This window comes from Neopsephotus bourkii, unplaced genomic scaffold (assembly GCF_033783945.1).
Source record: "Neopsephotus bourkii isolate Nb327-2 ecotype Australia unplaced genomic scaffold, CSIRO-AGI_Nbou_v1 NB_860, whole genome shotgun sequence".
Taxonomy (NCBI): domain Eukaryota; kingdom Metazoa; phylum Chordata; class Aves; order Psittaciformes; family Psittacidae; genus Neopsephotus; species Neopsephotus bourkii.
In genome coordinates this window covers 3608796-3680884 of record NW_026901356.1, presented here as the reverse complement: position 1 = coordinate 3680884, position 72089 = coordinate 3608796, and the positions used below count along the sequence as shown (strand labels likewise).

At 39.1% G+C, this 72089-nt stretch overlaps 1 protein-coding gene across 1 annotated transcript; it reads right to left on the bottom strand.

Annotated features, from left to right (window-relative positions):
• Positions 1-19614: 19614 nt before the first annotated feature.
• SYT9 (synaptotagmin 9) lies at positions 19615-57504 on the bottom strand. The gene is made up of 3 exons (XM_061356651.1): positions 57241-57504; positions 23825-24176; positions 19615-20890 (listed from the first exon to the last, which is right to left on the bottom strand). Exons 1-3 carry the CDS (start codon positions 57386-57388, stop codon positions 20263-20265), a joined length of 1128 nt encoding a protein of 375 aa, XP_061212635.1. The 5' UTR covers positions 57389-57504; the 3' UTR covers positions 19615-20262.
• Positions 57505-72089: the final 14585 nt, after the last annotated feature.

Below are 72089 nucleotides of genomic sequence, written 5' to 3'. Positions count from 1 at the left end.
CTGGAACAGGTTGCCCAAGGGTTGGAAGGGACCTCAAAAGATCATCTGGTCCAACCCCCCTGCAAGAGCAGGGTAACCTAGAGTACATCACACAGGAACTTGTCCAGGAGGGCCTTGAATATCTCCAACATAGGAGACTCCACAACGCCCCTGGGCAACCTGTTCCAGTGCTCTGTCACTCTCACAGTAAAGAAGTTTTTCCTGATGTTCACATGGAACCTCCTATGCTCCAGTTTACACCCATTGCCCCTTGTCCTGTCACTGGACATCACTGAAAAAAACCTAGCTCCATCATCCTGACACTCACCCTTTACGTATTTGTAAACATTGATGAGGTCACCCCTCAGTCTCCTCCAAGCTAAAGAGACCCAGCTCCCTCAGCCTCTCCTCATAAGGGAGATGTTCCACTCCCTTAATCATCTTTGTGGCTCTGCGCTGGACTCTTTCAAGCAATTCCCTGTCCTTCTTGAACTGAGGGGCCCAGAACTGGATGCAATATTCCAGATGCGGCCTCACCAAGGCAGAATAGAGGGGGAGGAGAACCTCTCTTGACCTACTAACCACACCCTTTCTAATGCACCCTAGGATGCCATTTGCCTTCTTGGCCACAAGGGCACATTGCTGGCTCATGGTCATCCTCCTATCCACCAGGACCCCCAGGTCCCTTTCCCCTTCACTACTTTCCAGCAGGTCAACCCCCAACCTGTACTGGTACATGGGGTTGTTCTTCCCCAGATGCAAGACTCTACACTTGCCCTTGTTGAATTTCATCAAGTTTCTCCCCGCCCAACTCTCCAGCCTGTCCAGGTCTCGCTGAATGGCAGCACAGACTTCTGGAGTGTCAGCCACTCCTCCCGGTTTAGTGTCATCAGCGAACTTGCTGAGAGTACACTCGGTTCCCTCGTCCAGGTCGTTGATAAAAATATTAAACAGCACTGGTCCCAGCACCGACCCCTGAGGGACTCCACTACTCACAGACCTCCAGCTAGATTCTGCACCATTGACCACAACTCTCTGCCTTCTTCCTTTCAACCAGCTCTTGATCCACCTCACTACCTGATCGTGAAGCCCACACTTCCTTAGCTTATCTATGAGGATGCTGTGGGAGACAGGATCAAATGCCTTACTGAAGCCAAGAAAAACCACATCTACCGCTCTACGATCATCCATCCACCTAGTTACTTCCTCATAGAAGGCTATAAGGTTGGTCAAGCATGACTTCCCCTTGGTAAAACCATGTTGGCTGCTCTTAATGAGCCCCTCATCCTGTAAATAGGATGGCAGTGATTGTCCTCAGTCAATCAAGTCATTTAAGTCTTTACTGATAAATTATTCTCTAATAAGAGCCTCACTTTAAAAAAGCCTCCATTCAGTAAACTGCGTATACATACTTATTTTTAAACCTGTGCTGAAATCCTACAGATTTTACCGGCTTTGAATCCTTCACATACATTTTCAATTCCCAACAACTAAAGTGCTTTGCTGAATCTGGGCCTAAGAGTGAATCTAATGAATTATCTCACAGCTACTGAGATTGAGTTAATGTCTTCATTTGTTCAAACTAAATTGATGAACTAGGAAGACAGTCTGAATTGAGCTAATGAAAAACAGTAGAAACGTGATTGGAAAAGTTGGAGTACTTGTCCTGTTTATGTATGTGTGGCTGTGTCAGAAATGTAGTTAACAGGAAAACCAGAAAAGAGGTATTCTAAAGATAAAACTTCTGTAGTAACTTCAGTTACTGAGAAAAGGAAAGAGCGTGCATAGAGTTGTTTTTGAAGGCTTGTTAGATGGCATCATTAGACGGCAGAAAAAGAAATAAATTAAGGTTTAAGTTTCTCCTTGCAAGTTAAACTGTTCCTCTGAAAACTGTTTTGTTTTGTTGATTTGTTATTGCTTTTTTGCAAGTCTTCTATCACTTGCTGCTTTCTACATAATATGAAGTTCAGTATAGAAGTAATAATACAGAAAAGTCTGCTTTGACTCTACTTTTCCAGGCATTACAGGCTGCCTTTTATCATGTTGATTGTTACCTGGGGACAGGAGGTGCATGAGTGGAAGACAGGGAATGCTTGAGAGCTAGAGAAAATAATTTCATCTTCCTGATCTATTATTTACAAATGAAAATGTAATAACCTATAAGATGTGTGTTTACGAGTGAGGTGCTCTGGGCAGATTTGCTACTCCTTATCTTCTAGTATATCCCATTTCAGTGTATCCTACCTTGTCAGTGTTTACAGGTTGCTACCTTTGGTATTGGGCTTCAAATTTCTTTTGAAAGGGAAGTCTCTTGAGAGTGCGTTTGATTTCAAAATGCTAAAGTTTTAAAGGAGAGTACTTGAGCCCAGAGCTAAGTCAAACCTCCGCAGAGAAGGCAGTGGTATTTCAGAAATGTTGACAAGCTTGGGAGCAGCAATTAAAGAGAAATCAATCTCTATATGAATAGATATCTTGGAGGGCAACAGTTTTCTCGAAAGGAAATGTAAGGGAGGCCTTTGCTGGGAAACATGAGTTTTGATGCTAGGTGAAGATGGTAAAAATGGAAGGACAAGTAGGTCAGGCAGACGGGACACCTCACAGAGGGCAGTTTCACAAGACAATCCAACAGTGCAATCGGGAAAAATAGGCAGTAGTTTCCCAAAATGAGAACCAAACCTTTTAATGAATGTCCATCAGTATCTGACATGTTATAGAATCATAGAATCATAGAATAATTAGGGTTGGAAAGGACCTTAAGATCATCAAGTTCCAACCCCCCTGCCATGGGCACGGACACCTCACACTAAGCTATGTAACCCAAGGCTCTGTCCAACCTGGACTTGAACACTGCCAGGGATGAAGCATTCACAACTTCCTTGGATAACCCATTCCAATGTCTCACTACCCTTACAGTAAAGAACTTCTTCCTTATATCCAATCTAAACTTCCCCTGTTTAAGTTTTAACCCATTACCCCTTTTCCTATCACTGCAGTCCCTAATGAAGAGTCCCTCCCCAGCATCCTTACAGGCCCCCTTCAGATACTGGAAGGCTGCTATGAGGGTCTCCACGCAGCCTTCTCTTCTCCAGGCTGAACAGCCCCAACTTTCTCAGCCCACCTTCATACAGGAGGTGCTCCAGTCCCCTGATCATCCTCATGGCCCTCCTCTGGACTTGTTCCAACAGTTCCATGTCCTTTTTATGTTGAGGACACCAGAACTGCACACAATACTCCAGGTGAGGCCTCACGAGAGCAGAGTAGAGGGGTAAGGATCACCTCCTTCAACCTGCTGGTCACACTCCTTTTGATGCAGCCCAGGATACAGTTGGCTTTCTGGGCTACGAGCACACACTGAAGCCAGCTCATGTTCATTTTCTCATCAACCAACACCCCCAAGTCCTTCTCCGCAGGGCTGCTCTGAATCTCTTCTCTGCCCAACCTGTAGCTATGCCTGGGATTGCTCCGACCCAGGTGTAGGACCTTGCACTTGGCATGGTCAAACTTCATGAGGTTGGCATCAGCCCACCTCACAAGCGTGTCAAGGTCCCTCTGGATGGCATTCCTTCCCTCCAGCATATCAACCGAACCACACAGCTTGGTGTCATCGGCAAACTTGCTGAGGGTGCAGTCAATCCCACTGTCCATGTCAGCGACAAAGGTGTTGAACAAGACTGGTCCCAACACTGATCCCTGAGGGACACCACTCGTTACTGGTCTCCAACCCAGTAATTTATCAGCAGGCTGTAATTGATTTGGATTAGACATCAATTTTTGCTGAAATACTGAGATTGAAAAAAAACAAGGAAAATGGAGGTTAATGGCACTGTAGTGCACAATACCTTACCATACAGGCCAATGTGGGTCGGCCAACCTTGCTCGCTTTATAGGAAACTGTTGATGAGCAAACATCATTCAGATGGAAAGCAATGAGAAAATAAACCCTCATGGTTTCAAGGTTAAATGATAGCTTGATGTAACAAGAAAGGCTGAATTACATGTTAAGTATCCACTACTTCTAGGCAAATGTGAGGTTAAAGAAAATGAAGCAGCAAATCTATTCTAATGCATAAAATTATTTCTACCATGAATTATTTGCCAGTTACCTCTTGCTTCTATTCTGATATAAGTTGAAATTAATGTTCAGTTATCTCAATATCCCCCTAATAATGAAAATCTCAAATAAATTCAAGGAAAATGGCAACGGAGAAAACTGGTTTTAAAAATTAAGTTAATGGATCAAAATATTTTAATCCAAAATATCTTGCCTGTTAGTATTTTCTTCCTAGTGTGTTAAAATTAAATTTCAATTTAAACTAAATCTGTACAGAAATTAGCGGACTGGCCTTTCCATCTACCTGGAGTTATAATGGCTGCACCCGCACTTCCAGCTTCACTGAAATACCAAAAGATAGTCCATCTTCTAACACCACTCAATGATCTGTTCACGTGCCAAACCTGAAAGCAATCAGCATCTCAGGACCCTGAGGGCCTTAACAGGCCTTACTGGCCCTGACCACTCCACAGGACTTTACGCTCACCCTACCAATGGCACCATTTCCCCAAAAGGTCCTCACCTCAACCCTGTCAAGGGCTGTTGGACTTTGCCCCAGTGACACGGTAGGATGCTGGTCTCCAGCTCCCCATACTCTTGCCCTGCCTGGCTGTGGGCCTCACTGAGGCAGGTCCATTCGTGGGCAAACATCTGAGCCTGCCTTGGCCCATCCGCAGGGAGCTGACTGATGCCAAAGGCTGACCCCCAGTTCACATGGCTGGGGCAGGGGGATGGAAGCTGGCTGGCGAGGTCCTGCCCAGCAGCAGCAGTGCCCCCCCGTGCTCCTGGTGCATGGAGGAACCAGCCCTTGTGCCCTGCTGACACAGCCTTCATTACAGATAATGGCTCACAGACTGGCCATTCTATATTAAAAACGCTAATATAGACATGATGCTGAAATGATACTAAATCTTTGCGCCATGTGAACAGTTCCTCACCCTTTCTTAGCACTGAACGTCATTATTGGTGCAGGCGTTTTGTGTTGTGTAAAGCAGCCATCTTTTGTATCATGCATTCTGAGCACATCATTCTGAAAAGGAGAGAAACTAAGCTTCTGAGTAGTGCTGAAAAAAGATGGAGAGAATCACAGTATCAGGGAAAATCAACCAAACATTTTCTTTTCAGTCTGTGTAAGCACCTATAGTGTTTTGTGGAAATATTCACAATACTCACATCAGCTGTTCTATACTGATTTCCTTGCTACTCAGGTTTAGCACAGGTTGTAAGCAAAATGGATAACAAAGAAAGGCCATTTTCATAAATTTGAATCTACTTTTAGCATAAGTAAAAGTTTGCTCTACGATTTTGTTTTTGAAGAAGCTGCTATGAAAAAGAGAACAGTCTAAATAATATAATGTGCTTGAAAACCAGAAAGCTACTGTCAGTCTCTGAGCTGCAGTTCCATGTCTTTCTTGCCCTTCCAGAACTTTTCTTTGAGATATCTTAGTTTTTTCTTTTTTAATTTATTTTAAAACAGACATCTCTTGTTGTATTTTCTCATCTGCTGTGTAATTCCATCTCTGGTCTAATTTCAGTAGAGAAGATACAGTGGTCTGCTATACACATACCTGGGTACATGCCCTGGGAAGGCCAAGAGGGCTTCATTCTACTCAGGGCTACAGTGTAATGAATGCAGAAGCTGGAGAAGCACATGTGCTTTGTTCATTATAAACAGGCAGCAAAAAGGCATTTTGCCCATAGATTTTGATCACTGGAACATAATGGGCTCCTTTCACAGACATTAAAATAACTGTCTGTGAACAGTGTACTGCCATTAATTCAAACTCTGTATAATCCTTTAAAAATTCTTCTGATATCTGGATATCAAATCCAAGTTCAATGAAATCTTTGGTGTGCTCTTCCTCTCTTTATGATCCTTTTTGGCTTCTCATCCCACCAAAAGGCAATAAAAGAATTATTACCTCTGTTAATAAGGTATACCTAAGGCAGACTTTTCAAAAGTAACATTTCCTATGTGCAACTCACTTTAAGTTCAGTGCCCATTTAGCAGGTGGGGAAAGAAGCATAATTTTATGAATCTGTTTCTTCCTTTTTTTTTTTTTTTTCCTACAAGTTACACAGAGATTTTCTTCATCATTATTTAGATTAAAGTTATTTAGATTAAAGATATTCTTTCTTTCAAAAAGGCACCTTTCTTGGGCTTCCTTACGATTTTAAAGCCAAGGATCAAGTATCTTTCTGTTGAAATTTCTCCACGTGTTTTGCTTCTCTGTAGACAATTCTGTCTCATCGTGTCATGCACCCCCTCAGGTCAGAAACCACTGCAAAGATTTCATGGGGTTTTGTTGGTTAAAAGTAGCTTTTTTCTAGCACTCTAGCACTCCCTGATGTTGAAATCCTGTTACCTTTGAAATGGACTTGGTTACTATTTAGTGGTGCAACTAAATACAAAAGGTTGGCTTGTAATGTAACCTGTATAAAAACAGTAACGCTGGTGCCTTATCAGACTCAAATGCATGATTCACAGAAATTACCAATATAAGAAAAATGGTTAAAAGGGATCATTATGGCTCAAAAACATGTCTGAGAGCATTCCATGTAACTTCTGTTAGGCTGAAAGCACAACTAAATTTCACAACATGTATTTTACCAGTAACACTTCTCTATAATATTACTTACTTTTAACAACAGAAAAGCAATTTCCATAGAAGTTTCATTTACTTCTTTTTAATTTATTTAAATGGGTCATATGGAATGAAAATCCCTGCAAATTTCAAAGCAAAGCAGTCAAGGTAAGGAGACTACTTCACTGCTAGCAATATTCTGCTAATAGATTGGGAGAAAAAGTGTGCAGTTGTACTGCTTTGATTGCCCTTGCACAGCAATTCCATTTTAATTGCAAGATAAATGGAAGAATATAATCCTGGATGCTAAAGTTAATCCTATAAAACACATGCCTTAAATGTGCCAAAATAGACAAAACCCCTAAATCTTTAATACTGTCTCATTTTTTTTTTTTTAATTGTCTCATTTTAAGCCTTAGAAACTCTCTGGTTTTCAAATACAAAAGAAATTAAAATAATAGAGGAAGGAAAGAAGAATGAGAATGACAATAGAGTTAATGATAACAAGACAGTGTCAATCCGGAAGTGTGAAAAAGAGAACTGCTTTCATCCTTTATTTCTTAAACCATGCTACGAAGAAAACTTCATACTTGAATCAAGAGAGAAGTTGGTGGTTTGGTGGCTATGTTCTTGGGGTGTGGGATGGGACATGGGCAAGAAGGTAGGCTCCTCTGTTTCCTCCCAGAGATGCTACTGACAATTTCATAACAGACTGTGTAAAATTTGCTGACTGTCAAGCATGCTGACAGTCTGCTGGTATCAAACCCTCTCAGGACAAACCTTCCTGAATCAGTGCTGTGGAATCTGTGGTGATCTAGCAATGAGGGATTACTTTTACTTCTCTTAGTTGATGCCAGGGACATTTCAGTGTTTCTTAGTATCTCAATTGCTGATGCTGCCCAAAAGCTCATGCAAATCCAGCTACTCTCTTTTCTTCACAGACAGTTCTGGACTGTTGCCATTAGGACACTTAGGCTAAGGGAATTTGGTGAAGGAGAATTTATGTTGTTGCTGTGGATTGTTCACCTACCTTGCAAATAATTTTAATCTTGAAGCTGCTAGGCAATTTACCAATACACTACTACATGTACTTAGGAGCTGTATAGAAAAAAGAGCTTTAAAGTGAAACTGAAGACTGTGAGGATGCTGAAGGAAGGGGAAGGAAGAAAATAAATCCATTTTAGAAAATGCAGACTCTGAAATCAAGTGTACCATCCAGGTGCCTACAGCGTGAGCAGGGGAAGATGTGATTGTGCAGAGTGTGATAACAGTTCTTTTTCTGTAATACTTGTTCTCTATTAAATATGCTTGTGCCTCCCTATTATATTTAGACCTGTACTGCAGGCAATTTCAGGACTACTTTGGTGAGCATGTTTTCTCTCTTGAAGAATGCACAGGAGGGAGTGTAAGATGTGAGATAAAGGGAGCACTAAATATAGAAGTGCTTTCGTGCTTTAAGTCCGTAAAAGTGAGTCAACAGCACTTCTTCCTCTTAGAATACTTGCCTTCTAACTTGTTTTACTTTACACATGCTACATGTGAAAGGTAACTAGAGAGGAAAATGATCTTTTTCTGTGGTTGGTTTTATTGCCTTTCCAATGGCATCACATGCATTTGTGTGAGGTATAGTCCAGTGAGCTGCCCAGACTGTAACCTGGTTATGTTTCTGTTCGGGATAACTAGTGTTATTAAGTACATTTTTAAGAAGTCTGTGAGTGATTTAGTAAACAGTACCTTGCAGTCACTTAGATGCCTTCTCCAAATTTTGGTTTAGTTGCTTGTAATTTAAATAATTTGATAGTTGAAATGAAATCAAAGCTGTGAGTTGATTTGTCGTAAGTGGTGAGTTCACTTTAGAACTCTTTGTTACTTTGAGAATGACCAATGATTTTGGGTACTCTTTGACCCTTAAAAGGCCTGACTTCAATTTTTTTGAAGGAAACAAAATTCTGAAATAATTTAGTGCAGTTATCTCTGACCATCCTGACTTCTGGAGCAGGACTGTCTGGAAAAAACTGTGCTGCTTTAGCTCTGGAAGTTTTCCTGACAGAAACTATTTTTGAGATGAACAAGAGAGTGACTGGATGGAGGTGAACATCCAGTGCTATATCTACTGGTGTGCTTTTGAAAATACCCAAATTTTTACAAACAAAGTATTACACTTATAGGTAGGATTAAAAGCTTTTTATACATTGTTTTATAATAAAAGCTTTGCATTGAATTAAGTTTTTCTCATAGCTTTCCCAAGAATGCTGCCACTCTATATATTATATTAAGCAAAGGATTTGGGAAAGGAGGTGGCAAATGAGAAACACTGCTGAGCTACTGAGAGAAATGGGTTAGGGGGACTCAAGCAGAAGCCTTGAGGGAAAATAACCTGTTCTGGTTTCTTTCTATTATGACTGCTGCCCAAGTCAAAAGCTGAAGATGTGGATGTACAACTCAGGCAATTTCTGAGAGATTTTTATCTGCTTTCTCCAGGACCAAATTTGGTAACTCACTCATATTTTAGCCATCAAAGTTTCGGTGAGGAGAAGATTAAAATCTTTGTTGAGAGGGTCTTTGCCATATATTTATTTTGCAGACAGGAATAAAAGGATGGTCATTTGCTTGTTCTGTTGTCGTAGTGAATTTTTGGTTGTATATCTCAAGTTACTTGTACTGTTTACAAGAGTATTTTCAAACTATAGCAAGAGGATATGCATAAAGTCTGAGCTTCGGTGGGAATTCTTTGCCTGATTTACAGTAGAGTCAAGATCTCATCCTAAGTACTACTAATTTCTACCTTCATAAAATGTTGTGGTCCCAGTAGAGTGAAGTTTATTGTTCAATTAGCATTTACGGTAAGATTCTGTGCTCAGTGGAGTAGAGACAGTGAAAGGTTTTCATTTTTTAAAGTGATTCCTTTCTTCCTGAAGATCATAAATAACTCTCAGGGGGCTCAAAACCAAAGTCTGCTGTTTTCTCCTGTCTTTTTTGGTATACACTTTTGTTTCCCTTTACTGCATACATATTTATTTTATTGCTAGGGTTGTTCAAAAGTTACCATAATGTAGATCAGATGGTTAATTAAAACATGGCTGGCTTTTAAAATTATTTTTAAACCCCGAACATGCTTTTAAAAAGAAAACACATAAAGATTTCTATGAGTTCTGAAAACAAATATACCAAATACAGTATGGGGAATTGTTCTTTTAGTCCTCTGTGTTAACTTTCATAGTGTTTGGGTAGCGGTTTCTATTTGACTAGAACATATCAGATACTGGATGATATTGCAAGTCTTCTATTCACCACTCCTTTTAAAATAACTTTACTGCAGGAAACAGAAGAGCAAATGTTAGGAGGAGTGGTGGATTTCAGCCACTTGCACTGTGGCTGCTAGCACTCGGTTACTTGGCAAGCAAGGTTATGTTTTCTGATATTGCAATAAACTCTTATTTCTACGATGCCAGATTTGGCCCAAGAAACTGAGTGGGGAATTTTATCCCAATAGTTCATATAATCAACTGTGAAACCCTCCAGCTGTCAGTTGTTTTCTGCTTCCCTGCCCATCACAAGCAAGATGTCATCACTAGTCAGAAATCTTCCAGATGGTGTATGTAGCTTTAATTTTGAGTTTTTCTGATGAAAGGAGTAGTGAATGATTAAGCATTCACTAAGGTAAGCTGTAGCTTGTAACTACTGTTTTCTTGAGTAAATAGAGCAAGGTGTTTAATCAAGCAATGAAGTGTCAGAAACATGGAGCTATACACATCTCATTTGTCACGATATCACAGAGGCTGCTAATGGAGTCTTGTCGTTTAAGCCTGTCACTTCACCAAGTACATGGTGTGAAATACTCATTCTAATTCTCTGCTAAGGAGCCATAGGAAGGCTCAGACACTGCAAACAGCTGTATGCTTCATTTACCTTGTGAATACTTCCAGTGACTTTAGTGAGACTAACTATGGAAGTCATCATACCCATAATTCTAGAATTTGAGTGTGCATTGCAAATTGTCTGTCTGTGTTTGTGAGGACTGGTGCAGAATTTAAAGGTTTGCATGTGATTGTCATTTAATCCTACCCAGGCAAACACAGAGGGATGTGGTAGTGGCCTCTTGGATTTTTCCAGGAAACATACTTTATATATTGCTTCTGATACAGATACATCTTCCTGAATGATTAGAAAAATCATTAGAGGAAAATTAGAGGAAAAATTCAGTTAAATAGTAAGTTAAAATTAAGATCTCCACTGTAAAAAGGTAGCAAAATTGGAGCTAATAAATCTTGACGAGAAAGCTTTTAGTCAGTTTTGCCATTGTTCCTTTGGCTCTGCTCTCAGAAAAATAGCTCACCATGGAAGAGTGATGCCTTTCTGTCTCTCCTCCCTCAGATAGTTTATCTGCCAAGTGACCTATTTCTTTTACAAAGTGAAAGAATGAAGAGCATAGCTATGTATCTTCCTTCAATAATCTGAGCAAGGTTCTCTACAGAGTGTCAAAAGTGGCCCTAATGTTGTGAAAGGCTGGGGAGTGAAGAGCTAAAAGCTGTCATGTGCATCTCTGAGGCCTCCCAGGGACAATTAGGGCCTCTGCAGTACCTGGAAGTGTACTTGCTGATCGTATCTTAGCAAAATGTAGTATATGTCTTTTAAAGTTTTGACTCTCATTTATGTCCATTCAGTTGTTTAATCTTTTATTTCTTTCAAACTATATAATTTGCTGCTAAAAGTCTCCTAGACTAGGAAAAATGCTAGAAAAGCTATAGATACATATACAGGCCATACTGTGGGCACCACTCAGCTCAAACTTCAGCTGCAACTTCTAATGTTTACCAGCGACAAAGGCAGCGGGGAGGTCTGAAGAGTGTGATTATTTAGCAAATGGTATAACCTAATCTTAATTTCAACAAGCACTAGAATTTAGCCTGTAAGCAGAAAACCCATGCCTCTGAATCACTACAGTTATGGTCCAGTAATTCCTTCCTTCTGTACAATGTTTTGTCCTCTCCAACAGGACCCAGGAAAGATCCTGTAATCCTGAATGGCTAAATATAAGACAGATTACACCCTCTAACAAGAGTTTGAATGGGGACAGACAAATCTTTAATGAGAAGAAGAGCCTGTTTATAGCAGCATTTCCTTTTCTACTTATTTACCTGGGACACTGGTGTACTAGAAAAGGTGAAGTCAAGACTGTACCCCAGCAGTTACATATCTTGGGCTGTGCTGGGATGCTAGCATGTCAAGTATGGTGTTTCCCAAGTAGGTAGGCTATCCCCTGAGGAAATATCCACTGTGTATTGGTAAGAATTTGGAGCACAGTTACAGTTAATCCCTAAGTAAACAATACACAATAATAAAAAAAAAGCCCACTTACTGCTTAAATATAAGACCATGGAAAATAACGTGAGAACTGGGCAAACAGACTGTACACAGAGGAAAACTGTAAAACTCTGAAATGCTGTTTGGTGGAGAAAGAAGCCTGATGGCTGTGATATCTTGTGGGGATTAAAGACTAAAAATGGCTTGAGGCTTTTCACATAAGCACAGTATGTTCAGAGGGAAGAATGCTTTCAAGTTTGGCTTCAAATATTAAAACTAAATTTAAAGAGTAGGATTTTTCAGAAATTTGGATGAATGCACAAGCTCTCAAAATGCTTTCTATGACCTCTGATAGGAAAAAAAAAAGACAAAGTAAGCATTCCTCAAACTGTTCAATAATTAAATGCACGTTTGAAGTGATTTTTTTCCCTTGCCTGGCTAAATACATGTTTAAATTGAAAGTTATATAACTCTATAGAAAAAAGGCTGTGGCACAGTGGAATCTTGAATTATGTGCCGAATGGTAACAGCCAAGATTACCTTAATACAGCTATTTCAGCCTTAACGCTGTGTGAGTGCTCTTTGCTCAGCTGGAAGAATTGCTGCCTATGAATTGTAAAATGCTAGAACAATCTTTTTTGTGTTTGCAGCTCCCACTAAACAATTTTGGATGGTATAACTGAGGGACAGGCTTGACTGCCCAGGATCACATTTTGGCTTCATTTTATGTGCAGCGTGTATGTTATTGTGAGCTATCACTGAAGGTTACCCCTGAGAAGCTTGGTTAGAGAGAGGTTTCTTGAGAAAAAGAATTAGCAGAGGAGAGTGAGAAGAAAGGAGAAGAAGAATGTGTAGAACAGGGATAGTTACAGATTCTACATATAGAAAAATACGAATTTAGGATTGGATCTAGCCATTTTTAGCATGAGGCTAATGTATAGATGAAAATATCCTCTGTACACTATTGCTGTTCTGGGGTTGTTGCGCCAGCGAAACAAGTATGATACAAAGACAAAAGAGACAGCTCAAGAATATGATGGGCAGGGGAAGAATCAGTGTAGAAACCAGGCTTTTAATTTCATAATGAATTTTGAGTTATGTCCATTTAGAAGCACAGTATGCCTCACTTGACTTGAAACAGTTTGCTTTGATAGAAAACAGGATATTTCGCTCCTGTTTCAGCCTTCAAAATGTTTTAAAATATTGCAGTAGAAGAAACTCTCAAATGAGAACTCAAAACACCTTATTTTGAAATTTCTCAAAATCCTGACTTAAAAAAAACAAACCCAAAACTTTAAAATTCTTTAACTGAAATGGTCCCATTTCTGCTAAATGTATGTTTGGTGTTTTTTGTCTGCTTTAGTTTTGACTTTGCCTCTATTGTTGGTTTGTTTATTTGTATGCTTTTTGTATAGAAATACCCAGACTGAAAAAGCTCATTTGTAAATTCTGATGGCCATACTCCCGGGTTCTGTGAACTTCCAGCGGTACATACACATATACACAATTCTCTGAATTATCGTTTTCTTAAACTAGTCCCAAAGCCCCCAATAAATGTTAGCTGAGGCTTCAGTGATGTTACAAGATTCATCCTGGTTCTGACCATGCATGCCTGTGGAGCTACAAGGCTGTTGGGTAATCACTTTGCACTGAATAGCTTCCACTGGTTTCAGAGTCAAGCTTGGAGTGCTTGTGGCACTCACTGGGACCAGCTTAGCTCCCTCCCATACCATATGTCTTCAAGGCATTTGATACCTTTTTACTTCAGACCCTTCCCAGTTTTACTGACTATCACTTTCACTGTTGCTCCAAACATAAGTAGGCATCTGCTGTCTTTAAATTTTCTGAAAACACATCAATATTTTATCTTTACCCTATATAAAGTGTACATAATTGTGTCTGCCCTTCGGTTAGCCAGGCTGAGTGCTCTCCTCATCACTGAAATGCATGTCATTTCTGACAAATCTTCTCAACAAAGTAATTAGCAAAATCATTATATTAAAAAAGAAAACACAGAAAGACAAACGGAAAATCCCAGTTTTGAAAATATCTCATTTAAATATGTGATTATTAAATAATGTAAAAAAACATAGGAAAACCAGCAGCTGTACCTGTTGTACTGATGCTGAAGGCTAATTAATTGTTTTTTTCATCCTTACTGTGGCGATCCTTAAAAATCTGAAGGATTAAATATCTATGACTTTTTGTCACCTTCTGGCTGTGAAATGAGTCATTATAAGCGGACTTTTATCTTTTCTGTACATTTGCTTAAGTAAGAAGATTCAGGAAAAATCATGACACAAAGAGTGACCTTTGTGACTTAGGAGAAGATGAATGTCCACTGATCTACCCCCCTGAAGTCAATTATGCTTTTGGGTACTTCAGGGTTTGATTGTGGTTTTTGGTTTTGGGGTTCTTTAAATAAATCTAAAATTTCAGTGAGGTGAATCTCACCTCTTGTGTTTGCTGCCTTACTTTGGCTTAGCCATTAAATAATTGTCATTGCTCCTTAAGCTTTTGGCATGCTTTAATGTGGGCAAGACTCGTAGGTCTGCAATTTTATCTCTTCCAGAGAGACTTATATTTGCAAATTGATGAAACAGGTACTTGTCCACATCAACAACTGATAGCCTCCCTGATGCCAAAGGCTAATTGTTTTACACAATGGAACACCAGATTAATACTGGATCTGATTTCTGTATTAAATAAAAAATAATAAAAAAAAAATCAACTAGTGTTTCCCATTTACTGCTATAGTCCTGAAAAGTAGATGTGGCACATAACATGGATGGCTTGGATCAGGTCTCAGAGAGACAGATTTGGTTTGATTCTGTTCCTTCGCAGACTGTTGACTCAAGAATTTTTGATAACCATTGTAAACACTTCAAATGCTTTCCTGAGATCTTGTTTAATGCCACTGCTCTTCCACACCCAGCAACTTGCCAGAAGAGGGATTTTAGAAACACTAGCTAAAACATCTTGACAAGCTGAACATTTTTTTAAATCAGAGTAGGTGGACTTTGATGACTTACTGCCAGCTACTGTATCTGTCAAAGAACATAAGCTGTGCTACATAGAGTTGATTAAAGCTGGTGCCAGGAATCTACAGATTCTGGACCTGGTCTCATTTCTGCTATTTAGTAGTGTCATGTCTTGAGCAAGTCACATCCATTTTGTCCACATCCGTTCCACTGCCCATGTATTAGGGACAGTATTTACCTACTCCTTTCAAAGAAGGAAGTTTTGAGGGTATAAGCCCTAAGTATTATGACCTGCACCTATGCATGTGCATTTGGCACACATTAAACAGCTCACAGCCTCTTAGCAGGAATGCTCCTGAGCAATACAACCTTTGAGAATTTTTATTTTTGTTTTTAAATAGTTTTGAACTCAAAAAATCTGGTAGGTTTGGTCAGGTTTCAGAATTTTAGACTTTTATTACACTTTTCATAAACAACCCACTGAAATAATGTAATCTCTTTTTGTTTCTCTTCCACACATCCTGTGGTTGGCATTAACATATCTGAAACAGGGAACTTGAAATTTCCTTCTGGGAATGTTATGATTCCAGCTGCATCTTAGTTATACAACATAAATGCCTAAAAATACAAATTCTCAAATCTTTCTTTCTTGGGCAAACTCAGTAACAACAGTAGCGAACAATTAACGTTTCAAGAATGCAGAATTTCAAATACTTAGAGCCATCCTACTTTCTCTCTTTGTCAAAACACTAGCTTGTATACCAACATGCAACTTAAATTCATAACAAAAATAAAATAAAATATGGTTTTCTTCATTGTTCTGTGTGAAAGGAATTCAGCATGATCTGACACACTATAGTATTCCTGCCCACTACATACACCCTAAAAGAGCTTGAAGATTCTTAAAAACAGATGCAATCAGTCTCTTGGCTTTGCAACTTCAAGCACATGCTCACTCTTTCTGGACATCAGAGTAAACAACTTGATTTAGAACTTATGCATCTTTATAGTTTTAAACTATCCATAGCTATCTTCTGGATATTCAGCAAACCATACACATTCTCCAAAGTCTGTGACATGTTACTTCTCAAATTCTATGTGTATTACCCAGCATTGTCTTTCTGTAATCTCTCTTTCTCTCAGAAATATTTTCCTTCTATATTTTCACTCTCCTTTTGTGAGTGAAATACATTATCACATTGAATGACTATATGAATATATTATCATATAATCATATACTATCTCTTTAATTTTGGGGGCTGGATGCTGCACTCTTAAATGTTCACCTAAACACAAAAGCAGAAGTACTTCAAAACAAAGTACCTTTTGAATCCTTTCTTTCTGTTGTCCTTTCCACTTGTTGGCAAATAAAGAGTAAACCATGGTTTGAATCTGAGCAACTGATTTTACCTTTATCAGTTTCAATTTACTTCACACCTTTACAGGAGGTAGATACAGAAAAGGGTCTCAGAGGAATCACACAATAAGGATAAATGGTAGGAGCCAATATGGTAGTTACAATTTATAGACTATTAGGTACATAATCACTGAAAATCCTGTTGTAAATATCCCTTTAGAATATAATTGAAAGAGTCACGAAAACAGGTTAGTCCGGGCTGTACAACCTTAGGGTGAGATGAGAAAATGGTGCCAATGGAGTGTTACAAAATTGAGATACTTTTTTCTAAAGCATATATATAAGTTTAGACATTCAGAAAAAGAATAGTTTTCATTGTACCATGCCTAGATCTCAAGTATAACTATATGTGAGACAGTGTGCTTCCAAAGCTGTATATACTGTAAGACCAAAGCAACAAATTTGCCTCCTAAAATGAGTATCCATTTTTGAAAATGCTGGCCCAGGTAAGAATAGAAATGTGCATTGTTCTTTACTCTGATTATCACCTTGCTCTAAGTGGAGGCTACTTTTAAATACTCATCTAGAAAGACCACTTGCTTAGCAAGTGACAAATGCCAAGCATCTTGAGAATCCAAACAGCCAGTATGAACCAGAACCAGATTTCCAGTTTCCAGAAATCCTTCTCTCTATAGCTGCCTTCTGGGGTTTCACTAGCAATTCTTGAGCAAGTATTTTCCTTTCTGGGTGCACAGCAAATTATGCAAGTGGATACCTAGCATCTTCTTAAAGTTCTCTTTTACCTGAAAAGCACCATCTGACAACAACCTGTCTTTCACATTTTATTTTGTGACAAGCCATGTATTTTTGCCCGATTACATCTGAGTTTAAAGATGGCAACCAAAGAAATATTAACAACTCTTCCTCTTCAAAAAATGCAATCAATCTATGAACATTACAGAAACAAACAAAAAAACCCCAACATCCCAAACCCTGAACATGTTTTAGAAGCTACTAGACAAAACATGCCAACTACTGGAACCCAGCCTAAAAATGACATATATCTTTTTCTTTGATAAGCCAGAAACCAGTGTAATCTGTTTGGTAAATACACAAAAAGCTTATCTAGCTCATTTCATGTTCATCTAAGGTTGATCCACTTAATTATTTCCTCCATTATACAGCCCACTGCTGCTTTTTTTCTGCTTGGAAAAAGTGCCAGTGTTACAGGAAAGAGATTTTATGCTCAGATGACCTGGAATTAGAAGAACAATCATTTTTATATTAGAGATTTGTGTTTGGGGGCAGATTGCTCTTGAGTGTGTAGAAAGTTTTTATGCTAACGCTTGTCTGTGTTATGAAATAATTTCAAACTCTGGGATGGTAGCAGATGTTATAGTCCAAAGAATCAAAACTCTTGGTTTTGGATAAAAAAACCCTTTCAGTCTTATTAGAAAACAGAAGAAAAAATATGGCATAATAGGACAATTGAATGGCATTGTTTGCAGTAAAGCTGACATTTCAGGCATATCCACAGTGCTCTCTTGAAGTAGGCTATTTTTCTCGGCAAAGGAGGATTCAATACATTATTTTATATTACTGTATCAAATTGGATTAGAACATAATAAAATGGGGAATGTAAAATAAAGCCCTCTGGGATTCCTGGTTATGCAGTGTAATAAGATGCACAAGGAATTAATATGAATGTGCTCTTCAGAAGTATGACAAACTTGTCATGTGTAGTTGTATGAGCCTTCAGAGGTTTATCCCTCCTGTGCTGCACTCTTTGTTGATCTACATCAAGTGAATTTAGTTCGGTAAGTTTGCCCACCATTGGTCTGTTCTGCAAATACTATCTAAAACAAGGCATTCAAATATAAAGTTATTGAACACTTGCTACAGTTGATACAGTTTCTGTTTGCAGTTATAAACAGCCCAACAGCACTCTAAACTTTGCTGAGATTTATTTCAGAGGTTCATTGCTATTGCTTGCTGGCCTGGTTTGGAGTGCAGCCACAGGAGTTTTCACTTCAGCAGCTTCACTGAGTAGCCCGTAGGGTTCAGCTTCTGCTGTCAGTCTGCAAGATATCTAAACTACACAGACAGGAAAAAGTGCTGAAACTTGGTTTCTTAAATGATGCTTGGAGGGTTTCTCGTAACTTCATGGAGTAAGTTCTAACCTTTGAAATTTTGAAAATGTTAATTAGTAAGCGGAATACTCCATACTTTCATTTATCTGATACTTTTCTCTCAGAACTCACATTAGCCAAAATTGGATTGTGTCTCCTAAGTACTATGCATCATTTGCTTTGAAAAGGTCTCTGTTAGCTGAAAACCCAGTGACAAGTCTAGATGGCAGGTCCTGTGTTCTGTTTGGATAAACAGGGTTACACTTCACACAGGAATTAATATTCATCAGAATTAATAAATCACTTCAGTTCTGAATTTCATTTCAGAGATTACAGGAAATCTGATTACAAACTATATGCTGCATCGCTTCTGAACTTTGTAAGGGGAAGGGATTAAAAAGAAAATACCAGAGCCACTCTTGCCTAAATTAAAGCATGGAAAAAGGCCTAGTACGTATCAAAGTAAATCCAGTGTGCATGTGCATTCAACTTTTAGTTGATTTTAAGAGAAGTTGAGCTTGGGACACTTAATGCTGTATGCAGACAGGCTTTCACTTAGAATGACTGTCATCTCCTCTGTCAGTTTCTTACTTTTCTGCAGTTGAAGAGCAGTAACTTTTCATAGAAAAGCTGGGTTCATCCTCCTGTGACACTGAGTGTCCATGACCCTGCCTGTACCTTGAGTGAGGAAACTGCTAGCACTGCTGCTGCTGCAGTTCCATCCTAGGGTGGAAGAGGATTGTGCAGTGGGTGCACAGCACATTTCACACAGGAATATAGGTAACACCAACTAAGAACACTGAGAAGTCACCTTAAAACAAGGACAATATCAATTTCCAAAAAGAAATTCCAAACTAAAAGATGGATTTAATCAATTTGGTCAGTAATATGGTCATGCTACCAGACCACAGAGGTTGTAAGATGAGGGTCTGAATACAGGAAAGTTATTTGGCTCAGAACATGCTTTACTTTTCAATGGCTACTTACACTCAGCTAAGCATATGCTTAAATGCTTTCCTGAACTGAGGTCTAACAAACTCACACTTTGATCTTACTGTTAATGGTGTTTGCTTTATTTGACTCTAAAATGTGCACTACATTTGAGGAGAGATTGACATAGCAAATGAAATATTTACTGAATTAGCAATAGTACCTTCAAGGATTTCTGTAATGTATCATTCTCATTGAAGGTCTGATCTCATCATAGGATGAGTGTGGTTAATTTCTAAGAGCATTACATGAAGGTTGGCTCATGATTTGAGAAGAAAGCTCTTTCTTTTCCAAAAAGTAATTTTTGTGGGTTTGTAGCTAATCACTAATTGGATTCCTGCATAGAATTTGATAACAGAGACTTTGGGATAGCAGAAATATGGACTTCTAAGTTTTCTGTTTCCCTATGTAACAAAAAGATACGAAACAAAGAGTTAAACTACTTCAGTGTTTTTAATTGCTTTCATGGAACAGCACAGTCTGAACTCTAATTCCCCGGTTTATAGAGTGGTGGTATCTTGCTTTATGAGAATATAGTGTTCTGAAGGACTGAAGAGCACCACAGAAGAAATTTTGAATCTCCACTTCTGGCTGATTAGTATGCTGTAATTTATGTGGCGATTCATGCAAAACACAGAAAGACAGGCAAAATAAGAGAAGCAGTATTTCCTTAAGTAAGTTTTAGATTAAGTATGATTAAGAGGAAAACATTCTCCAGCTTTTCTATCTCATCAGCAGGGCAGTGACTAAATCCACTATCTCCTACATAAGACATTCTTTAATATATCCAAAGAATCAGAAATGAAGACTGAAAACATACCATCAATTTCTTTGGATTAAGGTCAAAGCTTCAGAAAGAGAGATAATAGTTTCCTTCACAAATGTATCAGACAGTTTCAGTTACTATCAGATTAAAGAAATAAAACCAGAAACAAAAAATTTCAAAAAAGAAATTTGTAATACTTACATTGGTGACATATTCAATATCCTTCCAAATATTACATTCCCTGGGAAAATCTGCCAAATCTAAAAAATTGTCCACTACCACTTGGCCAATCAAGTCATGCCTGGAGAATCTGTCAAAGTCATACACAGAGAAATGGAGCTTCCTTGCATTCAAATCATTGTATGGGACTGTAAATAAAAAAACTTCATCAAATACTGGATTTAGGGTCTTTCTGTGCACTTTAGTCTGGTGTTTTGTTTTCCTATCAGGAAGCAGATATATCTTCACATATGGATCTGAAGTTCCAGAGAAGTCCTTTGCTGGCAGGTTGATGGCCTTGTGTATCTTCACTATTAACTGCTCTAAATCACAATCATATTTCAGAATAAAGTTCAGTTTTCCACATGCCTTGCTATTACTCCTCCGGCCATCATCTGTGTCCACTGATCTTTGTTTATACAGCTCTGGCTTAATGCGGCCAATCCCCGTCAGTTGCTCCTGTTTCTGAACCTGCTGGATGTTGAAGTCGGGGTTGGAGAGGTTGAGCTGTCTTCGGATTGAATTATGCCTTAAATGGAAATGAAAGAATTGAAACAGATTGTGTTGAATATGATGAGAATCTGTGCACATACACTAAAGATACTGTTCTCATTTGACATATTTTTGTCATGTACAATGGGATCAGATTTTTACTTGCATAAAGTGATAAACCATGAACGCAACAGCTGTGAGAGCTCACCTTCAGCATTAGGCTGTTCATATGACATAATTTTTTGCTCCTCTATCTCAACCTAGTGGTATGTACTCTCCAAACATGGCTGAAGAAAGTGACAAAGGCAAATTCACAGCCATTGCAAATACAAAGGAGCTGCCTTACTGGCAAGTATAATGTGATATAAGAACTGTAGATGTTCTTATCATTTACCATTTTCAACCAAGGTCTTTGGATTACTGCCAATGAAATGAGTTACATTATGTAAATTGGAGTAGGCTATGGCCTATTTTGCCAGCTGAGCTTGCTGATTTCTGGTTCTAAGGCAAAGCTGGACAAAGGAAGAAACTTCCCGACACCTCTGCATTTTAGTTACTTAGTTACTTAATTACTATGACTACATTTACAAGTGGGCTTTTCTGGTCTGAAATGGTTTGTTGACCTCCTCAACAATTGTTTTGTTTTTTCTCTCATACCTAATGTAATAGACTCTGTGGTACTTTGGCTGAAAAGCTCCTTTACTTTCATTACTCTGAGGAGAGAAAAGTTGCTTTTAGCTTCGGTCCAGTGAAATTTATTACCTGGAGTCACTCAGTTACTGTGATTGAAATTTCCACTTCATGAGATAGTAACAGAAATCAAATTTGCAAACCCTGTTGGGGTAGTGGGATGTGAAAACTGGATTAGGTAAAATCCTAATCTTATATGAGTTGGATTCCACCTTTTTTTCCTATTCATATGCAACAGTCATCCAGAGTCTTGGAGTACCATGAGCTGTGGTTGTACATATAAAGAGCATGTGGAAAATGCTAGCACAGGATTAGTCTGAAGCTATTTATATTGAATATAGTCAGGAATAGTTCCTCTGCTATCACTGTTCATTCATTCCTTGTGAATATGTGTTTATGCATGCTTAAAACAGGAACACCCTCTTATATACTAACCTATCTTTTTCATGTATAATAAGTACATAACTTTATAGCTATATAATCGTAATTTCAGGATACAATATTATTATGTTACAAAAAAAGATTTTTATTATTTAACTCTTATGCTCCTCATCAAAGTGGGAGGAATAAAATGAAGGGAGAAAGGCTGGAGAGACAGTTTAGCAAGGATTGTGGTGGGGCTGGTGCCTGGTCTCTGTGGCCACAGAGGAAAGCCACAACCACTCAGTTACGAAGGAAAGCAGCAGAGACAAAGGTGAACAAAGGATGCAGTGTAAGGAAGATTGGCCCCTCCTGATCAGTGAAAGAGTCTTTTGGAGAAGACCTGATCAAAAGTAATGGGCAATGAAAGAGAGGACTAAAGTGCAAAGCCTGTACCAGGAAACGATATAGGGTAGGGGTGGGACTTGGACAAGTCATGACCTTGTGGGCAGAGAGCCAGTGGAATAAAAACCTGCTGGAGAGAGTCAGACTGGAAACAGCTGCCAGAAACAAGGTCTGCAGAGATTGACAGGAGTGAAGACATTGTGCATGCACTGAGGATACTAAGGCAAGCTCTTTTACAGGTTGGGATTGCTGCTACTCCTTGTGAGACGACTATGCTGTGGTGATACTCTGCATTTGTCATTTAATTTAAGTATCAGAATTGCTGCCCTGTTGTAGCAGAGGAAGTCTGTATCCGACACAATACTTTCACAGTATCAAAGACACACAAGAGCTCTTGGTTTTAAGATGTCAGATATGAATCTTCTGTTGCTAATGAGTTTTACATGTGTATTTCCCAGCAGTTTGAAAACAGCATCACTAGTCCTGTACTGTACTTGTGGGCTATTAGTCCTTAGCTGGAATTCAGTCTTGCGTGTGGCAGGGTGCGTGCTTCAGTACCCGTAATTGTGGCTTTGACCTCCCCATAGATTCCTACAACAGTATAAACCCAACTCATTCTTATGCTAATCTAAGGAGGAAGGGCACCTGGATCTTTTACTGTGTCACAATAACAATGTTCTGTGGACTTCTCAAATTCTTTCTGGGACATGTTTTGGACAACTGGCAATTACTGAAATGGCTGTTGTCATCATTCCCATGTTCAGGTGTGCCTGCAGGCACAAGTCTTGGCTAAATTTGCTTTCCTAGATGTCCAGGAAGGAGGCTAGTAAAGAGCATTAGGGCTAGTGCTGTACCTTTCCAGCTGAAGTACATCTGCTTTGACTCAAGACATCTACTGTCTCTTCACATGCTGACCCTTTTTCTTACTGTGTGAAATACAATTCTTTCATCACCTGTCGATATACACACACTTACCCTCTCTTTTTCCTCTTTACTCCTGTACCGGTTCTCCAGTTGCCCTGGAGACCCCACTGACTCTTGTTCAGTCACTATTCCCCCCACAGCCATGATTGTGGCTAAAATCTATGATTTTTAATCCTATTTCTAATTTCCAAGTGCTGCATTAGCTTGCCCTACTTTTCTCCTTTGGCTCTTGTAAAATTTTTGAGGACATAATCACTGAGTATTCAGCAACAGTGCTGAGTGCAAATGAATATGCTTTACAAGCTAAATCTAGGCTGTTCTGGTGCTTTAAGAGCCACACAGTGCTCTGTCTTGTCCAGCTTCTGAGGGAGAGGCACAAATGAGATAGTAGTTGATAGAAGAGTGGAATAGTATTGTGATCCTGTCCTTTTAACCTAAGAGGTTTCCATACCTCAAAGAATAACTTTTGTGCAATTTTATTTTAAAAAGAATGTGGCGAAAAATTATACATTCAGTGTACTGGATAATCAAGCTGTGCTCTTTTGACTGTACCTGTATTCATTAATTTCAGAGAGAAATTGGAGTTACTGACCGATCAGAAGAGGTTGGTTCAGTGACCTGACGATGCATTCGCGCATTCTGTACACAGTTCTCCTTCGTTCCTGCCTGAGCATCTAATGGAATATCAGGGGAGGTGTGGCTGATCTTCATGGAGGACTCCGGATAGGCTGTAGGCTGTCCCAGATAATCCTCACTGTAGTCATGGTCATTGGTCTCTGTATCTGTGTAGTTCAGCGATTCTTGTTTGTTGTCTTTGCTCCCAAATGGCAGACCACGCTCTCGCCAAGGGATCCAACAAAGCTTCCAAGATACGAACAGAGAGACACCAAACAGAGCAAGGCCACAGGCTGTGACAACTAAGGAGAGCAAGCTTATTGAGATATCTGGAAACAAGAAAAACACATGCATGTCACATCTTTGTACTCCTTTGAGCTCTGTATTTTCAAAGCTTATCTTGATAGAACTTAGTTTACATTTTCTCTCTGAAAGATGGGTGGGATGAAGGCCATTCTAAGTATGAAAAAGGCTGTTCACTTGTTCACTCAACTTTCTACTGATGAAAAAGCAGTGCCTGCTGTACATTTTGTCTTGTCTTTATTTTCATGTAGTGCAGTTACCTCCATTTCCTTCACCAGATCTTACAACATTTTTTTTGAGACTGTATTATACTCAAACACATGAAAATACGCACACATGCACATGTGACATGATTTTTTTAGTATCTTGTTTCATTATTTTAATTCCCTTCCTTTCATCTTACGCTCGTTCTGATCTTTGCAAATTACACTGGACTATCAATACATGGCTTCCTATTTATAATTTAGTTAGGTACCAGTATCTCTTAAGAAACTGAGGTTTTTCTGGGTTTTTTCACTCCAAAGGGTTTGTTGTTTTGTTTTTTGTTTTCTGTTTCCAAACTTCTGATATAAAAAGGAATGTGGAGATGAGTTTTCTGTAGTTTTTCCCCACATTCCTGGCACTATCCTACTCCATAATCATATCAACACAAGTAACTTACAACTGGGAGAGGCTTTTTCTCTGTTTTGCTTTGTTTTAAGTTGCACATTGGGAAAATGACTCAGTGGAACAGCTGTTTTTGTCTTTTATTTTCCTTTTAAGTGCTTTTGAAACGAGTTTCTTTGCAGATTACACGATGCATCATGCCTTAAACACAATTAGTAAGAATTCTATTTTACTGACTCAAATTATAAACACAACCTGATCAAAGCAATCCTTCACAGTGTGCATAGACTCAGAATGTCAGGCTGCATCTCTCTAGCCTAAATCTGCAAAGGATGGCATGAGGTTGAAATGTACTGCTCCTACTAGGACAATTATTTAAGAATGACAATTCAGATGAAACCGCCTCAGTCAGCTGGGAGGGGGGCAGGGAGGGGTGGGGAAGAAAACAACATTATTCAAAAAAGTGGGAAAGTCAATACCTTCTGTCCCTGCTGTGAGTCCCATCCTCACCAGCCAGACAGATTAAATGTCTGCAGAGGGGGCAGTGAAACTACAATCAGTTTCACCCAGGAGCTGTCTGGTTTATTTTGCACGCTGAAAACCAATTTAAAACAATTTTAGCCATCATGGCCCTTTCTGTCCTTCTCCCAGACATATGAAGACAAAGCTCATTAACAGTGGGGACAGAAAAGGAGCTGCTTCGAATTATAGTGAAGAGTTTCAGAGCTGAAATTAATTAAAGAAATTCCTCCTGTGCATAAAAGGCAATCTGGGAGAAAGTGGAATAGTGCTTCTTGGTATTTTTGGAATATTTACTGGTAAACAAGTCTGGCAGCAGAGACAGAGCACAACCTCTCACTCTGATTAAAAAGCAGAGGAACTGGGATGCAGTAGTGAAAGAAGACCTTCAGAAAGAAGCAATTTGTCTTGGATTCCTTGGAGGAGAAGGAAGAAATACGTCAGAGGTCTGCAAAAAGTCACACTTTCAAAAAACTGGTTCAAGTAAATGATCCAGCATTGAAAGAATGAGAAATTGAGAGCTGTCATAAACCAGCCAGAAGACTGCAAGGTAAGAACTGGAGACTGCCCAGTGCCAAGAATATGTGAAGGTGAGGAACCAGCTGAAAGGCAGACCAGCAGTACAGTCCCCTACCTTGACGATAACTTTAGCAGAGGATACAGTCACTGAGAAAACTGACATCATGAGATAAAATACATGACAACAATATGGAGAATTTTTCATTTGGAGAGTTTGAAGGGCTTTAAAAATATACCTCTGTGTTTAGTAACATAACACTGAGAACTCTTTATCTCACAGTTTACTTTCAGAGAAGCTGGGTAATAAGCAGTTCAGATAACTTGCCAAGTCACAGAATAAGAAGGGATTACCCTTCGTCATCTCGATTTTACTTCTTTCTGACTCCTTAGGAATCATTTTCATTTGAAATTTTCAGTTCTGTGGGTGGAAAGGGACAATCATGTATCTGTCTTACTTCTGTGAAAGACAGTGGGGCTAAAGAGCACTGCTCCAAACTGCACTTTCATTGGACAGTGTTTTTCATATCTTGCACATCTCGCTGGCAATCCTCAGCAACTGGGCATGTCCCGTGTCAGGGTGTTGGAACTAGGTGATCTGTATTTAAGGTCCCTTCCAATCCAAACTATTTTATAATTCTTGAATAGCTGAGGTGAGGGCAGTCCCAAGTGAAGAGATTTTTGGCTGCACCCTGGTGCTGCTTTTACATTAGCCTTTTGTACTGTTATATACTGTATTCTCTGTAACTTTTACTCCCGTCTTTCCATATGTCTCAGTTTTTCTAAGCCTGTTTATCTGTATTCCCATGTGGTAGCAGTACTCATCTGATGCCAGTGATTTCCTCTGATTTGTAATGAAAGCAGGATAAGTCTTTACTTGTTTGTCCACACAAAAATCAGAGCTCTGCAGCACAGAGAGTGTTCCTCAAAAATCCGGCTACTTCTCAATTCACTCTGCTTTCACAAGAATTAGGGCAATGTGTTTTCCAGAGCAGTATCTGATGTATGTCTAAACTACAACTGTGAATCAAAGTGCAGGCAAGCACTATAGGCAAAGCTGAGCAGCTTACAAGCAGGCATGGGCTTTGGGACCAGTGAGGAAAGGCGTTATTTCAGAAGGAACAGGGTTTCTTCTTCAGTAGCACTGAAAAAATGCAACATATAAATTCAGTGTGCCATGGTTTTGATGATTATCTGTGCTCACTTGTAGCATTTGGCCAGTTCCATTAGTGTCTAACTACTGTATCTACTCTGTCCCTACTTTGTATTGGTAAGAGGTCTTAAATCTCTGCACTGAAGAATCTCATGAACACAAGGAAGGCCCCTGTGCCACAACTATTTGCATTGATCTCTTTCATGGTGCAACCGCAATGCCAGCCAACTGTCTCAAGATACGAATCCAAGTCAAAGTTTCGCAAATAGCTTCTTGATCATGGCTGCAGCGTGACCTGAACTCCCAAATTCTTCCATGTCAGAATACCTGGGCAGTATTACAGTGTGTTGATAATGGGTAATGTGTTCATAGAAAGTAAATCCAAATTTTCTGTAAAAAACATGCACTTTTAAAACAGGTTAAAGGAACCAATCACTATAATTGCATACACATGCAGTTCATTTTACAAGCACATCATCTGCTACGTGCTTTCATATACCAATAAAGAAGGTAGAAGATAAGAAGACAGAACTTCAAGAGTGACCTCAGATCAAACACTCTTGAGACTAGTGAGCTTCATCTAATTTTTTGTCTATGAAGAATGTGACTTCATTGTTAGAGGGCATGGAAGACGTAATTATATCCATGCAGTTGTAACAATGCAGGTACTCAGCTCTGGCTTGCAGTAAGGCCACAGACACATAGGGTCCCTGAATATCTTGCTCATGGCATGTCTTACAGATATGCTAATGTACTAATCAATTTTTGACCAGGTTTTCATGTTCAAATCCTTTTTACTCTACTGACTTTCTATTTCTTATTAGTCTCCCATGCCTGTTCATCATAATTTGTACATTTGTTCATTTTTTGGTAGCAATCACAAGGTTAAAACCAATGCAGAATTTTCTGCCTATGGATCACATCATCACTTACTATCACAGACTGGAGAGATGAGCATGGCCTTTCTCCGTGACAGATTTTATTACAACCAGTGACAGCTTTATCAAAAAGACTCAGTTTGGTTACGAAGTCATAGCTGGATCTTTAAATTTTTTATTTACATTTTAAAGTAGATCTGTTGTACAGAAAAGTAAGGCCCAACTCTTTATGTTAAGAGACTGTATGATATGCATTTAAATACTCTTGTCTTCAGATTACCCAATTAAACAGAATTGCTGGGGAAGGGACCCCACAGATCATTTAGTTCAACACCCTGCTTAAGCAAGGACACCTTAGACTAGCCTGGTACTCTACTGCCTGGGACTGTGCCCAGACAAAATTTCTCAAAATAAGGAGACCCCACAGCCTCTGTGAGCCACCTATTTCACTGTTTGACCGCCCTCAAATAGACTAATAATTATTTTGTTAGGGGTAAGATACTAAATGGGTAACACTTTTTTTAGATCACAATACAAAATTATCAATAAAGCACTAAGATATAACTGTACTTTGTACATTATATAGTAGAAAAAGATATGAAATACAGAAAAAATAGTGGTGGCTTTGTTCATATATGAAACAAGGAATTTTTTCCTTCCTTCTTCTGTTTATTATGTTACTATTTGGATTGTTAAACATTATACAAACTCAAGTATCTGAATCAGCCAACAATAGGAGAGACCAATAGGTAATGCAGAAAAATGCATGTCTACAGATGTGTAATTTGAATTACAGAGTTAAAAGGCACAAGGCTAAACTACTTGGATTAATCTGACTTCAAAAGATGCAAATATGAACAAACATATGAAGAAGAAAAACCAGCTGGGAATTCCTGATCAACCAGGAATAGACAGGACATTTGATCAAAGGAACTGCTGATCAGTAATATAATTATTTGGGTAATAAAGTGGTTGGCTCCATGGATGCAATCGCTCGCTGTTTGCTCTTTAATGCATATGCATTCTGCGGAGGGTTAGCCATAATTCGGCTCCATAATCGTAAGAACAGAAGCCTAAGAACCTAACTTTCCAGAGGAGAAGTCTTAAGACGAAGTATCTGAAGTACCTACTGAAGCAGTTTTTGCTTAATATTGCAGGGTAGTTTCATCTGTGTTTCACAACTTTTTCTTAATTAACATAGCTGGCACTTGCTCAGGATGAAAGGTGCGTCTTTGAGAGACTCCTGAGACTCAGCTAATACATTCTTCTCTGAAGTATTCCAGAACCAGTTAATTATCTTTAATACTGTGTTTAAAAACTTTCTGGGAAATTCTTTAAAGTGAGGCAGTTGAAAACCAAGGGACTGAATCTCCAATTTTATTAGGTTTATTACACATATTAATTCAACTTTTACGCTGACCCTGGAATTCATGAATCTGAGCCAACAAAACAGGCCTAAGTGAGATCAGTGTCAGGGTTCCATATAGTAAAAACATTTTCATGATCTAAAAATGTATCTGTAACTGGCTTTTATTAGAATTTGAAGCTGCTATCAGCTTTTAGTGACTTTCTTTTTTTTCCAAGTTATGTGTTCTATATAGGTAGGCCTTAGGGTACATAAAGCTTTTGTGTTGGTTAAGACACTGTTCTGATCCTCTGAGTGACTTGCTTATATTTTTATTCCTAAACAGTGTTATGAATTCCAGTTTGTCAGTGTGTGCTTTCTCTTCGTCTGTGTTGCTCGGGTTACAAATGTGTGTAATGTATTGTTTAACATTAACTAAGATTCATAAATGAACTAGATCAATGAAATATAATCTTAGGTTTTCATCAAGGTAATTATTAATTAGTTTAAATGTACATACATTCCATAGCACAATTTCAATATGAAATCAGAATTACTAAATAGCCATACAAAATATAACAGAAAGTGCATAAGCAATAGAGATTTGCTTACTCAGCATATTTTTCCAGCAGCAATTGTTGAGATATATAATTTGGTTATTAAGAAGAAAAGTTATAGAAGCAGTATGTTTGGTTTGTAATTCAGGTAAGGTAGCTTCATATTGAGATATGAATTAATTATTATTTGCAACCAAAATTGTACGTGAGCACAACACTCAAAAGCATACTCACTATGATCAAGCCTAACATCTGTAACACTGTAAATTAAACTTGTTCTAAGAATAACTTCTTATTTGCACATCTATTTCCTCTTAATATATTTAGTCTGCATTAATGCAAATTTCCTTGACAACTTATCTGACATATAATATTCTGCTAGAGTTTGTAAGCAACAAAAAATATCTACTAATCTGGCTGAATGAGCGGGGATTCTTAAAGACACAGTTGAAAGGAGTCATATGTTCAAGAGCTTGCATTTGTCTTTCTGACATCTTGCAGTAGTATCTATTGACAAAGAATTATGTTGTTCCTCTTGTAAAAACTAAAGCTTCTGTTTCACAAGCAAACAAAGCATAGTAGAAAATAAAATTTGTTGGGACTGCGTATACACAACTGTAATAAGATTCATCCAGGTTCCCGTACCTCAGACTTGGTTCTTTTTGGTTATTTCCATATTCTCTTTGAATACATACTTTGCACAGCTGATAAAATATGCAAAATTACTATATACATTTGGTCTTCTAATAAAATATACAAAATTACTAAATACATTTGGACTTCTAATATTCAGTGAAAAATACTATAATCAGGAAAAATGCATAAATAATAATAGAAGAGAGAACACCATTTTTAAAGATACCATTGCAGATTGTCAAGTACTCTGTGTAACATGACATGGAAATGGCTTAAACAGCTCTATTTCATCCTGTTATGCAGAATCAGTTCGAGTGCTCCATTTGCAGGACTGGAATGTAGCTGGAGCAAATGAATATGAAATCTTCTAAGAGCCATTTGGCATTTGAGACACACTTGTATCTTGTTAGCTAAAAGGGAAACTGGTAATATGCGGAAAGAAATTTTGGAGGTATACATTTATACTGCAAACACATACAACTATCAGTCCTGTTAGGTCCTTCTGAGTATAAAAACTGAGCAGTGATGCTTCGTAAGAGTTAACAGTTCCCACAACTGTACTCAAGAGCTGTTATGCACACTGCCACCCATCTACTCTTTCTGCTATGTTAAGACACGTTAAATAGAATCAGATTAATTATCTGATTGGACTAAATAATATGATATACTTAAGGCTTTTTCTTGCAGGATGACTTGCAAAGTGAATTGAGTTACTAATTAATAATTTGGAAATGTTTACCCTGAGTTTTTTTAGGGGATGGTAAATAGTAGTTTATGGGGTTATTGAAGAATTTAAGTTCTCATCTAGTCATAGGAAGTGACTAGACACTTTTGGCACGTACTGTGTATGTTCCCTCATTGGCAGAATGTAAAGTTTGAACAGAGACATGAATGATGAAGAATGAGTAAAGATCAACCGTGTTTTCTAGTAGAAACTTTTGAACAAATTGTGTGTTATTGTCCTGGGTTCAGCAGTAGCAGTCATTTTTCTCCTTCTTAGTAGCTGGTGCAGTGCTGTGGTTTTGACTTTCAACCTGGCAACAGTACTGATAACACCGATGTTTTTAGTTGCTGCTCAGTACTGTTTACTCTGACCAAGGACTTTCTGAGTCTCATGCTCTGCCAGGGAGAAGGGGAAGCTGGGAGGAAGCAGAGACAGGACACCTGACCCAAACTAGCCAAAGGGATATTCCATACCACAGCACGTCATGCCTGGTATATAAACTGGGGGGGAGTTACCCAGAAGGCCTAGGTCACTGCTTGGTCAGGCTGGGTATTGGTCAGCAGGTAGTGAGCGGTTGTATTCTCTTCCCTTGTTATTTCCCTTATTATTATTGGTGGTGGCGGCAGTAGTGGTTTGTGTTATACCTTAGTTACTGAACTGTTCTTATCTCAACCCATGGGAGTTACATTCTTTTCGATTCTTCTCCCCATCCCTCAGGGAGTGGGGTGGAGGAAGGAGGGGGGAAGTGAGGGAGCAGCTGTGTGGCTGACTGAGTTTAAACCACAACAATTCTTTTTGGCACCCAATGTGGGCCCGAAGGGCTAAGATAACGACAGATCTGACCGGAGTGTGTCTAATTGTATTTGTGATAAGCATTCATTGTTTCGGATTGATAGTCACTCGTCACAATGCTGATTTATTGGCTCTCAAAGTTGTTGCTCTTGATCTCACAGTTTCAGCATGTCGTACCTTACTTACAGCCGGTATCTGTTGTGTTAGTGTTTATCGGCTGGGTCCTTGGGCTAAGGTCCTTATTTCACTGTACTTTATGGTAATGACTTGTAATACAATAGAATCATTGATCATGAAACTGATCTGGCTTGCATTCCCAGTGTGGTCACCACTTCTATACTTTGGGAGGTACATAACAGAAGTGTTTAGCAATTGCACATCTTTTTAGCCCTCCTCGGGTGGTCAGCCTATGAGGGCAATGTTCCAACGCACCCTAGTGTCAAGTGCAGCAGCTACTCAAACTCTGACTACAACAGATAATGCAGCTACTCCAACTCCAAGCACAGCAGCTACACAAACCCCTGCAACAAGTACAGCAGCATCATTTGAGAGTTCCGAAGGTTTTGAATGGCCTTTGGGTACCCTTGAGGCCTGCCTGCTGATTGTGATGGGGATCACCATGTTGGCACGCATACAGTGTTTTACCCATGACAAGTCTGTCTGATCTCGAAAGTTAAGCGGAGTCGTGTTTGGGTCTTGTCTAGGATTAGACGACGATATACAAGGACCAAGAGATTTTTCCTGAGGCTGGACAGTCATGAGTGGCAGGGTGTGTGGGACAGTATGGGCAAGTATCTAGTCCACTGGACCCCTACAGTGCTTTGGAAGCACTGGAGATGGAAGGCAGCTGTACAGAGTCCCCAGTGACAAGTTGCACAAACTGCTGAAGGGAAGAGTGAATTATTTTGAGCCTGATGGGCCCATGACACTTCAGGCCATCAGGGCAGAGATGCAACATAGAGATGGACTCATGATCGAGGGGTGGACTTAGCAATGGACACTATTGCCCAGGTTATTCACAAGTGTGAAACGTGCTGTGATTAAGCAAGCCAAGTGGTTAAAGCCTCTTTGGTATGGAGGACGATGGCTGAAGTACAAATATGGGGAGGCCTGGCAGATTGACTACATCATACTCTTTCTCCTGCTCTGAAAGACTATTACAAGAGATGGAGCCCGACATCATGGACTGGATGGACTCAGCAGCTTTATAGGGTTTGGTCCATGCACTAAGGAATGATCTCTCTCTGTTGATGTATATGTATGTATATATGTGAGATAAGAATGATGGTATATTGAAAATGTGGGATCTGAGCATGACGTGAATGGTGTGGAATACGGGGTTGATACTGCCCTGGGGTCAGCAGTAGCTGAAAGCATGAAACTTTCAAGATTTGTGAATATTTGTATGAATAAGCCACCAGGGCACACATTAATCTTGTATGTTATGATGCTATGAATAACAATGTAGAGAAATTGCCATTTACTTCCTCAAAGTATAGCCAGTAGCAGGAAGTCCCCAGGTTACAGAAGAGCAAACAGCTTAAATGAATCATGCCGATAAACTCTAAATACCGTTATACTCCTTGAAAGCCCGGTAAGTTACAATAAATAGTAAAGAAGCATTTGAGAGCACTAAAAGAAATAAGAAAGAAGCATTTAATTTACCACTTGTATAAACTGTACAGCAATACTGTATCAAAGTGCTCAAGACAATACAGAATAACAAAACCAGTAAAATATACAGAATAAATAATAAAAATAATACAAAATAAATAATAATAATGATGTAGCAGCGTTTTCTGTAAATTTTTAACAAAATCCTTTTAATTTTGATTTCCTTTAGGGCACAATCTTACAGGCAAGAAGAAAAAAAATAAAAATTACCCAAATGTTTCATTCAATACCTTTCTTTTGGAGGGGAAATTTGTGGAATTAAATGACTTTAAAGAGCCACAGGAGATGTGGACAGACCACTGAAGTGCTTAAAGACCTATTTATCTTTAGGAAAATTTAAGTTTCACATTCATATCTAAAGACATGTATATGTAAATATATATAAATACACAGAGACATCCATGCCTATGTTATATGATGAAAAAATATTTTCACAGAACTAGCTATAATAATTAATAGGAGTTCTGTCACTCATATAGTTCTACAACAAATCTATACAATGTATTTTTCTTTCAAATTTCCATTTTCTTTTCCACTGGAAGCACTGAATTTCATCTACCAGTTGGCTATTTGTCTCTTTAAATTTCACAAGCCCAGTGGAAATCATTAGTCTTTCTAAATTTGAATAGCTTAAAAAAAAATTGTCTATTTTTGAACCTTTCTTAATTTAGGGATTTTTTAAAGGAAATAAAAATGTAAGACATAAAAAGACAGTATTACTCTTCTGGGCAATTTATGTAGAATAAAAGTGCAAGCTTCTCTTTAAAGTCAGATTGCTTGGAATGGAAATAAGGTCAATTATTTCATTAGCTTCCTTTTCAGAATCAGCTACTCTAAGCCTATATTATGGGAATTTGGCACATCCCAGTGGTTCAATATTTACAATCCTTGCTGTACATTTAAGGAAGAGCCAAAATTCATCTGCTTTGTGTATACTGGCAGATCGTAAAACGGTTGCCACAAGTGTTGAAACATCACAAGGGAATTCAGGGAAACTGCCTGCACAGACTGGATAGAGAGGAAATTTATTACTTATTTTGACCTTCATGAATCTGATGAGATGTTTATATCTTGTTTTAAGTGTGGTTGGTCTTTATGTTTGTTTTTTAATAAATGAATGCACTCTCATCCCTACATAACACCTATATTCAAAAGATTACAATATTTTCAAACTGCTTTGATTGGGACTTCATAATATTAACTGATTGTCATGGACTTGTTACACATTATTCTTCCTTAAAAGTAAACTCTCACAAACCACTAGCATCTTAAAGTCATTAAATAGCCTGATTTTTCTTTTAGAAGGGAGCTGGTGGCATAAAGGGAAATAAAGACAGCTTTGAAAGCATTTATCCTTATTACATGAGGAGCCAGATGCACTGCAATACATTGACTTTTTAAGAGAAGTACTTCAGAAAATCAGCCATGGTGAATGTATTATGCATCTGTTCTTTGTGAATTTAGGGTTCCTGTTTTATAAGACGAAGCTTTTTGGTCTGATCCATACGTATTAGGGTCTAACAGAAGTCTTACTGACGGGGATATTTATTACTAGGAAAGATAATGAATTAGTAATTTACAATAAGATCTAGTCTACTGTTAGAATAAATACACAAAATATACTTCTTTCACATTCCTCTTCATCTCCAGAGAGCAAAAGAAACAACTTCAAGGCCTTTACGAATTTATGAGTGGGTAATTCTAGAAACCCTGTCTGTCTAAAATACTAAGAGAAAACTGTAGAACAGGTATGAAACCAGAAAAACTACGTGCAGCAAATCAAGAGAAATCTAAAATGAAATTACTTGAAGACATAACAGATGAAGAATAGAACTGAGAAACAGATTTGATGAAAAATTATCATTCAGACTGCTCTTCTGCTTTTTCATTCCTAGAAAGTTATCAATTTAAAGCTGAGATACTCTTGAAAGCCCTCCTAATTTAGGACAATCCAAATATAAAGGAGAATATAAACTTGCTTATGTATGCTTTGAGTGAGAATTGATCACATCTGGATTTCTGCTTTCCTGGGTGTAATTGTATAGTCATGCAAGACATTCCTTAAAATAATCTGTAAGAGGAAATAGTAGCAACAACTCTTTGAACTGTTATTATAAACTACACAATTTCATGTTGTACTTTGTGAATGCAAAATTGAAAGTGGACAGCTTGAAGGGTTTTTCTTCCTGGGTTCCACCAGTTTTATGGAGAAGAATGCTATTATACCGTAATTATGATCAACAAAGCAAATATTGAACACCATGTAGTAGTGACAGATACCACCTACCCCAAATTAATGCACCCATCCTGACCAGTATTTGGCAGTGGAATCTAATCCTGTCATTCCAGTGTGTTCAAACTGCACACTGGGTCTCAAAAATGAATGCACTGAAGTTTCAGTACTGAGAAGGATGGTAATAATATTCAATTCCAATAGTTACTTTCTGAGGTTTGCCAATATTCTTGCTCAATATCATGCAGGAGGCATCCAAACATGCAGCTTTCTCACTGAACAGTAAACTGGCAGGAGCTTGCTGTAATATTGATTACTGTAGGGATCAATTCAGGGCTCTCTACAACTGCTGATCTAAGCATTTTTATTGAGCTAAAATATATTTTAAAAAGAAAAAAGAAATCAAGATAATAAATCAGAACAGAGCATTTTAGCATCAGCGAAGTACCCATGGGATTGCTGCCCCCCAAAATCTAGATGCAAGTGTTCACAGTTGTCATGCAAGCTGTTGTCAGTGACTGGTAAAGATTAGTATGCTCACGTGCCCTTAAATTCCTTGAGTTATACTTGGAGAAACATGGCCCTACCACATGGTCAAAGGGTCACGCTCAAAGAATCAGTTACTGTTAAAGGTCAGGAGTTTCTTATATTCTGTTGGATTCATAGGAAAAACTGTTAAAAACAGACAGGTGGGGGACAAGCAACAAAAACAAAAAGATTGATATAACCCTACGTGCTGTTAACTCCCAAGTTTGCTGATCCCTCTTGTACCTTCCTGTCAACAGTAAACATAGCTGTGGACTAGAGAAACAATCAGAAAAATTATAAATATAGATTATTAAAAATATAAATTCCAAATAATAGTATCAATAAATAGTTCATTAAGGCTAGAAATTTTGACAACTTTTGAGATTGAGATGTTTCAGCTTTTAGGAAAAACAGCTTATTTTTTGCCTATATGTAAAAACAAATCAGGAAGGCCTGCTGAGTCAGGACTAAAATTGTTTTTCATTCATCTTGACATAAAGGCCAAGATACTAATGCTATAGCATTTCAGGGGTTTAAGTCTGATAGTAACTTAGGTGAGTCATTAGCTTTGCATCTGTCCAGAGATTTCAAAAGCTGCAAGGGGCCTCATGGTACGTACATTTTGCACCTAAGAAAAGCAGGAAGTGTTTTATATTTTAGATATTTAAGAAACACTGTGAGCCTTTCTGCACAAATAAGGAAACATCCACTTGTGAGCAGCAGGGACTGAGGTCAGTGGAAGATCAGAATGTCTTACATTTTATACCAGAAGTAATTTATAGGAATGACTGCCTGTTGAACCCAGTATCAACCACTGTGAAGAGGTTCAATGTATCTAACGTACACCAGGAGGTACTTCAATATACCTAAAAATGTTCAGCTATTAAAAAAATAATTTTAAGAGAATCCCAAAGATTACCTACTTCCCTTGATGATAATGAATAGGAGCAGTTCAGACACACCATTTTTCAAACACTTCAGACTTAGGCAGATGGCTCCAGACTGATTTACATTGTTTTGTGTGTTCAAAAGTTTCTCCTTTGCTTTCTGTTCTCCTTCACTCCATCTCTCCCCTCTAATACACATCCATGTATGTACATCCCAAACCTAAGATAAATCAGCATGGGTGGAAAGCTAAGATTCTGAAGTATATATTAAATTCATAGAAAGTGACCATTGATACAAGCCTAATAAATGAAGTTGCTTCTAGGGATTTGGTGTTTAGAAAAAAAAAAGAGTAAGTTCTGATGAGTAAAGCATATTAAGGGGGATAACAACTCTCAGATCTGTAAGGCTGTAGCCACAGTTTACTGTAGGAACCCTGCTCTATTGTAACGGAGTTGTAAGAAGTTGTTTGAGAAAGTGGTGCCAAAAAGCAAGCTGCCCTCCTTGGCCATACAGGTACTGAGTCACCATCGCTGGACGTATTTAAACACGTGTAGATACATCGCTTAGGGTCATGCTCTAGTGGTGGACTTGGCAGTGTTAACTGTTGGACTCAATGATCTTAAAGGTCTTTTTGAACCTAAATGATTTTGTTCTATGACAGTCATCAGTTGATGGCTCATCACAAGGACCTCAGAATTACAAAAACAAACCCTCTGTGCACGTATGAGACCCTGATTTTTCCTAGCAGCTAGACATAGGCTTAGTGTATGCCCAGGAGTGAAACTATTCAGGAGTGACTAAGATAATGGGCTGACACCTTTCTTGTCAAAATCTTCAGCCTACCTTTTATGCACCATGTATCATTACTGTCCATCAACTAACAGTATGACTTCTGCCCTGCTGGATGATGACAAGGTCCATTCAAAATATTTTCCTCCAGTAATTTCAAATATCGTATGAATGGGAAAAGCAATGCAAATCCAGACTTTTCAGAGAAAGATGTAATTTAAAGGATTTTTAAGAGAAATTTGCAAGCTATTTTTTTTCAGATTTTGTTTTTATTTACCACCTTAGAGACCTCTACTATACATCTGAGACATAAATCACAGTTTTCTGTCCTTAACTCATTAGTAATATTGCCCTTGTTGATAGAATGAGTAAATTATCTTTTTTTTTATTTTATTTAATTGAGGTTTATTCATGAAAGCTGCTAGAAAGCATTACAATTTTTCTGTGTGCTCTCCAATTGTCTGGACATACATTGTTAAAACCATTGGGAGCAAATCTGGGTCTGACAAATGTTAATGGAATGTAAACACTGCAAGCAATGTGTTTAGAAACCCTAACGGACATTTGCAGAAGAGTTTGTAGTGTTTTTCAACACACATTACCAAGTAGCTTTTAGAACAAAGCTGTTAAATTATGACAAGGATTAAACTGTTTATCACTAAGTAGCTTTTTCCCTCCTTCTATAAATGTCAATATTATTTAAATGTCTTTTTATAAGCAGGAAACAGAAACCAAGATGCAGCACAGATACAAGGCGAAATTAGGTAAATCAGTTGAAAATGGAACCTGGATTTTCTCACTTCTAATATTGAGTCTAGCAACTTTCTAGTTGCTTCTAGTGAAACATGTGACTAAATAGAAGGGATGCAGAGAGTTTAATAAGCATTGCTTAGCACACAAACAAGATTTTGACCACTAAACAGATGGTATGCCTTTTTCCAATAATCTAGTTATAAATGAGTTTATTAAATAACTGAGTTCTGAGAAAGCTGTCATCTCTCCCCCTGCACCTGATCTCTGCGAGGCAGCAGGCATAATGCCAACACATAAAGAACCAACCCACAACGAACAGACCTGTGCGGAGACAAAGTGGTACAGATAACAGTGGTACAGTGGTACAGATAACAGTGGTACAGATAACATCTGCAGCACATAGGAACTGCCAAGCATGAATTCTTTGGTCGTAAATAAAAATATATTTTTTTTCAGAGTAGACCCAAGAAAGCCTAAAATGTCACAAAAAGCAACTACAGTCAACATCTGTAATAAAAAAAAATAAATATAGGCTTTGGTAAATGTCACTATGCTGGAAGATCTGAGCAGATAATCCAAGCAATGGTATTAATGTACAATGCTAAATGATTCCTACAGTAAAGATTTGTAGCAGTCTTTCATACCCCATGTAGTACAATCCCATCTCCTTGTAGTATATACATATCTATGTAATTGCTACCAAAGTTAATAGTCTGTTTAAACTTGGAATTCTGCATACCCCAATCTTGCTATGATTTCTTCTAATGCAAACTCTGTAGTATTCCTCTTAGAACTTTTATTATCAAAACACCATTTTACATATTATATAAAACATTTAATCTGATAACTAATTGAATGGGGAATAGCAAAATAATTAACTGGATTAAAAATAAGCTCTAAAATAGTTTGAGGGTGCTGGAAATCAGTCCAGATTTAGGCTTGCCTTTCCACTTGCAGCAGGTAAAGCAAATTTGAATCAAATAGTCTCTGTCTTCATCCTGCATCCTGGTAGAAGATATTTCTAATATTTTAGATGTAGAACTATTGTCATTACTTGTCATATTCAGACTCTTGGAGAGATTTTGTGCTTGCAGCAAGTAGATCCTACATTCTCATTCTACTGGATTTGCATTTTCTTTAATTAATTTAGCTAGATCTGTATCTTATCTTCTGAAATTATTTTCTCCAGAAAAATGAGAACAGCTAGTTTCTTAATATGAGGAACTAAAGCGTATCTATCGTCTACTTAAATAAGGACAGCAAGGAAACTTATGATCAGATAGTCCTTGAACAACCCACCATGAAATGAGCAGGTACTGTCAGTCTGAACTTGAAAACCAGACCTGTGCTCCACCATCCAAACCCTGGGTGACACCAGAAGACTATGCAGCTTTCCCTTCCTGTAAAGGGATCATTTCCAAATTCCTGTCCTTTATCTGTATGAAGGGCTTCACTTTTTTTGCTGGACTACTTTTTGGCAAAGCTCTCTCTTCTATTGAGGTTTCTAGGCAGTCCATGCTCATTCTGGAGCTCTGGCAGTTTAAACAGAAAACACTGCCAGTCCAAGCTGGCAGATATATTCATGTGAGCAATTCAGTGCTTCTTGCACCTTGTAACCTACAATATGTGGAGGAAATGCATTCCTTTCAAGACTTACAGCACAGTTCTTTATGCAGAAAACAACTTCTCTGTCTTACAGACAGCGTAACAGTTCGTTCCAACATCTTTAGCTGGAGTCTTTGTAAATAATATAGGATGTGTCAACGTTAGTAACACAGCACTGGAGGAGGGGAAAGGATTCTTTTTGCTGCAGTTTTGCCTTGCATCTATACTTGGAGCCTGGTAGTACTCATTTGAGGGAGACACACCACAGGTGGGTATGTTTTAAGTAGTTTTTCTTCTGGTACAACCAAGGCTGAAGCTAGACACAAGGGTTCAGCAAGTGGACACAGCGTCCTCCTGCAGCTAGTGCTCTAGGCCCACCTGGTGTGTCCTTCAACTGGATCAAATTCCACTCCCGGTAGCAGCACAACAGGGACATTCAGTACTATAACCACAATGGTGTGCAGCACATCAAACTCCTCTCCTTGTGCCACACAAGCTGGTAAAAAGAGTCACCTGACATGTCTTTATGCACCAGTTACTCTCCCTGAAGTCAATGAGATTTCAGGTACAGGAGGAATATGAGCTTCTGCTCTGAAAAAAATCCCTCACCACGAAGATCCCCTTATTTTGAATTGTATTTTTATAAGCCATTAACTCCCCAATTTTGAGATCCAAACAACAAAATAATAAAACTATTGTGTACTTTAGAATAAATACAGTATAGCAATTACAGTTAATTGCATATGAGTTTCTCAGTGAGCCCTAGAATGAAACAAAGGTGACAAGCAATTTAGTAGACTGCACTTTCTGTGCCAAAACCAAATAGGACATTCCAAATCCTGTAAACATTAATAGCAATTAGTAAACTACATGTCACTGTGCATCTTTGACTGATGTCCGGCATGTACTGTCTTGTGTTTAGCTACAGGGAAGACTTACTGACAAATCTTTTACGAGACTGTCTACAGCATACGTTTACGGTGGGAGAACAACATATCCTTATGTACATACACTGCTGCAGCTGCTGCCAGCGGCTTCAGCATGCTTAGGCCAGCCTCTGTGTGTCATTGATAGCATAAATATGGAATAATAATTAATTACTAGGCAATGCTAGCCGGCACAGAATGAGGCTGATTACAAACCTGCGTTCGTAGCGCTGAGCTTATTATTCAATTTGGCTCACTGTTAGATGATGTTAGTGCCAAGAGATTACAAATCCCTTTGGGGTTATTCTGCAGTGAAATACCACCAGTTGCATAATATCTTACTTCTTTTGAAACATAATTTCAAATTTATTAGATTCACTCAAGCAATAAATAAGAAACAGAGGAAAAACCACCTTACCAGAGAGAGAAATTATAATCATGGTATACAGTACAGGGTTTTTTTAAGACTACTTCAATTATAATCATTGATATACCCTCCCCATTGCACGCTGGCATTTCCAGGTGGGTGCACATAAACAAATGGGATGTAGAGAAGGGACTACCAACTTTTCAACATTCTTCTTGCTGCCTCCAGGCTGCTCTTCCTCAAGCCTGTTTCAAGGGGAGAACAGCTCCTCTCCTAACTTCCCCCTCAGAATTACAAAAACAGTGTGAACAAGAAAATGTTGGCAGCAGCCCCTTGTTCCCAGGAACCATTAACACCACAGCAGTGGGACACATAAGAGAACAGTTTGGAAACACTGAGCCACAGCTTTCATGTCTTCTTGCCCAGGCATTGCTCAGCTGGATTGCTCTCAGATCTGGGGAACTCCTTGGGTTTTGAAGAACTCCAAGAATTCTCCTACTTCTAAGGGAAAAAAGAGCATACGTAACAGACTAAACTGATAGTAAATGTCTAGTCACTGTTTTTCCATCTTCTGGTCTCCACAGTTTTTATTCTTGCTTAGAAAAAAACTGCAACTAAAAATAGTAATGGGGGTTTCTTCTCAGCTCCCCAGAGCCAGCTACAACCCACTTTCCTTGCTAACTGGAACGCACTGATGGGATTTGCTAATTTTTCAGCTACTTCAGCTGAGTGATTTCAGGATAATTTTTTTGAACATTGGGTACTTTTTTCTTTGTCATCCAACATCCGTAGGTAGATAAAGCACCCACCAATTTCTACTGCTTCTCATGGTCCCACATGGCCAAAAACCAAACCGAACCAAAACCCACACTTCTGATCATTTGATTATATTAGGAAAAAAATTTACCTAAAACTGTACATGAACATTATTTTAATGTTACATAATGTTACATGAACATTATTTTAAAACTCCTCTCTAGAATCAGGTGATTGTATGCATGTTTCTCTCAGGAAGTGTCAGCAGTCCTATTTCCCTTAAATTAACACTGTTCCTACCATTAATCTGAAATCTAATAACCTCTATTTTCCTCACTAAGTTAGCACTTTCACACTGCAGATTTCTAACTTTTGCTGACAGTTCATAGCACTGAGGTGAAAGCTGGTCACATTCTTATATTTTTAAGGACGAATTTCTCCATTACTTGTATGCTTGTTATAGCATACACTTATTTAAGTAAGACGAAATGAAATATACGATCATTCAAAATGGATTGCTATCACACTGGGTTAAGTATTTTGAACAGCAGTCCTTTCTTATTTTATGGAACCACAAACTATGGGGCTCGGATTAAAAAAAATATGTGAAGGGCTTATACATCAAATTCCCACTGAGTTTCAGTGGGCTATGAGCAGTTACACTCACAGATGTTTCTTTGCAAATTTTATTCTCGGAGATGATTTTGAGTGAAAGCAGTGCTACAGAAGCCATGAGGTCAAATTCAGTGGCTCTGGTTTAGCTGGTTTTGAAATCTGACAGCTGGATCAAGTTCTACCCCCAAATTATAGAAACTCAGATGAATGTAGGAAAAAGGAATAACTTTTTGAATGACTAAAATGTGAATGCTAAGACCATAAAACACTGCACTTGTAAGATTACATTCACTTCAGGAAAAAAAACCAGCCAAACCAATTGTCAAAAAGGAGCTAAAAAGGAAGGAGAAAAGGAAGAAGAAGGGAAAATGACAATGAACTTCGAAGAGCTGCATGTTCCAAGCTTCCAGACTTGTGCAAGTGAGGCTATTAGCAGGTTTCTGAGTACAGCTACCCCACTGTTAAACAATTTATGTTGCGGACTTACACATGTAAGGGGTGGGTGATTAGTTTTATAAGTTTCCTAAGCATGAGCAAAACCTGCTTGTTGAGGTATACTGACATTAGTAAACAAATATATATCCTTAATGACAAGTAAACTGAGTCAGTAAAAATACATTCTTTAATCCCAAGTGTGTGTGTGTGTGTGTGTGTGTGTGTGTGTGTGTGATAAACTGGAGAATGGGGGCACATTAAAAGGCTTCTCCCATCAAAAAACATACTTTGCATTGTGCATTTCTGCTACAATAACGTAAACAGGATTACCAGCACAGCAGCCCTTTCACTTTCAGTCTCAAATGGTATCATGCCGAGAAGTGAATTTGCAGCCCAACCCAGGCCAGGAAAGCAAATGTTTTAAACTCTCACGCTAAAAAAGAGGCAGTAAATGGCAAAACACTGGGCTATGTGAAAGATAACTAAAAGTTACTGTTTTAATACTGTTGCACAGACAGAAGCAGGCTAGAGTGTGGGGTGGGATTTAGGTCTGAAACATAAATCTAAGCTTACAAACAGATACCATGAAGAAGTTCTATAGCTAGACATTCAGATTAAGCCTGGCGGCACAGAAACAGAAGTTTTGAAATCCTTCTTATGCTTTTATTTATTTCCATCTGAATGTGCATTCCATCAAATCTCTGTCTCTCAATTATGGCTTCCTTGCTGATAAGAGAGGCACATTTCTATTTGCTAAACTACCCAGGAGGAAAATATATTCTGTTTATTATTTATAAGAGTAAAGTACTGAGAGGCCCCAGCATAGTACAGGCTCTTGCTACCTGTTTACTCTGAAAACAGAGCATGCCATATTCAGGGAGACTACTTTCCACCTAAGTCCTTGGACCCACTCTTTTCTCTTGCTTGCTTTTTAGACAGTTTTCTGCTCAGTACTTTATTGACATCCTGCTTGAGACATGTCCTGCTTTCACCACTGCTCACAGGGGATTAGCTGGAATTTTAACTGCATATCAGTCCTGAAAAGGCAACTGAAAGGACAGGGGAAAAACAGCACTGAGAGATTCCCCCAAGACCACACCCCAAGTGGCTGGCACAGTTAAGAAGAGAGCCTAAGTTTTCACAGTCCCAACTAGTAATCTTTTCCAGTCAAATAAACCATACTGTCTCTAGACAACATTCCTGAATCAAACAAGTTTGTGATAACATACTATAGAGTAATAACTGATTTGCAGGACTTACAGGCAGACATCTCCTGGGCTGTCTTGTGTGTCTCTAATTCCTCTTAGCTAGGGTAAGTCCTCCCATTACCTTGAATGAAATGTGTCAGCATCATTCCTTTCATTTAATTGCTGAGTCTGGAAATACTCACTAAAAACTTGCTTTTTTCCCTTCTTTTCTCCAAATATTAATAAGTAAAAAAAAAAAAAAAAAGCAACATTTAGACTTTTAAACTCAACAATACTAATGTTTATTTAAGGAGTACTTAAGGATTTAGCATCTGTTTGCTGTCATTTACTGGCAAGAGTACTGTTTAAAACATTGTAAAAGGGGTCCATCCTCGTTAATCAAGGGATAGTGATGCAACACTTATGTATCTAACATGTTTTTCTACTCCTAAAAGAACCACTTTTATCTATTAGCAACATTTCCAGATTTAATAACCCTGGCACCTGATCTATTATTTACAATTAATCCAAGATCTTATGTGAATATCCACTTTGAGGTGATGTTTATTTTAACATCACTGATGCTATGACTGCAATAAATACACTGGAATAGCTGACAACCATGTTTCAAACTGCTGGAACTGCTACAGAAAAGTAAGAATTGCTCCTCTTTTACAGTTCTGGACTTTTTGTACTGTTGGAGTCCAAGGACTTGTGTATTTCCCGGATGCAGCCGGCTCATCTTGCTGTCATGCATTCCTTTACTGATCACTATCACATCTAGCTTGCTCCTATATCTTTGAGATAGCATTTTAAGACACTAATTTTATGGATTTCTGATCTGTTTTGCTTTCTGATGAAATAAAAAGGGATTTTTAAATGGCAAACATACGAGGTCTTGATGCAACAGTGATGATTTGAGAAAGGAAAATAGCAGAGGATGGACAGACTGCACAGCTTCTTTGCTACTGCATACAGCATACCTCATACTAGATACCGTTAACAGGGCTGTGGAGAAGGAACACAGAATGGAGAGAGACAAGCAAGTGGAAGAGAGAGGGCTGAACTCCTCTCTGTGCACTGTTAAATTTACCTCGACAAAAAAAAATCTCACAAAGTTAGCAGGACCATCCTGAGAGGAAATCCATTGTGGGAGACAATTAGAGATGCTGCTTAAGAGAAAAGAGCCTGGTGAAATAAAAAGCTGTACTGATTTGGGGTTTTGAATTCCCTATTTCACCTCCTCTCCTCCTTGACTCTCATGATTTTGAATGAAACATTAATACTGCTTCAGATGTTTCTTCCCTCCAAGGCCAATCAGCTGCTCGGCAGGGCGTGAAGCGGTTGTTCATTTGAACAGCTAACAAGGGAGTGGAAGGACAGAGCTAATTCTAAGGCTTTTCCAGCACTGCTGAAGCTCGCATTTGCCTTGACACACAGGGAATGACCTGAAGAACCTCCCTCCACTTTGGAATAAGGGAAGTGGTGCTGCATTAATTCTGTGTAAACAAGCCTGACTTGTAGAAGAGATAATTTTTCACAATACAACCATAAACACAGTTTTAAGATTGGAGTAGACACCTTGTTTAGTAAAACATGACACCTTGCTTAGTACCATGGCAACAACTACTACTGGAAATCTTCCTCACAAAAAGGGGTACAGGAAAAAAGGAGGCAAACCAGCCAAAATACTGAAAATGTCAAATCCCAAGACTTCCATTTTAACAAAATACCTGTTCCTTCTCTTGGCACACAGAGCCTTTAGGATGAGAAGTGAATCCTGAGACTGAATTTAAATGTTCCTGAAGATGAAAAATTGTTTTCCCGCAGTTTAGGAAGGAAAAATAGTTGAGGTGTCTGAAGATGTTTCTGATTCTCTTGATATTAAGGTCTGTTCTGGTTTCCAGCTCCCAAGAAAAACAGAAAAGAAGGAAGAAAAATACACTGAAGGAAGAAAGAGCAGGTTTTCTTCACAGTGTCGAGTTGCACTTGTAACACTACACCACAGTACAGATATAATAATTACTATCAAATCACTCAAGCAAACCTGTACCTTTGCAGTGCTATTTTGGGTGCTGCTCTTAGCTATTTTATCATCACTGGTCATAGAAGCAGTATGAAATACAGCAGTATGAAAGAAATCATCTTGACTAGTCAAATAATTGTTCATAACATAACTACAACACAAGACAGGTAGAGAATGAAAAAGGTAGGTAGGAACAAGACATTAACTTGAGAACAGGAGCAGATATAAAAATGTTACACCTTCTGCAGTTAACAGAAGCTGATGGGACCAGTGATGCTGCTGAACAGGGAAGGGCCAAGGTGACAGGTTTTCCTTATGAGGTGAAGCCACAATGGCCAAGCTTTTTCTTTCCTGCCTAGCTATAGCCCTGCTGTCACTGTCAAATCATGCTTCCTCAGTCAGGCTTACCAAACTATCCAATCCTCACAAAATCCCAAACCACCAAGCAACCAAAAAAAGCACTGAGCATCTGATGCGACTCTGGGACAGTCAAAGCACTTAGACAGATCTGCTTTTACTTTTTTTTCTAAGAAAAAGCTCAAAAGGCTTTGAAATTCAGAAAACTGGCAAATTTTAGTGAAATATAAAACAGAAATGTAACTTCATACAAAGGTATAACAAGGTGTATCTACAACTTTTCCTGACTATTACATCTCTCTAGCCAGGTCCTCAAAATCCCAATTTCAACTCTGTTAAATAATTTCTGAGTGACAGCAAATCTGCTTGGTGCTCTTTGGTCTCTTAAGAACGTGAGTGACATTTCCCTTGTCAGAGGCTTGGCTGCCTGTCCTGCTCCTCATGCCCATCTCCTGTGCAGCACAAGTGACAGGCTTCATGCTCATGCCTGCTGCACCATGAGGTCTCTCACCTCCTTTGTGCAACAGCTAGGAAATCTAGAACAAACATTAATCATCATTAGTAACTGTACATTTAAACAAAAAAAAAACTGAGAAGTTTAAGTTAGACTTTTGTTACCATGGCTGCCTTAGTGACATCTGCAGAAATAGAAGCCTTTTCTGATAGCATGATCTACTGCAAAGAGAGGACAACCATAAAATTAAACAAAATTGGAGCTATTAGTCTAGACTTGTGTCTTATATTACCCAAAGCAAATTGGTAAAGCTTAAAAAAAAACCAGTACTGATACGAGAATTTTCTGTTCTGAGCTTTCTGTATTTTCTTAAGCAATACCAGATCTGTTTTCTCTTGCATTTGGTTGCTAATGGATCTAAAAGCTTTCTTCAGCAGGTAATAATTGCCATAATGCCACTGCTACACATCCTACATCAGCCCTACTATAGCGAATAGAATAGCACTCACTGAGAACTGACTCAATACCTCCTTTATTTCCTTCTAGGCAGGCTCGGGAAACACTCTCTTCCTTTATGCTGTGCAGAGAGACCTTAGCCAAATAAATAAACTTCTTCTAAATGGATAAAAAAATCTGCTACAAATGGAAACAGAAGATCACAAGACCTCATTGATCATTTTCTAATTAGCATTGTACATTTCTTTTTACATACTATAGTAGGATAATTCTTACTGAATTACAAATTGTAATTATTTACATACTTTGATACGATAAGCAACTTTTGCAGTATCTTAATATGTATTAGTGAAACCATTAACTCCATTGGCATGTCTTATGATTTTACATGTCCTTTGAAAATTTTAGCTCCAAAATCATTAGTGTCTGATTTTTTTTGGGGGGGGTGGGGAGGGATTTATATCAATAATCCAAAAGCATTTTCTGACTGATTATGTATTCTAACTATTCTAACTGTTCTAATATTCATCTTTGGTAGACACACATCAACTGTAAATTGGTTTGAGACACACAAATGCATATGCCAGTTTCGACTGCATCTACTGTCTTTCTGAATTCCAACTAACCATAGGAAGTATTCAAGATAAAATCCTGAAGTGTACATGTCTGCCAAAGGAAGCCAAATTGATTTTACTTGGCTAATGAATGTCTAAAATCAGAAAAGAAAAATGCAGCTGAACATACTGAGCAACTTAGAACATCAAAGATTCAGGGTGATTACAATAGCTAATGTAATAAATGTGCAAGCCATCAGCTGTTCTATGTAGCATTTTCTTAATGGGACAGAATTTTTTCTCTACTCTCCAATAACTGGATCAAGTACTCACTACTTAACAGTCTACAGAACATGCAAAAAAAGACTTATCTTGTAAGATGATGGATTTTAGGGATTAGATTCTTTAACTTGCAACAGACAGCATTTTTATGAAAAATCCTTCCATTTGTAATTAATTATTATAAATTCTTACCCTTCAAACTAAAATTTTGTTAGCAATAGAAAATGGACATAAAGCTTTAAACCAAAATAATCTCTCTTTATCTCTTTGGTCTAAATAAAACCACAGAAGCGCTTAAATGAATTACAAAATATAGCATAAGATGCACGATACAATGTTCTTAAGTACAGCATTGCACTAAGCCAACAGTGATCATTATTTTCAGTGGAGGAAAAATTAAACCTAAAAACGTGGTTTAAAACACAAATAAATAAGTTGCAGTTTTTTGTTCAACCTCTACTTATTACAAAGATGCCATAGAGCTGCAAAGCCTCAAGACCAAATTTAAATGCATCTGCTGTTATGACAGCAACCATTTTGGACTTATATTTCTAGGTCTCTGACTTGTCAGTGTAATTAAACTCCCATTAATTAGTTTATAAAGGAAAATTCCAGAAAGCTATCTGGGTGGAAGTGAGGCAAATCTTCTGTACTTGGGTCACTAAAGGAATGAATCACAAAAACGTAACAACCTAGAATTCCACCCTTATTAAAAATGGCATTATTGTTACACAAGTTCATGGTTTTTTTAGGAATTAATGACCCATAAATCTGTTACAGTAGCACCTCTACTTCAGTGATCAGAGCTTTGGGTCCGCAAACACAAACTGTTGCCTGTGGAAATAGGCATATTTCTTAGGGACCTACAATTAGCCAACTCTTTCCTCTCTCCCCTCTATCTAGAAGGAATGTGCAAATCCCACTGAAATAAGAGCTATGACAAATGCAGAGATAAACTTTTACTGGCAAGTAAAGTCACATGTATAAGGGCTAAATTTACCCTAATGTTTTGCATTACAAAACTGGCATTTCAGATGAGAATTCAGGAGTAAGACAGACTGTATGCTATTTAGCCATCCTGGTTCTTAAAAGGTTTATGTTTTTATCATTACTCATTAGATTATTTTCAATTATATCTATTTTTGTTATAGTTCAAAATAACCATTTTCTTGAGCCTTCACTGCACATTGGATGAGACTTCCATAAACTGTGGTACCAACTGAACCAGAAGTCAGTTATGTTATTCAGACTTTTAGGATGACTTCACAAAACTGCATGCAATGACTTCAGTAAATAGATACTATATATATATATGTATGTATATAAAATGAAGATAGCATATGAGCAAACATACTTTTTTTTACTAAACACAACGTGGTGCAGTTGGCATCCGTCTATTTAACACAAGCACAATACAATGTTACGCTATAGTGCCTAACAGCACACTGTAAATAACAGACATCTGGTACAATTCCCATATAGGTGAGAAGTGAAACCAAAATGGAAATGGAAGACCTAGAATGTTCTTGGCTCCCACACCTATACTGAGTATGAATGCAGAGGCCAAGCAGGGCTGGAGGCCACCTTCCTCTTGGTCTTTTTCTCATAGTTACACTTGCTCTCCATCCCACAACATTCAAGAGCAGCCACAGGACAGCAGGGACCTGAGTCTTGATCAGAGGAACTACAGAAAACCTACTCATGTTTGTTTTCTCAAGTCAGAGGAAAGTACTATTGTACTAAAGTTGTTCTGCATCACTGAAAATTGTAACGTGATTTCAGTAGTGCAAGGGTTGTCTCAAATTTAGACAATATTAAATATGACTATGATCCAACCTGATCAAAGCCTAACATCAGTTCTATTATAAGAATGATCTTTGTAGCCTTCCTTCTCTCTGGTTCTGAAGTGTCAATTATAACTTAATGATCTATACAACTTTAGGTTAGCTGTTACATGCAATGATGTTAAAGTAAAATCTTTAAATTACTTTACTTTTTTTAAAATTAATTTATTTTAACTACAGCTTCAAACCATTACTAAGCACACAGGTAGTCCCTTTTCTTTGAACGTAATTTATTTCAAAGTTTAGTTATCTACTTAAAACAGATTTGTGGGGAAAAAACAATACTAAGCTCTTCCAATATGACAGGAAAACCTCTGAGAGCCTATTTCTTTGATGGGAATTAAACTAGCGGAGCAACAGGAAATCATTTTTGCATTCTGCAATCATGTTCTTGACTTTACAGAAGAGAAAAAGAATACATAATTTCAGACTAAAATATATAACATCACTGTACTTTTTTTAAACTCTTGACAGTACTTTGGTTCCTGAAACCCAAAGGAACTTGGGTCTCAGACTCCTTTGTTCATTTGACATCATGTCAGTGAATACAATTCACGCTTCTCCTCTATCTTGTAGAGTTTTGCACTAGCACGACGTATAGAACACTATCAATTTGAAGTGGCAGCATTTTACATTAATTTTGCAGGAGGAAAATAGAATTAAAAATACAGTGAGCTCATCACGAGTAAAATAAAAATAAAAACATACTGAAAGCTGTTTCACCCACTCAGATCTTTTTCATGTCTTTACAACCCAAAAATGCTTCTTGCACTTATCTAGATAAATCTAGATGTGCTTATCATCTTGATGAAACTGCAGCTTGATATGTTGCCGAAAGCTGTGGGGGGAATAAATCACTAAGTCATCTGAGTTACAAAAGTTTCTTAAGAAATTAGATCACTTCTGAAAACCTTTGAAAAAAAGGTTTTGTTTTAAACTCAGCTCTGAATTAAAGACAAGCTTGCTCGGATACTTTTTAATTGCAAGTGTTAGCTTCCTAGGGAATTACAGGTCTGCCGGAATGACACTTGCCACAGCCTTGGCTCTTGCACTCCACGGCTGGGCTGAGTCTACATTTATGCCAGTCAGGCCTTTTTGTTTCTTTGTGCTTTTCTTTCCTGTAGTTAAAAGTATACATTTAAAAATACAGCACTGATTACTATGATTCTTTAATCCTACTGCAAGGCCATAACTGCACCTTCTCATACATTTTCTTCAATATCCATCACATTTCCCTCCCACATTTTTAAGTTTTTTGATTGTCAACTATCTTTACCCTCCATCAAGTACTAAATTCTGACTTTCTGTCACTGCACAGTACTGATCTTATAAGCCATAGCATACTTTATGCCTAATGGCCATCACTGTGCCCACAAGATTCACCATGTTTTAGTATCTATAAGCACATAATGAAGAACATTTTAAGACTTACTGGCTTATCCTCAAGACATGCAATCCAACACAACAGAAAATGAGAGCTTTTTTTCCTAGCTTACCTTTTATTTCTATTCATTTTTCTGCTATGAAATTAATGAAAATTCATTATGATTTTTTTTTATCTCTTATCTTCGTAAGTATTGGGCTCATAACGACATCCTCTTATCTTTTTATACTTTTTATTCTGGGTTTTCAAGGGTTGCATACTTTTTAACTAAAGGAAGAAAAATTCAATCTGCAGAATGAGCTAAGGAGATGAAGTTTTGTGCAAAGCCCCACAGTGTGCAACTCATACACTTTTCCTATATATAACTTAATTTTACTGATATTCAGCAACTGCCAGCACACATGTAATTATGCCTTGAACATTTTATTGCCCTATCTAGCAGTCACTGGAAGGTATGCAGGAAGCACAAATTGCTACAAAGTTGGCAAAACACTACAACGAAAGGCAGTGCAGAAATTCATCAGGTTTACAAAGAGCAATACTGGTCTCCCACTGCAATTGCTAGGAAGCTGGTGTTTTATAAACACAGATTCACTCCAACAACAGCAATAACAAGATACACCTTTTCTGTTAGGTTTGATTTATGCCACACCAAGTTTTTCAGTTAAGAAGTTGTAAGACCAATCTATTAGACAAATGGTCCACAGGGGAACACAAGTGGTTTTGTTCTTAATGCTTCCAATAGTCAGAGCCTCCATTAAGATTTTCTGCCTTCATGGGTTTGTCTGTTTCTGGGTTGTTGTTCGGGCTTTTGTTTGTTTGGAGTTTTTTTGGTTTTTGTTTTTCCTGTTTGCTGGTTTTGTTGTTTGATTTTGGTTTGGGTTCTTGTTGTTTTGTTGTTTTTTTTTCTTTAATACATTAGTATAATTCTTCTAGTTAAGCAACTTCTATTCCTCATCTCAAGTATTTGCTTTATCCAGCGCCATGGGGTGATACTACATGAGCTTCAGTGATGGTTTTCAAATGCCAATATGACTAGAGGAGTAGAATATAGAAATATTATGAATGTTTTACAAATAGGGAATGGAGGAATGGAACAGAAAAAGAAGCATCACTGACATGGACAGTGGGATTGAGTGCGCCCTCAGCAAGTTTGCCAATGACACCAAGCTGTGTGGTTCGGTTGATATGCTGGAGGGAAGGAATGCCATCCAGAGGGACCTTGACACGCTTGTGAGGTGGGCTGATGCCAACCTCATGAAGTTTAACCATGACAAGTGCAAGGTCCTACACCCAGGTCGGAGCAATCCCAGACACAGCTACAGGCTGGGCAGAGAAGAGATTCAGAGCAGTCCTGCAGAGAAGGACTTGGGGGTGTTGGTCGATGAGAAAATGAACATGAGCCAGCTTCAGTGTGCGCTTGCAGCCCAGAAAGCCAACCGTATCCTGGGCTGTATCAAGAGAAGTGTGACCAGCAGGTCGAAGGAGGTGATCCTGCCCCTCTACTCTGCTCTCGTGAGACTTCACTTGGAGTATTGTGTGCAGTTCTGGTGTCCTCAACATAAAAAAGGACATGGAACTGTTGCAACAAGTCCAGAGGAGGGCCATGAGGATGGTCAGGGGACTGGAGCACCTCCCATACAAAGATAGGCTGAGAAAGTTGACGCTGTTCAGCCTGGAGAAGAGAAGGCTGCGTGGAGACCTCACAGCAGCCTTCCAGTATCTGAAGGGGGCCTATAGGGATGCTGAGGAGGGACTCTTCATTAGGGACTGTAGTGATAGGACAAGGGGTAATGGGTTAAAACTTAAACAGGGGAAGTTTAGATTGGATATAAGGAAGAAATTCTTTCCTGTTAGGGTGGTGAGGCACTGGAATAGGTTGCCCAGGGGGGTTCTGAATGCTCCATCCCTAGCAGTGTTCAAGGCCAGGTTGGACAAGGCCTTGGGTGACATTGTTTAGAGCGAGGTGTCCCTGCCCATGGCAGGGGGGTTGGAACTTGATGATCCTAAGGTCCTTTCCAACCCTAACTATTCTATGATTCTATGATTAAGGTATGTAGGATGCCTCTTGGGATTTTCAAAGGTGCTCTGACATACAACTCTTATGGAACTAAGTTAAGATGTTTCACCAAATGCCTTATTGGCATTTTTAGTTTTCCAAAAACCTTTAAAATCTGACTCCCCAGGTCACCCTGTAAATCCAGCAGACCAGCACTTTAAACCTAGAACTCAACAGCCCTTAAACTTACGCTCTAAGCACTGTGCAGCAGTTCCCATAACAGGGCAAATTACAAAACCTGAAGATGCTTGTGTATGCCACAATCATTTAGTCCCCTTCTGTTGCCTTCCCAGGCTGAGTCACACTCCAAATACTCAGACCAGATGCTGGGGAGCCACACAGCCTACTGCATCAGATGTCAGGCAAGAAGTCAGTGGATCTCCAGAGATCTGGCTGCTTCTTGCTGGGACCAAAGGGTGCCAGGAGGCTGAGCTTGTAGATGAACCCTGGTATAAGGCCCAGCAACTCCTCAGCGCTCTCCCTCCCTAGAGTTTGATTTTTCCAATAACTACTGCATTTGTACAGCCACCCTTCCACTTAAGTAAGAGAAGCTCCACACAGGAATGGCCCAAACCAAATGTGCTGTAAAATCATCTCTATCTACCACATAGCTGGGTTTACACAATTAGCCACTTTATTGCAGAAAAACTCCCATAAGCACAGGCTTTAATTCCTGTACAAAAGCTGTGTGTGTTGTCTAGCTGCACTTTTTTCAACCCTAACAAAGTTGCCCATGTTTTTTTGGTAGCTCATTTGGCTGGCCTAAGAGAAATTGCTCAGTTTGGCAAGTACACATCACCTTCACAAAGGGGAAAAAATTATGACAAGGCTAGCCTCATCTTTTGCCCAATTCTAAGACTCTGTCTTTCAGGAAAGGCTTTCTTCATCCCCCTGTGTTTAGACCACTAGTGGCTGGAAAACAAATGGATTAGCTGTCAGGGCTTTTTAATGCCATCATTAAGTCAATGAAAGTCACTAAGTAAATTTAGATGGGTCAATGTACTACCCTTTGATTGTGAACTGTATTACTTCATTTTGGAAGTCACGTACACTGCCTTCTTGCAGCCCATACCATCATATCCAAGGACCAGATAAACAAACCAATGGGCAGCCAGCTCACTGGGACAATCTATGTATTTTAATCAAAAAAACAGAAGACAAGGTAAATTAATAAATTCCTGACATTGCTTCCCTACAGAAGTGGCTGCCAGTCAGGGCTTACAGATAACATGTTTCCTGCTAGACCCTCTGTGACTGGCTGCAGCTGCAAAAAATATAAATGTTAAAATTGAGGCCAACAGGAAGATGCTGCCTGCAGCGTAATTGCTCCCTGTTGCTGCACATTGGCTGGCAGAGGTTAGGGACCGCTGCTCTGTGTAATTGAGCAGGTTTGCAACAATACCAGAAGGCTGTTGTATAATAGTGGTTGAAGCAAAACAGGTAGAAATAAACACAGATTTTATTATTATTATTTTTAATCTTTAGGTAGAGGTGATAAATTTTTACTGAACAGACCGTGTTTTAAAAATGCTCCCAAACAGATGCCGAGTAGACTTTTTGCCCAAGGCTGAGAGAAAAAAAAGCAGGTAGCTTCTGAAAGAAATCTGAAGAGCTGTTATCCAAGTGGCTGAGGTTAAAGTCTCCATCTGCATTTCAAGTAATTTAGTATTCAAAGTCAGCACTGATTTAAAACATTTCTGGACTCATCACCTGACATACAAATACATGACTGATCCCTTGATAAATGAAAACTACAGAAAAATCACAGGTGTCTGCCACCAAAATGTGAACAAAGCAATTCAATCTGCCTATATGAACAAAACAATTAAATTTACCTAATTCTAAAGAATCCTTATAAAACATTGCATAAATCACTTCAATTTGGAGAAACAAACAAACAAACAAACAAAACCAGAATGGCTGCAAATAGCATTAGATACAAGCAAACTGAATGTCAGAAAATTCCTTATTCATTTATTGTCATAGCAGATCACTTTGTCACTAATTTTTTCTTAGTTTTACTTGTTTCTGCCAGGCCTTTCAGCACATCCAAGCATTTGTCAGTAAACTGCACTGCTAGTTCAGACACAACAAATTACAAAGATTTAAGACTAGCATGTCATCAGACTACCCCATGCTAAATGACCTAATTTATGTCAGAGAATATTAAATAAATTAATACCGTGCTGCGAGGATCAGCTGAGCTGAGCCAAGCTTTCCAGCACAGCAAATGTTTATCAACTTCACCTTTCACTCTCTAGATTTCTCCTCAAATTGAGCAAACTGAACCTGACAGTATAAAAAGAAATATAACAAACTCCTACTTCAAATTGCAATCTGCCTTTTCCTTACAGCCAGAGATGCACAGAACATTAGCACTCTTTCAACATTTTCATGTAGCTGGAGCTCAGCTTTCTTGTTAAAAAGCTTCCTTAAGTTAAAGTTTCTGTGTTATACCAAGACATGAAAAGGCAATCGTAATCCAGGCGCGCACACATAGAAACAGTCAGAGTACATCGTATCAGACCTACAACCCCACATCTGCTACAGAAACGAAGAAACAGTCTTTTTTTTTCCTTGTGAAATACACAGAATTAGAAAGTTCGGTTAAATTGTGCTGCATCTAAACCGAGCTATGACACCCACTTCCAATACACACACCCCCCCCCCCACCGCTCTTTACAACTGAACCCGGCGTAGCGGGGAGGGCCGCAGGAACCCAGGAAGGGCCCCGGGCTTGTGGCACTGCAGCAAGCTCCGGGGAGGCGGCGCTGGACAGGGAGGCCGGGCCCGCTCCGGGCCAGGCGGAGCCGAACCGACCCCGGCGGCGGGACGAAGTTGCCGGGTAGCCCACACTGTCGGCACCGGGATGCGGCGGGGAGAGCTGCCGAAGGAGGGCTCTACATCTCCCCCAAGAGCTGCTCGCCGGACGCCTCTAACGGAGACCCGGCAGCTTAGGGCGTAGCGGCAAGCAGCCGAACCGGGACGAGCATCCTCCGCCGGCCAGACCGGGGCAAATCCCCCCCCACACTCCCAGGAGCCACCCTCCCCTGCCTCTCGCTCGCACCCAGCGGCAGGCCTCGCCCCGCGGCACCCGGCCTCCGCGGGACGCTGGGGGATGTTCACCCTCCTCCGGTATCCAGGGGACAGGGGAGGCCGCCAGTGCCTGCAGGCCAACGGCGGCGGCCGTACCTGAGTCGGTGAGGCGGGGCCGGGCTCTGTCCCGCAGGTAGTAGATGAAATCCCGGCAGTTCTCGTTCTCCACCGCCCCGACGGAGCACAGCTCGGCCAGGAGCTGCAGCGCTTTCTCGCAAATCTCGTCCTCCCTGTCGCCGGGCATTGCCCCGCAGCATCCTCGGGAGAGGAGCGGAGCCGAGCCCTGCGGTCAGGCGCTGCGCCGCTGCCCGCCGCCCGCCTGCAGCAGCCCGCGCCGCCGGGCCGCCGCCCGCATCCTTAGCCAGCGGCGCCCGCCGAGCCGGGCCGCCCGCCGCTTGTCCCCGTCCCCGCCGCCGGCTTCGTCCCGCCGCCTCCTGCGCGCCGCTGCCGGGGGTGGAGAGCGGGGGGGACGGTAGGGTCCCACCAGTTGAACGCGAGGGTGGGGAGGGCCGCGGCCGCGCTGGCGCAGCGCTTCCCCGCGGCGGGAGCGGGCGGGGACGGGCCGTGCCTCCGCCCGGCCCGGCTGCGCAGCGCCCCTCCGCCCCCAAGGGCAGGGCTGCCCCGGGCCGCGGCCCCCCAGCCCCAGACGCGCTCTGCCTGGGAGCCCTCTCGGCGGCGAGGTCCAGTCCCGGCACCCCACGACCCAAGACTCGGCCGTGTCTGGAAAGGGGTGCGGAGGAAAACTTGAGAAGAGGCGCAGGATCTGATGGAGGGGGGTCCTGAGCGCAGGTCCTGTAAGCACATCCTCAGCATCCTGCCCTCCATCGCCGGCCAGCCCCAGACCTCCGCCTTGCTGGTGGGCGTTTAATGTCAACAGTCTGGCAAATACCGTATGTTCTCTGCGTCCCACTGCATGCTCAGAAATTACTCCATTCACTCAGCTAATTGTCTTGAAATTACAGTCGATAAATAATGCGTGTCCTCACTATCGGGAACCTAGCAGAGGGAAAAACGTTAGAAATTTACTCTGGACGGGAGGATGCTCTTAAGCGAGTTCATAGTTTGGCCTGGGTGATGGGTTAGAAAGAGTTAAACCACCGATGAGAAATCTCGGGCCCCTGCCAACCGGCCATAGCCTGAGGGGAAAGGTAGGAGAGCCTTCTGGAGGAGCTGAAGGTTGAGAATCTGTCTGCCATTAAGCATGTTTATCCTGACAAGGAGGAGATTTGTAAGGTGCTGCTTGGTTTTCTGGGTTTGTAGGGAGGCAGGCTGGTGGGTATCATGAAGGGAAAAGCTGAGAAATGGCTGCTCCATTTAACGTGCTTCCCCCCCCCCTCCTCTCTTTTGTCATAGTTTAAGTAAATGTTAGAGGCCATGATGAGCTTGGGAAGTTCAGCCTACTGTTTGAAGGCTGGTGAATAACGGTTCTAGAAAGTGTGTAGACAGCATCATCTTCTACTAGAAACTTTTTTTTTTTTTTCCCTTCTTGTAAGGAAAAAGTACATCATTGAAATAATTTAAGGTGTATTCTGTGAATGGAGTAGATGTTAACAAAAATTGTATATTGATATAGCTTGTTGTCTCTTAGTGATTTGGTAGCACTGCTTGTGTCTTAAAACCATTACATTTTTCCTTATTTTAACAGAAAAATTATGTCTGTAAAACTTGACTGTATAAGCCAGGTATAATTCCACCAGTCAACAGGCAAATCTTTCACACTGGCTTGTTATTAGAGAAGAAAATAGGTAATAAAATGGTGTGTAGCTGTTACAATTGTTGCTGTCATATTTCTGAAGCTGAGAGATTCTTATAACATTAAGTATATGTTTTCACATCTAGACATGGGGAAACTCCCTACTCGTCTCAATAAGTGCTGCACAAACATTTATTTGGTGCTGGAAATACCAGTGTGATTGGCTTACTTCTCTGAGCATGAGCAGGTACAGTTCTGCAAAGGTGCTGTCAATCACGGCTCTTTCTCTGAAACTAGGGAGGGGGCTTTAGCAGTACTGCTGCTCTTCCTGCTTCAGTGAAGAAAGGGTAAAATTTAGAGAACTTGGTAGAACCAGAGATAGTAGAATACATTTCTAAGAAAATCAGTTTCAAGAGGGCTGGTGAATTACTTGTGCATATGTAAGTTTTCTAGGAATAGGAACTTTTCTATCTGTAGCACAAAATCCAAGTCCTGGACAGAGCTGGCAATGGCTAATAAAGAGGAAGAAAGACAGAGGAGCTATCAAAGACCACAGGCAGAGACATTAGTGAATTACAGCCCAAGTCTTCCAGCGATCGCATGTGACCAGGTTTGGAATTACTGTACCATTTGTGCATCGTGACTTATTCATGCAGCTTATTTGGCTATATTTTGGTAGTTTGGCCCTGGTCTAGGTGGCTGTGCTGTTCTATAGCTTGTACTCTGTCCAGGATAGACAATAGATCAACTGAAATGTGATATTAATGCATTTACTAGACTGTGTTTTTTATCCTGTGGGGCCACAAGCCCATCACTAGCTTGGGAATCTGGCTTGCTGCAGAGTGAGCTCTGGACAGGGTGGTGATGAAACAGTAATTTCTGTATCTTTATCCTTTAACTAAAATATCTTGCCTAATTTTTTAAATAGCAGCAATTTGAAGGTGCTTGAGATGTTTGTAAATACAGATGGTGAGGGTTGGCAATTTTTTAATCTGGTGGAGGAAAGACCATTAAATTGTTTGGACATTACTGCTAGTAACCAAAGGCATCTATTCTCAAAAGCTCTGGGCAGGTACTAAGTGTACTCTCTAAGCAATTTCCCATGTCTCTCCCTGGAGATAACAGCAGTAAACGTGATCTGCTGTGTCGCAAAGCAAGTGCAACTTTCCTTCCTGTTGTGAGAGCTGGATCTTATCTGCCATTTTGTTGTCATTGATTGCATGTTTCTGTTCTTGCAGGCATTCCTAGTTGTGATGAGTTTTCTCCTGTGTCAGCTGCAGATTTTGCCCATTCAGGGGCCTGTGTTATGTTTGAGACCCCTAGTGAATGCAGTACTAATTAACTTTTGTCCTAGAAGGGCATTGCAGTGGATCACTCCTGTTAACTTTATCTTACAGGTTAAAACTTGCACTGACCATAAGTCTATTTTTTGCTGTTTAGCTCAGCGCAGCCTTCACACAGTATAGTGTACTCAGAAGTTAGAAAACAAAAAATAAAAATCCCCAAGACTGCTACACAGGAAGTCAGAATAAGTTTAACTGTTTGACCTCCAACAGTTCTGTCATCATCAATTGACATGTTCTTCTTTCTTTTCTTGAAATAAAGCTTTCCTCCAGTATTCTGGCAGTCACACAGGGGTTGCTTGGCAATGAAATCATCTTCAAAGCTAAGGCGTTGATGAAACAAATGCCTTTCTGGAAGAAAGTGAGGCAGCTTGCATCAGAATTTTTATTATGGCTATGCTGCAACCAGAACATATCAAAGATTAGTATCAACTATTTATAACTGGTTGAATGACATTTGGCCACAAATATGTGGATGTAGCTCATCATGTTAATACTTCTTTCTCTAACAAAATGGAAGAGGCCAGTGTATTTCGAGGAATCAGGAAAACATGTAGAGCAATCAATTTACTAAATGCAACACAACAAACAAGGTTGGTTTTGTTTTTTTTCCAGAAATCAAAGTGGATGAACTCTGTGATTACAGAAAAGGCAGAAATCAAGGAGGACATTGCTATGGTTAAAGAATGCCCTTGTGCTGAAGTCCAGCTGGAGAAGGGAAATGCCATTCTAGGACTAAAGATTGATACGCCTATCAAATCTTTGTTATTGGCTGCACCAGACTTTCTGCCTCACTGTCCTTCATACATGCATATAATCTTTACCTTCTTAATGGATATATCTTTTTATACTCCTTGAAAGTAGAAAGTGCTCAGATGAACATACAAGAAATAGTAACATGGGTAATGACTACTGAGTGTGAGCTGGTGCTTTTCTGAGCAGCTTTTTCTTAAGGTCCATTAGTTATTCTTCACAGAAGGTTTTAGGAATGCTTTTAAAGTTAGGGTAGTTAGAAAATAGGTATGCCCCCCTTTGGGCTTTTGACTCATTAACTGCTAGAGGTCATATGGACACAGGTTAGTGTTAACTAGAGGGAATGTCTTATGAAACCTTGATAGCTGTTCTTGCATAGAGGTAATAATATGGAGACATTTAAAGATTCTGAGATCAGTGTTCAATACGGTGTTACAGCAACATGAGAAGGGATGGTGGTGTATTTTCATTATGGTATTTATAAAATCTTAAGGCTTTTTATGTAGAGTCACATGTCTTTTGTTGACATCTGTTCAGATTTTTAAAACATAATGCATAAAAACAGTGTTAAACACTGGATAGTACACAGCTTTGTTCTTTCCTCTGCAGGAGGCCTGTAAGCTATTTCTAAGTCAGAATTGGTAAAATGTCATTACAGAGCATTCTGAATTGTGGTAGGTAGGTTGGTTGCTTTCTCACAGCAGGTCCTGGAGGAAGAGCAACATGTCTGTCCTTCACTGAGCAGAAAAAAAGTGTGTCAGATCTCTTGGATACCATCAAGCGTCACTAGAAGCTGTGCTGTATTAGAGGATTAGGAATATACATCTGACAGCCAGTGTCCTGATACAACTGGGGCTCAGCTAGATTTTATTAAGTGAGTTGAAGGAGTGTGGATAGTGAATGCATTGCTTGACTGAAGGTTATGAGAAAAAACAAGACAACTAACTACTTTACGTCTACTGTAGCTAATCAATGGGATTTTAGGGGAAGGGTTTTTTTCCCATGGTGCTGTTGGACAAAGCTTTATTGCCTAGGGAAGAGAAAGAGATGCAAGCTCAAAGTAGAAGACACTGCCCAGAAACTGTAACATGAAGACAAGCTATTTCAGATGATGAATCATTTTCATGACCCCTTTATAGCAGATAGCCAGGTTGGGTGGTTTTTTTTCTTGATCTTCATACACCTCACATTGTTAAGAGAGGACTATAGGTGCTGTAACTTGTCACCTGCTATTTTCACCTATCTTAAGAAAGCTTCCTCAGAACTAGAGAAAGAGGGAGGAAAACACCTCTTCTGATTTAACTTTAATTCTAATTTGACAATCTCTTCTTTAGCAGCTTTTGCAAACACTACTGGGGAATAAAAAAATAAAAACATAAAAATTTACTGAATAACTCAGTCTTCAGAGTGAATTGAGCTTGAGGAGAACTGTTGAATTCCCAAGTCTGTGGTCTGTGGTTTTTGTTATTGACTGCTCACATGGATCTAAAGTCTTGTCTCCACAGTCAGTGGTTTTTATCTCTCCTTTGCAATTTTGTCCAGCTTTCCATCCCTTACTGCCAGCAATCTGATCTTGTGAATAAACATATGGAGAACCATCAAAAAAGCTTCCTGCTACCAAGAGGAGCCATGCCATCATGAGCTACACTGAGCTCCTCTCTAGCTGAAGTTCTGTGTGTATCTATGCAACTGCAAATCAGAATTTGATACTGGACCCAAATGTTGAAGAAAATCAAGTGGAAGTTGATGGAGCCAACATGCTGAGTATGAAGCCATATTTTCTGACTTCTAAGGTTTGGTGGTTTTGTTCCTGTGCTATTGGGTATTATTTATCACACTTTCCCCTAATGTTTGCCTGTTAGCTGATGCTGCTTTTATTACTGAAGTTTTAATCTTACAAATACACATGAAGGCATGGTGTGAAAGAAGGAAATTGATATCTCAGACAGAAACAATGAAATAATCAGTTTAGTTTTACCTTGTGAGAAAAGGATGATCCAATAACCAAAGCATCATCTGTGATGTCTGTCTTTTACTGCTAGTGTGGCCCCTAAGCTGTGTTATGGCTGTAGCTAGTGATTCTTGGTTAAAGACGTGTAGTGTTGACCTTTACATTGCTTGGTGGACTGTTTTTTAGAAAAAGGGAATATGCTGAAAAGTGTTCCTACATTAACCTGGACAACCATCACTCTGTTCTTTTCTGAGGCACTGTTCTTAGCACCCTCTTCTCACATGCTGAAGCTTAAGGAAGATGGAAGCTTGATATTGAAAAAGAATCTCCTGAAAATGGGGTGTCTTACTCATTCTAGATACAGTGATGAAGTTTGTTGTTTATGTTAACATGCTAATAGGAGCCAGATGAGATAGGAATTGGTCCTGTACTTTGCTCATCTATAGTCAATAAGTAACAAAAAAAGCCCAAAACACCCCAAAACAAAAAGCAAACAAAAAAAAAAATTAAAATCTTTATATCATTTGAGTATTTGTAAATGCATAGAAAAATAGATCCCGTTTTCTGCAAGGTGGAATGATGATGTGGTAAATGTCACTGAAAGTAGCTTGTCAGGAAAACTAGAAAAAGAGAAAGTTAAGAGCCTAGCTGTTATGCAGGACTGTATATAAAACCTGATCCAGGCTTAGAAAACCTTAATGACACTGAATAATGTGAATGTTATTACCTCCAAAGCTTTGTTTCTTCCCTAGTTCAAGAAGCAGAGTCATCTGTGATAAAAATTAATCTGAAAATTGGTATCATACTGTCTAGTAGAACCTTTGTATAATTGATGGTCTCTCAGTTCATGTGAATAAATATGTAAGACCTCAATCGTAATGTGGACTGCAGGAAGGTTCTGCTAATGTATTCCCACTCAGCTGCTTACAGCTGCATGTTACTATTTCCTAACCAAAAGAAGGAAAAAAAGAATATTTTATGGTTTTATGCTTTACAGTTTGATGAATTTGTAAGAAAATGCTAAGAAATTACCTTTTGGTGAGGACGATATAGTCCCTTATCTTTGAACCTTAAAAGGTTACAAAACCTTCAGCTAAACAAGATGAACAAAAAAACCCAAACGCTCAGAAGAATATCCTTTTTTGATTCCTGATGATTTGAGGCCTTATAAATTATAATTATCACTAGTGTTTCTATAGTCATGGCCTTCTTTGAAAGGTTGTTAGGTCTGTAAAACATTTTTAATTAAATGATAGATCAGGTGGGATTTTCTTGCAAGTAAAATAAATTCACAAGTGCCCTTACAGATTGATGAAAAGTTTTATTCCTTTTAGATCTGTCTTTAGTTTTGATTAACATATAATCAGATAAGCTAGAGGCCATGCAGAAGGCAGTATTGGTTAAAAATAGTAAATTAATTGCAACAAGAATATCCTTTCTGCTAGGTGTTCTTGACGTGGGAAGTTAGAAATGCTAACTGAAATAATAGTATAAATCCTCAACAGAATTGAGGATTCACTTGGTCAGAAAGTTCAACTTCTGTATTGCAAAAATCTGAAGAGTCCAGTTGGCCTCATTTGTCACGTTCTGCTTCAGCTCCATGGTTTCTAGCTAGTACACTCATGAGCAGATGTGGACTGATGGTAAGGAAAATGCAGGGATAGAGAGGTCAAATGTTGATCTCCCTCTTCAGGTCTGTTAAGAGCAGCATTTTCTTTCTCAAGTTACTCCTGTCTCTTTATTTTAAACAGGAAGACTTTATGATCATTTAATTTCAGTCTCATTGGAATGCCTTTTTTTTTTTTTTTTTTGACATGAATTTGTTGCCTTCTTTCTGTATTTTATTTGTCATGTCTAAAAAGAGAAAAATCTGGGAAAGTGAGGAAGTTATGAATTTGGGTTCTGGCAGTAAATATCTATGTATCACTTGGACCTGTTATTTTTATATGTTAACTACATTTTGGAGAAAGTGTTACCACAGCAGTAATGTTGTTGCAAGTATGGTGTCCCAACAGTCATGTTGACCTTTGGGATCAAGCCCTTGTGTTGGAGGTCAGAATGGCAACTTCCTTTTGGAAGTTACTTTGCCTTGACTCTTTTTGTAACCTCCCTGGAGCATGTGTAATATGCATTGTTGTTCTGTGCTCAAGGCAGGGTTTGGGCATGTAATCCTTTTTCCCACAGGCGTGAATTCAAATCAGAGTTGAAGCACACACACGTACATTTTTGATTCAACCACCAGAATACTTCTGGTTTTAATTAAATGGGACAATCCATATCCCTAAAGTTAGACACTTCCCAAGTTATCACTCTGAATCAGAACTGCCTGCAGTAATGTTCCTGGACTGCTTGTGTGAGTAAAGATGGTAGGTAGGATCCTTTTCTCAAATCTCCGGCTAAAGATGAAAAACTTTATCCTGAAACTACCCAGCTTTTATAACTTGGTCGCAGCCTTGTTACTAAGCAAACAAATGACAGAAATAACATTGTTCAGTTTCCTCTTCTGCTTAATTCACTTGAAGAAGGAGGTTAAAGAATCCCAGCTGAACGTGCCATTTTGGCTGCAGTGTGACCTGCAGTACTTCAGTGCAGTGGCTGCTGGTCTTCTGTCCTCTGCAACCACAGGACCCAGTGCCCAGTGTAAATCTGCATAAGACAGCAGGAGTTTTATGGGTAGCTTGGACATCTCCCTTCCCAACAGACTAACAAACAATTTCTTCTACTGCAGTTGAAACAGGTGAATAAATTAATTGTGCGGCTGTATGAGATACTTCTGACAGAAACTCAGGGAAGCTGTTCCTTTGGTGCAGGCATAACTTATGACTGAGGCCCTGTGTGTAAATGAGTTTGAGACTTAATGGCAACAGCATGATAAACAATTTGATCAGAAGAGTTTGGGCTTTTATATATCTTTTTGCGATGCTGAGGCAATAGACTCTGAAGTTTGATTTATTGGTTATGTAATCAGTAATAGTTACAACATAGACCAGTTTTTCTTCCACCCTCTGATCATCTCCCCAAACAGTTAAGAGCTATTTTCCTTCTCTGAGGATGTTCTGATGAAGCTGATGCTATGTGCTAGGTCCTGGCCACCTGCTTTACTTGCTCATGTGAATGCTTTATTGAGTCATACTCCCAAAATATATTGTTGCCTAAATCTAGGGAAGATTGGCAATTGCTAGCAGTTGAACTTTCATATTGTGCCAGAGTTTATGTTAAAAAATAAACTCTTACAAATTATCAGTGTCTGGAGAACATATGGGTTGTTTGCTGAGAAACAAAGGATGGTAAGCACCTAGTTTGCTATGTGAGAAGGGCTTGCTTTTGCTATTAGTTACTGCAGGAAGAAAAATCCACTGTAGACCACTACATAGGAAATTGAGATTCAATATTTCATACTTTTCTTCTTAAGTATTGAAGCTGTCACAGAAATGTTCCCCATCCTGTGTCAGCTACTCTTAGCCCTAAGTGTCATGTGTATTCTTCTTTTGGCACTGTGAATTTTCAGTTCTTTTCAACAGAGCAGTATCTTTTCAGCCAGAAGGGTTAAGGTTGCTTCAGTAAGGCAGAGGGCACAGGGTGTCTGTAACTGGGCTATTAAGTTTTTTCTGTGAGCCAGAACCTGTGGGCAAAAATCTGTTCTGCGAAGAATTAACTCCTAGTCTTGCCTTTTTGGAATGTGATCTAAATGAGATGCTCTTATACTGAGGTTCTGTCATTTTATCTGCTGTATCTTTAGTTGCTAACCTCCTGGAAGAGTGTCTGTCTTTGGGGGAGGATTCTAAGCAGTACTGCAGGTGGATAATGGTATCCACCTTTCAGTCCGCAGGACACAGGGAAAATGTAAAATACTGTGCTGGTCTCAGCATTCCCCTGGGCTGTCCTTGGAGGGGGCTGACTCCAACAAGCTCCTTGGCCAGTAACTGAGCTCTTCTGAATTTTGTTGAGGCATCTGCCTGTCCCCAAGGATTATGTGTGAAAGTAGATTGCACCTTCCCCTCACCTTAGGAAGTGGAAGGTGAAGAATGAATTATCTACCATAAGGATAGAATTATCCAGGTTTTAAATTGTTGAGGTGTCATCTCATGCAAGTTTTGGATACTGCAGTCTCAGATATAGACAAGCTGAAGGGTGTCCGTAAAAGAAAAACAAAACAAAACAAACAAACAAACAAACAAGTCTTAGAAAACTGTTTTGTAAGCATGACCTGTGAGCAAATACTAAAAGAAATAGATGTTTGCATAAGCTTTTCTAAAGGAAGAGAATGATCTTGTGACTGTGGAAAAGTTCGTTAGGTTTTCTGGCTTCTCTAAATAGAAGGTGAATATGATTACATAGAAAAGTAACATAACAGAACATAATCAACTCTACAAATAGTAAAGAAAATAAAGTTTTTATGCAATAGTAGGGTATCTAGGTGGATAAGGAAAAAATTCAAGTGAGCAATGAATTTGTATCTTCAGTGCAAGTCATGCAAAAGCATTTTGTCTTGATGTCTTAGAAGTGGTTTAAACAAAATAATTAATTTAATGTTTTTTTCTGAAATAAATAAGTATACCTTTGCAGTTGCTGTTGAATATTAAGCTTAGATAAAACATAAAAGCTTGTCTTATTTCAAAAGCAGCCCACCTCAGACCATTTAACATCCAGTGAAATTTCCACCAGATTCATTGTGAAGAGTGTGGTGACTATGTTTACAATGAAGAACAGCCTTTACTCATAAAATTTGGTAAAAGCAAAGTAATCTGGGTGTTTGATATGACTTGATACAATAGGAACATTTCAGTATATTGCAGAATTGGTTCTGAAATTTGTTCCTGTGTGTGATCTTAGTTCAAGGTTTGGTTTATCTAGTCCTCTAGACTACAGGTTTCCATTTGTAAATGCAATTCAATGGTGACCAATGAACCAGTCATGGTTTCAAACTCCCACTGGGGTTGAAGAGAATTTAATGGGTAGCTGGAACATATTTCACTTCCCTCAGAAACAAATTATTTCATTCACATGATGTTTGAACTGTCCTGATTTAGTATAAGCATGGATAATTAGGGGGTTACTTTAGTACTGCACTGTTGCATTGAATGAAAGGCTTGGGATATGAAACTTTTACAGTTCCTCCTGGATCACACATGGACAAACTTAATTTATCACACTTCATCTTTTGTTTTTATTTAAAAAATACAAAGTTGTTACAGCAGACAGATATGCCTACTTTTCAGTGTATATTTTAGGCTAGTATAAATGTGCACAAACTATGAAATGTGTGATATGATTCTTTTATTGGTAGTTTTCCTCACTGAACTGTCAAAGGTGACTTAAATTTCTTCACTTAACAAAGAGGTTATTACTAATAACTTGCCTTTTTCTTGACAGTCATGACAAATTATCAAGGGTACGGAATTTTAGTCTTATCACTGATAGCAACTAGACATTTTTAAGGTGCTCATTAAAAGGGTCTTCAAACTTTTTTCTTCTGTCCAGCAACTTGATGCTCATAAAAAAAGAGACCTAGGATGACTTTCCATTTCTGTGTCTTTTTTTGGTGGTGATTTTTGTGGGTTGGGTTTTCAGTTTGTTGTTTGTTGGGTTTTTTGTTTTTGTGTTGTTGTTTTTTTTTAATTTTGTTTGTTTGGGGAGGTTTGGCCTTTTTTTTTTTTTTTTTTGTTTGTTTGTTTGCTTGTTGTTGGTTTTGTTTTGTTTTTTTCTTTTATCTTGTGCAGCTCATAAAATCTCTTATTCAAGACGTGAAGGGTTGATTATCTGCTTTCCCCAGGAGCCTGTACTCTTCAGTCCTCGACTTCTTGTTGCCGTTAGGTCGGCAGGGCTGGTACAAGCTTGCTTACTTCAGATTGGTTTCACCCAGTGCATCCAGCAATTTTTTCCCTCAAACCATGTGGAGAAGGAGAAATGATCCATAGCCAGCTATAGTCTTTGGTTTTTTTCCCTGCTGTTATGTTTCTTTGCATACACAGGCTTTTCAATTTCATGAAGCCAGCTTTGCATGAAGGCTGAAATGTAATTGCATCCTCCTGAGTAAAATGGACAATTTCTGTGCCAACTGCATTTTTAAAGAAAAAGATTACAGCATTCACTCTGCTGCCTGCTTTCTTTGCCTATGAATCCCTCTGCTGATGTAAACAGATTAAGTATTCTAAAACACCAGCCAGACCAATTCTTTATAATTCCATAAGTGCATGGAATAATACCTTCATTATTGTTGTCAGGGCAAAAAAATCAAACATAATAGGTAGTCCTCTTCCAATACACCTTGGTTTAATTTAGCAAGTACTAGCGAGGATTCAGTTCGATATGCATCGTGCTTCTACATCTCCATCTTACCTTAAACTTTAATTGCCTTGTGGAATTTGTGGCTTTTTGATATACCCTGTAGATCCAAGGCAACGTAATAAATATTGTGCAGTTTGTAGGGTTTTTTTTTTTTTGTTTGTTTTAGACTGAAGTCTTGGGGTTTGGACCAGATGATCTCTTGAGGTCCCTTCCAACCCTTGGGATTCTGTGATTGGGATTCTGTGAAGTCCTGAAGTGTGTTAATATTTATTCATATCACAGAAAAAAAAATAATAGGGGTCCCACACAAAGCAGTTTCAAACCTATTTTTCATCCCTTTTTATAGTTTCTAACATTCTTTGTATAATTGATAATACCTTTACACAGCCTCAGGAAATTGGTGGCTTTTATAGGGTGGAATTTAGATACAGTATTTTGTCTTTCATTGATCATATTTTGTAATATTTCCAGACTTACCCATGCATTTCATGCTTGCCTATGGACAATCATAAAATAGTTTACTTATGTTGTAAGCATAACAGTGCAAATATATCTCATTTCAGTTGAGTAGTGTACAGAATTATCTTCCCAGCCAGATGATGTTACAGTCTTACCTGAAAGAACACTTGATAGCAAGATTATGCAATGTTGTTCTTGTTCCCCAAAATGTGGTTGCCCATCTCAAGTCTGCACAATCCTTCACCACTGGAATTTAGTCTTTGAAAGCCGTCTCTGATATCCCCCAGAGTGGTCCAAACCAGCTTAATCAATAGAGGTTAGGAAAAATGGCACTCTGGCTGCTTTGAAAAAGGTTGTATTTGCGGAAGTGGGAGAGGTTCCTTAAGTCAGGATGACTTGAACTCACAGAGGCTGGGCTATCTGGGGTAAAATAGCTCTACTTTGCACACAGCTAAGATAATTGGAAGTATGGTTGAACTAGAAGATTTTTAATCTCCTTCAGGAGCTGCTGAAGGGCTAATTGCCATTAATGTCCAGTTCAGCAGATTCAGCAGATGTTCTGTGTGACAGGATGAAGGGGGTGACAAGCTGCTTAACCTTCAGTTATTGTCACAGCTACACCCATCCTAGCTTCTGATTACACGTGCTGCAGGAGAGGCTCAGTGGTGCCACATCATTGACTATTTGAGCATTTTATGCTCATCTCAACCAAGGAACATAGCAATGACCAGCCAAGCCCTAAAGAAGTATTACAGCCTATGTCTATAAAATAAGGTAATATTCTGACAGATGTTGAGCATCAACTCTGAATAAAATCAGTAACAACAAAGAATGTGCACGGCAACACAAAGCAATGCAGAGGAAGTACTGTAAGTCTAAAAACATTGAAAGTATGAAAAAAACTGTTATGAAATTAAAAACCGTCAGTCGTATATAAGTAAACTCCAGTAGACTGGATTATAAACCAATGTGAGCACTGGTACACAGAGGCTGTGGAAGGAGAAGGTGGGTAGATTGTCATCGGAACTGTGAATGCCAAGAGAAAAGACCTAAAACATCATAGTACTGTAATATCCTCATGCGGGGTCAGATAAAAGTGTGAAACCTTAGAATAGGAATTGTCATTGTATATCTTCTTCTGTATGGAGAGAGCTAATGGATTCTGAAAGCCTTTGTAATATGCACTTTTAAAGAAGATTCTTTAACTCCTATTTTTTTCCCCATTAATATAAATTCTCTTGTTGAGAAGTGAGGTGATACAAATGCTCTGTTGTTTTTTTTTTGTTTGTTTGTTTGTTTGTTTTTTTTCCCTCATTAGGAAGCACCAAAAATAGTCTATAGTGCATTTGCAGAGAACAATTGGGTCTTTAAAGTATGTTTTCTTACTGTTAAATTTACTAAATTGTGAGGAATGTAACCATAGCCACTAACCTGATTTTAGCCAAATTATAGCTAACTTACTCTTTAGTCTCTACCTGAACAAAAGTATTCATCAGTCATCTTCATGAGTTCACAGAATCCTAAGATTACAGGCAATTCTCATGTACTGTATGACCATCTGTAGATCTTAATGTCAGCTATCTTTTGGCAGTGTCTAAAAGAAAAGATGGTTCAAGGCTGCTATGAGAAGGAGGTTTTCTTCCATCTAAGGCAAAACTTGCCCTTGCAAAACTTAAAACTCTGCCTTTCAAGAGATGCTTACAAATTAGAGAGAGATAGTACTTGAAATCTGAGGCCAGTATTTTTTCTACAATCTACACTACCTAAGATGCATTAAGACAGCTGTTAAATGCTGAAAGCAAGAGCACTTTATTGAAGGTTATTGATGATTACTGATTTTTGAAGCACAGATACATATTTGTGTGTGTGTCATGTTCATGTGCAGCATTACTTGAATTTAAAGTTTCAGTATTTTATGGCAGATATTTCTGACGGGCCTTTAGACCTTTCTCAGTCTAGCTGATCTTTGAGAAGGCAGAGCCTATGCTGTTGGACAAATGCTAACTGAACCAGCCCTACACCTTGCTTAGCACTCAAGGAGCATTATCAGCCCTCAGTGGGCTCTTATTTCCTTAGATTTAATTCCAAAATCCAGTCTTGTCACTAGCATGAACTGGTATCTGTCTTAGAAGGAGTGGTAGCTTAATTCCCTCTGCTTCTTTCACCCCTCATTTTACCCCTGTGAGGTTTTAAAGACTCACCATTAATTTTGGCATTCCAGCTGTCCATTTCCAATTTTACACCAACTCAACCTCTCCTCTGGATTGTTGCCTGCTTTAGCAAGAGTAGTAACTCCTTTACAGTTTCTTCCATGTGCCTTCACTTTAAGTCATGATTGATTACTAGTTTCACCTCCAGTTTTTCTTTCCCTGACTAGTCACAGCCTGAGATGTACCCACGAGTCTTATGCAGGTTTTAGAAGGAGTGACATTACATTTCTTCCTGTTTCTTCAAGCTC

Coding starts and splice junctions, on each gene's coding strand:
- SYT9 (XM_061356651.1), bottom strand. CDS start 57,388: ATGCCCGGCGACAGGGAGGACGAGATTTGCGAGAAAGCGCTGCAGCTC. Junction 24,177..57,240: donor GCCCCGCCTCACCGACTCAG/GTACGGCCGCCG, acceptor TCTTGTTTCCAG/ATATCTCAATAAGCTTGCTC. Junction 20,891..23,824: donor GAACCAACCTCTTCTGATCG/GTCAGTAACTCC, acceptor TTTCCATTTAAG/GCATAATTCAATCCGAAGAC.